The 72,089-nt window shown below is 34.6% G+C and overlaps 3 protein-coding genes across 7 annotated transcripts; all 3 read left to right on the top strand.

Moving 5' to 3' along the window:
- The first annotated feature begins 11,444 nt into the window (after positions 1-11,444).
- Positions 11,445-13,279, top strand: LOC110629563 (receptor-like protein 44). The gene has a single exon (XM_021776588.2). It carries the CDS (start codon positions 12,115-12,117, stop codon positions 12,919-12,921), a length of 807 nt encoding a protein of 268 aa, XP_021632280.1. The 5' UTR covers positions 11,445-12,114; the 3' UTR covers positions 12,922-13,279.
- Positions 13,280-20,202: 6,923 nt separating this feature from the next.
- On the top strand, positions 20,203-57,793 carry LOC110629613 (DEAD-box ATP-dependent RNA helicase 16). 4 transcript variants are annotated; one of them, XM_021776664.2, is made up of 15 exons: positions 20,204-20,459; positions 20,566-20,724; positions 20,821-20,910; positions 21,008-21,136; positions 21,403-21,503; positions 22,205-22,319; positions 23,318-23,449; positions 23,998-24,063; positions 24,426-24,608; positions 24,955-25,050; positions 25,499-25,636; positions 26,194-26,276; positions 26,523-26,560; positions 26,647-26,867; positions 57,549-57,793. In XM_021776664.2, exons 1-15 carry the CDS (start codon positions 20,265-20,267, stop codon positions 57,630-57,632), a joined length of 1,830 nt encoding a protein of 609 aa, XP_021632356.1. In that variant the 5' UTR covers positions 20,204-20,264; the 3' UTR covers positions 57,633-57,793. The 4 variants fall into 4 exon arrangements, 2 of the variants coding, with proteins under 2 accessions (XP_021632356.1, XP_021632355.1); XM_021776663.2 differs by lacking the exon at positions 57,549-57,793 and adding an exon at positions 27,045-27,190; XR_002490247.2 differs by lacking the exons at positions 26,194-26,276; positions 26,523-26,560; positions 26,647-26,867 and adding exons at positions 56,693-56,775; positions 57,119-57,372 and having other exon boundaries at positions 20,203-20,459.
- Positions 49,468-53,211, top strand: LOC110629612 (pentatricopeptide repeat-containing protein At3g49740). Of its 2 annotated transcripts, none has more exons than XM_021776662.2 (3): positions 49,468-52,003; positions 52,413-52,500; positions 52,601-53,211. In XM_021776662.2, the coding sequence occupies exon 1, from the start codon at positions 49,724-49,726 to the stop codon at positions 51,935-51,937; it is 2,214 nt and encodes a 737-aa protein (XP_021632354.1). In that variant the 5' UTR covers positions 49,468-49,723; the 3' UTR covers positions 51,938-52,003; positions 52,413-52,500; positions 52,601-53,211. The 2 variants fall into 2 exon arrangements, with proteins under 2 accessions (XP_021632354.1, XP_043805430.1); XM_043949495.1 differs by having other exon boundaries at positions 52,583-53,211.
- Positions 57,794-72,089: the final 14,296 nt, after the last annotated feature.

Below are 72,089 nucleotides of genomic sequence, written 5' to 3'. Positions count from 1 at the left end.
ATGCTTCATATTAAACAATAAGGATAATCTAGGCAAATTTGACTCCAAAACCGATGAAGGTATCTTCCTAGGATACTCTATTTCTAGTAAATCATATAGAGTATTCAATAAAAGAACCTTGATAGTTGAAGAGTCAATGCATGTTGTTTTTGATGAATCTAATCCCTTTGCTTCTAGAAAGGAGGTATCTTGTGATGATGATCTTGTAGGTAACCTTGATGAGTTGACCATTGAAGATCCTCAATCTCATGGAGATCAATGTCAACCCAAGGAGGATTCAATAGATGCAAAGGAAGATGAAGTTGGACTTCAAGAGCAACAAATGCAAATTACACAAAGTCAAGGAGTCCAACATGACTTACCAAAGGATTGGGCCTACAAGAAGGATCACCCCAAGGATCAAATAATTGGTGATACATCACAAGGGGTAACTACTAGATCCTCTCTTAGACATGTATGTAATAATATTGCATTCATATCTCATATAGAGCCTAAATCTATAGATGAGGCTATTGGTGATGAGAGTTGGGTTCTTGCTATGCAAGAAGAACTCAACCAATTTGAAAGGAACAAGGTTTGGACCTTAGTGTCTAGACCAAAACATCACCCCACCATAGGCACCAAATGGGTGTTTAGAAATAAGCTTGATGAAGATGGCAATATCATAAGGAACAAAGCTAGGTTGGTAGCTAAAGGCTATAACCAAGAGGAGGGCATAGACTATGATGAAACTTTTGCCCCCGTAGCTAGATTAGAAGCCATTAGAATCTTGCTTGCATATGCATCATACATGAATTTTAATCTCTTTCAAATGGATGTGAAAAGTGCCTTTTTAAATGGTTTTATTGAGGAGGAGGTTTATGTTGAGCAACCTCCGGGGTTTGAAAATCATGTCTTTCCAAATCATGTTTTTAAATTGTCTAAAGCTTTATATGGTTTAAAACAAGCTCCTAGAGCTTGGTATGAAAGACTAAGTAATTTTCTTTTGCAAAATAGTTTTTCAAAAGGCAAAGTGGATACAACTCTTTTTGTCAAAAATCATGAAAATGACATCCTTGTGGTACAAATATATGTTGATGATATTATATTTGGTGCTACTAATGTGTGCTTGTGTGAAGAGTTTTCAAAAGTTATGAAAAGCGAGTTTGAGATGAGCATGATGGGAGAACTCAAATTCTTCCTTGGGCTTCAAATCAAACAAGCTAAGGATGGCATCTTCATCAACCAAGCCAAATACACAAAGGAGCTAATCAAAAGGTTTGGAATGGAGAATTGCAAGCCAAGTAGAACTCCAATGAGCACAAACACCAAGCTTGACAAGGATGAAAAGGGTAAGCCTATTGATGAAAAGCTCTATAGAGGTATGATCGGAAGCCTTTTATATCTAACCGCATCTAGACCGGATATTATGTTTTCCGTATGTTTATGTGCACGTTTTCAATCATGTCCTAAAGAGTCTCATTTGCATGCCGTTAAACGCATTCTTAGATATTTACATGGCACATTGCATTTGGGGTTATGGTATCCTAGAAGTTCATCCTTTAGTTTATGTTCTTACTCGGATGCCGACTTTGCCGGAAGTATTCTTGATAGGAAGAGTACCTCGGGTACTTGTCAACTTCTAGGACAATCCCTTGTTTCTTGGTGTAGCAAGAAACAAAATTCGGTTGCACTATCAACCGCCGAAGCCGAATATGTGGCGGCGGGTCTTTGTTGTAGTCAAGTCCTTTGGATTAAACAACAATTAAGAGATTTTGAAGTATCTCTTGATCACATTCCTATTAAATGTGATAATACAAGTGCAATCAATCTAACCAAGAACCCCATTCAACATTCTAGAACTAAGCATATTGACATTAGACATCATTTCATTCGTGATCATGTGTTAAATGGTGATGTTGTTCTTGAGTTTGTGGATACAAACAACCAACTAGCTGATATTTTCACTAAACCTTTAAATGAAGAAAGATTTAACTTCATTAAAAGGGAATTGGGAATGCTAGATGGTGGTTGTTGAGTGTATATTTTTGAGTATTTTTTTAAAGCATGGTGTTTGACATAGTTTTGTTTCTTTTTAAACACAAAGGGGGAGGGGAAGCCCAAAAATTCCAGGTTCGGAGGCACTTTCGGCCCCCTAACCTTCAATTTCAAGGGCAATATGAAAAGCGGGAATTTTTCTGTCTTTTTTCTTTTTCTTTTTCGGCCGCCTAACATTTTATTCGGCCGCCGAACATTGTGAAGTTCGGCCGCCGAAGATTAAGTTCGGCCTCCTAAACTTGCCCATGTTCGGCCGCCGAAGATTAGTTCGGCCGCCGAAACTGCGCGTTCCTTAAAACCCCCGCAACAGCTCATCATCTTCCTCGCGCGACTCTCCCTCTCGCCGAAGCTCTCTCTCTCTCTCCCCGAAACACCCTTCGTCTCCCTCTCCCAAATCACCTGTTTTGAGCTCCATTTTCTTCAAAAACTTCCATTTTTACTCTGTTTTTCTCTCTGAAACACCAAAAATCAGCTTCGTTTCTCCCCACGGAACCCATTTCGAGCTTTTTCCATTTGGGTAAGTTTTCGGTTTTTCTTCTTTTTTGATTTATTTTCTGTTGCTTTGATCTTGTTTTTAGCTCCTACTATGATTAGGATTGTGTTTTTATTGAGTTTTTGTTGATATATATATATATATATATATATAGTCTGTTGATAGCTGGGTTGTTGTTTTGACATGCTGTTGCTTTGACATTGTTGATAGCTGGGTTTGTTGATTGAAGTTTTACTCTGTTGCTTTGACATTGTTGATAGCTGGGTTTGTTGATTGAAGTTTTACTCTGTTGCTTTGATATTGTTGTGATTAGCTGGGTTATCCTATTGATAGTTGCATATTTATAAAACTGCCTGTTTTTTTTTTCTCTGTTAAAATGTGCATAAGGCTAGCTGGGTTGTTTTTTGTTTTACCAATTGTTTTTTAATGTAGGCTTTTTCTGCAGTAAATGACTAGCTGAGTTATTGATAGCTATGTTTATATATTTTTTGTTGCTCTCTGTTAGCTGGATAACAAGTAGCTGGTTATATACATATACTCTTTTTTGGTTGCTCTCTGTAAGCTGGGTTATTTGTTTAGATGTTGCTTATTTGTTGGCTTTTGTGTGTTTATGGGCTGAGTTTTTGTGGCAATGTTGCTTTTTTTTTTTTTTTTTCTTTCTTTCCCTCTTTTTCTTCATATGCCTCTGTAGCTGTTGTTTGGGTAAAATGGGTAGAAAATCCACAGCCCGTAGACATCCATATTTTAGAGGTCAATCCAGTAGAGCTCCTAGGTCTTCCTCCCCAGACCGTCCTGCCTCACCACCCTTTGAGTTCCCTGTAGTTAGAGAGCAGGATCCAGCTTTTGAGCCTTTTTCTCTCAGGTTTGTTCATCCTGGGAGAACAATCCATGATAATAGTGTTCAGCTTTTTCGCACTCAGGGTTTCCTACAGCCCTTCATTGTTCAGGGATGGGACCACCTTCTTATCACTCCAGCAGACACCCATCCTAGAATTGTTAGGGAGTTCTATGCTAACCTACACACCTTTACCCGTCACACTCCCCCTCACCTAGTCAGTTTTGTAAATGGTCAGAGGGTTTACCTCACTCCTGACATCATTGCTCGTCACCTAGGTATCCCCAACTCTGGGGCTGTTGTATCCACCACTCATAAGTGGATTACTGGTGAGGTCTCTTCCCTTCACCAGACTAGGGTCATTTCAGGAGACGTAGATCGTGAGGAGCCCTCTAGGCTTAAGGCCTGTGACCTCAACACTCTCCCCAAAGTTGTTCACCACATAGTCACCTATGAGATTCTCCCTAGATCGGGTCATAGGACTGCACTCTCCTACTCTGACATGTTTGTAGTGTCTTGTCTGCTAGAGGGTCGAGCCCTTAACCTGCCACATATTATGATTCACTCTATAGCAGACTCCCTTAGGCTGAGTCGAGGCTGTCTCCCCTTTGGTCGTCATCTTACTCTTCTTCTCCGAGCCATAGGTGTTGACCCAGGTACCGAGTCGGCCTTACCTTTGTCTAGTGAGTACACCCCCTATACTGAGGCTACCCTCCACCACATGGGTTTGACTAGGAGAGGCAATGAATTTTATAATTCTAGGAGAGATTTTGCAGCTCGCAGAGCAGCACATGCAGCAGCACAGGCACATGATGGTTCTGATGAGGAGTCAGATGATGCTTCTCCTACTGATCTTGAGACAGAGCGAGCTCCCAGAGGCGATGCTAGTACCGAGCGGTCCACCGAGCAGGGTACATCTTCACGGACTGCATCTGATCTGCATGATGCCATGGGTCGTCTGGAGCTGCAGGTTGCTCAGATGTTTGATCGCCAGGCTCAGATGTCTGATCACCAGACTCAGATATCTGATCGCCAGACTCAGATGGAGCAGCAGTTAGCACGACTTACAGACCAGCAGCAGACCCTGATCGAGCAGCAGAGTCAGATTTTACACTTCCTTCAGCAGTCATCTGGAGTGCCACCTCCTCAGCCTCCTCAGTGATATATTTTTTTTGTTTATGTAGTTGCTTTTGTTCTTTCCCTTTTGATATTGTGATATTTTTTTTGTTTGTTTTTGATGATGTCAAAAGGGGGAGAATGGATGGTATTTTTTTTATGTACATATTTGATGATTTTGTGGATATTGGCTATATTTGGTTATTACCTTGATTTTTTGTTTGACTCTTTTGGATTAATTGATTTTTTGTTTGACTCTTTTGGATTAAATATTTTTTCTCTCTCTTGGATTGTGAATATTGTGTGTATTCATTTGAGATGCATTCCTTGTTAGCACTCATTCATTCATATAGGATCCATTGCATCTCATTGCATTGAGTCAAAACCTCCCTTATGTGCCTTCTCTCATTTTAAATATGGCATAAATTATTTTTGACAGGGGGAGCACATTAAGGGGGAGAAATTTTTAAAAATACACACACTACACTTATGATTATTATCCTAATGTTTACCAATTGTTTGTCATCATCAAAAAGGGGGAGATTGTTGGACCTAAATGTCCTAATCCTTGTTTTGATGATTAATAAACAATTGGTGTGCTACTAATTATCTTCAAAGGTGTTTGTATTGAGCTTGCAGGTTCCCTATTGAAATAAATGAAATTGCTTCAATCACAAAAGTGAAAAGTGTCAATTATGGAAGCATACCACAAGAAAGGGATAAGAAATTATTTTTATTTATTATGCTTGTCATTTTATTCATTGTGAATTTCAAGTAATTAATTGTGATGGCTCAAGGTTTTTTTCATTTCTAAAAGTTCTTTTAGATATGGCCACTTTTTTGAAGTACTTGACTTTCAGGGACCAAAATGAAATTTTCCCAAAGAAGTGATTTTGAATTTATTTTTCATCAAAATGAAAGATCTAAAAATATAGGTTGCAAAAGTTCAAACGGTTTGAAAAAAGGATTTTTACAGCCTAAGTTATGATTTTTCAAAGATTTAAAGAATTATTTTTTGCCCCCCTAAAGTCATCTTTCGGCTTCCGAAAGTCCCCTATGTTCGGCTGCCGAACATTGACTTTCGGCCTCCGAAAGTGGGTTTTCAACCAGCCCCCTAAGTGTAACCTTCGGCTTCCGAAAGTGAGGGACAGAGACGAAAGTCCCACACCTTCGGCCGCCGAACATTTAACCTTCGGCCGCCGAAAGTGTGTTTTGGGTCTGCCTCTGAAGCCTAAAGTTTGGCTTCCGAAAGTGAGGAACAGAAACGAAAGTCCACCATGTTCGGCCGCCGAACATTGAGTTTAGGCCGCCGAAAGTTCAGTTTTAAAGGAATAGTTTCTTCGCCCCAAATGGTTCGGCCGCCGAACTCTAAGCTTAGGCCGCCGAACCTGAGTTTTTCTGGGCACGGTATAACGGTTATTTCTGAACATAAACGGCTCTATTTGTATTTAATGCACCCCCAACGGCCATATTTATGAATGAACTATAAATACAACTTGTTTTTGTTGTTGTGAGGTTACAACAACCATCTAAGCAAATATTAATTGAGATTACAGCATTTTTCATTCTCTCTCTCTCAAAACCTTGAGCCAAAGCATTGATTTCTTGAAAGCTTGTTTTGAGTTGTAATTGATTGGCTTTTCTGAGTGAGTAAAGGTTGATTGAGAGATTCTGTTGTTGTGAGTGTGGCATTGAGCAAAGAATTGCTCTTGAGTGAAAAAAGAGATTTGTAAAGAGCAAAGGCTTGCTCTAAGATTGTAAGGGTTTTGATCTTCACCCAAAGAAGATTTGATAGTGGAGTTGAACTCTCAAGTGGACCTTGAGGAGAGGACGTAGGCTTGGATAGCTGAACCTCTATAAATCTTTGTGTTGATTTTCCTCTTCCTCATTCTCTTCTAATTTCTTGTCTTTGCCATTAAATTTTTTATAAACCCAATTCACCCCCCCTCTTGGGTTGCCTCAAGGGACAACAGCCTCCATAGACCAGATCTCATACTGAGATGCGTGAAGTCCGGCGGTCATCAGAAGGTAAAAATTTTTTTTCTTAAGAGATTTTGAATTTAAACTATCAGTGTAAAATATTTTTAAAACTCGCTTTTAAAAGTAAGTGTTTTATTTTTTAATGAGTTTATTCGGTATAAATTTAAATTAATTGAGTATGTGAATTTTAAATATTCATATATAAATAAATAGATAAATTGTGATATTTTAAAGTTAAAAATGTATTATTTGTTATACAAAAATCTTATCTTGATAAAATAAGAAATTGGTAAAATTATCAATCAAGAATAATATTGTGGCAAATAATTATACTAGAATTGATAGATTTTGAACCCATAAGTATTTTTTTACAATTATGGAATGGACACATAGCATAATGGAATGGCATAATCATTATTTTAATGAAAATATCTTAATCTAAAAGTTTGTAACCACAAAACCCATTTCTAAACTATTATGCATTTTGTGGTCTACCTACCAAATAAGTACAAATTTAATAAATATGACATGGTAAAATTTAATTAATTATTTATTTATTTTATATAATAAAGTTTTGGGTATCAAAATTTTCCACTAGTAAAGGTCAATGAACAATAGTCACTATCCATCAACATCTCTTCCTCAAATGCAAGATATAGTTGTCAAGTATATACCCACTAATGCTTTTGGCTTGAAGTGACAAGAGTTTGGATTAAAGAAGCTATCAACCAAAGAGATGATATTATGCTGTCTGAGGGGCCACAGCATTGGGCTCAACTTAGGCAAGTGAGAGGAGGAGAAGCCATAAAAGGAGAGGGCCTTATAATTTGAGGCCCTCTCTTGACCCATCAAAAATATATTTAAAAATTTTATTATTTAATTTTTATAATACAAAAAAAATTATTATAATATTAAATGGAAATTGAGAAAGAAAAATTTATGGACCCCACATTAGAGCCATTTTGATCATGAAAGTAAGAGATGCCTTTTACCAACAATGTGTTGGTTTGCTAGCATTCATGTCCTGTCTCTTGTTACTTCACCCATAAATCCAAGCTTAGCCTTGTTTGGAGGAAGTTGTTTTTGAGGTTTTTAAATTTTTTATATATATTTAAATAAATTTTCGTTTTTTTAAAAGAATTATTTTTTAATTTATGGATTGACATATTATTATTTTGAAATCTCTAAATACTTAAAATTAAAAAAAAAATCTTTGTTTTATTTTACTCCAAAAGGAGTTCCAGAGAGTGTTAAGAATGAAGCTTTTTAACAGTGGACCACTGCTTGGATTTTAAAATGAAGCACAACTCAGTACATTAACCTTACAATAACATTTCCTCTTTTGCTTTTTCTATTTTTATATCATATATTTTATTATTTTTAATATTTTTTAAAAAGAAGAAAATAAAAACGTCACCGTTTGTTGTTACCATAAAATATAAAGTATTGAACTTAATAATTTTTTTTTTTATGAAGGTATAGATTTTGTCAAGCTTTAATGATTAAATTTATCATCATTGTTATTATTATTTAAAAATTCAAGTGAATTATACCATTATTAATAAATTGAAATTACTAAAAAATGTTGATTTAATTGTTAAATATAACTAATAATTAATAGACGGTCAACTAACTATTAACTGTATTTTCTATCCGTTTTAATTATAGAATTATTTTTTATCGTAGCTAATTTAATTTAATTTTTTATTTAAATTATATTATTTTTTTAAAAATTTTATTAATTATAAAATTTTTTCTTTTAAATAAAAATTTTATATTAATAAATTTATCTAAAAATCCAAAATACATTATATAAATATAAAAATATTATAAACAATAATTAAACCATAATATTAATCTTTATATGAGAAACAATATTTATATTCATACAAAAATATATTTTAATTATTATATATGTTACATAATAAATTAAAAATTATATATATAGTTTTTTTTTAAAGCAAAACTATTAGTTGTATTAATAAAATTCTAGAGGGATATCATCTAAACAGAGACATGATTTTGTAAAATAAATTCTCTAGCTCAAAGTATGAGTAGCTATAATGGTATGACGATGAATCCATATAACATAAATATCAGTTTTAGAGTTTAATAAAAATTTATAATTATTCAAAATCAAGCTCAGTTTATAAATGTCCGAGACTAAAAAGTTTGAACCACAGTCCATAAGAATACAATCATTATAAGGCAAAAATTTCGTCGCAAAGAGCAAATAGTGGTGGAGAGCTAAAACTTTAACAATTATCGGCGTAACATTACCTTCTGAAAAATCAGAAACATCACGTTGAAATATAATATCAGAGTTTTCCACAATAAAATTGTAACTAATAAAATATTGAGCTTAAAATAAAACCCATCAACTTGACAAAGTCAACTAAAATTATCCAAATTTGAAGATGACGCACGAATTTAGGGATGAATGGTTTTAAGATCACGAGTAGAGTTGGAGGAATAAAATAAGTTTCTGTCCTCATATAAAATAGCAGTGGTATTTTCATATAAAATACCATCAAGTTGAGCAGTTTTCCAATCCAAGATATAATATGCATGACGTATTCCACGAGATAAACCGCTAAATTTTACATCTGATTCCATAATAATAAAAATTATATATATAGCTATTGATTATTTTACATATAAATGCCACCGGTTATGTACAATTTATTAAAAACTCAATATATATATGCTAAAATCGATTCTCACTAGAGATGGGAATAGATCGAATATTTTTGATACTCGATTCGTTCGAATCATAAATTTAAATAGTTATAATTGAGTCAGAATAAATTTAAATTTGAAAAATAATATAAACAATGAATTCAAATCAAATTCAAATTTTATTTATAGATATTCACGATCTAAATCTATTTATATAAATAATTAATTTAAAAGTTAATAACAAAAAAAATCTCTACTTCTTATTTTATTGCAATTATATATATATATTTTATCAATTAAAACTTAACATTTTAAAGTTACTCTAATTATACATGTAATTAAAAAATTGATAGAATTATCACATCAACGCGGTATCACTATATCATATCAATATAATTTAGAATTAATTATAAAAAAATTTTATATTTTATTTTTATTATAATTTCACAATATATTTTTATTTTTTATCAATTAAATTTTATTTTTTAATATTTAATCAAATGCATATATTTATTTTTTAATATTTAATCAAATGCATATACTAGCTACCGTTACTTATATAAGTTAAAACTTACAAAATTATAAGTTACTTTTTTTTACTATTAAATATATTTAAAAGTTATTATTATTATTATTTAATTTTTAAAAAATTTTTATCAATAATTTTATAATAATAATATATCTTAATTTTATTTGACTAAAATTATTATTAATTAATTTTTTAAAATTTACTTAATATATTTAATATTTAACATTACTTTTAAAACTATCATTAAAAAAATAATCTTATTAAATATATTAATTATGAAATATTTAAAAATAATTTACAATAATATTTAACAGTTTAAAAATATTAAAAATAATAAAATATTTTTTAGAATATTTTTTAATTATTCTTTTAATTCTTAAATATAATACTAATCTATTATTTAAAAAATAATATTAATATTTAGAGTAAATTTTAAAAAAATAATTAAATAAATAAATTATCAAAAAATCTTATATTTTTAGTTTTGTTACAATTATATCCTAAATTTTTAAATTATTATCAGTTTTACTCTGAAATTTATTAATGTGGCATGCTGATATAAAATTAATCTGGCAAGCAATTCCATTAGTTTTTAATACTTTTAACTCTTAATTTAATATAAAAATATATATTTTACAATAATATTTATACTAAATTTTTTATATGTTTTTATTTAAAAATTAAAATTTAAAATTTAAATATACTTTAAAAATATATTTTTAAATAAAAATTATTAATAAAAAACATTTTTTATATAAATTATTAATTAAAATATATAAAGTTAAATAAATTCAAATTTTATTTGAAAAATAATAATCGAGTTTTATACAAATTTTAATAATTTATATTAATTTTTAATTAAATTTAAAATAAATTTAAATATTATTAATATGAATCAAATTTAAATTTGAATATTTTAATTTTTAAACTCACTTACATTCCTATCGATCATTATCAATTAAATCAAATAGACTGAAATTTTATTTAAGCTTAATTTCGTTTTATATTAATTTAGCACTTTTATTTATAGTGTATTAATATTTTTATTTATTTATTAAAAAAACATATCAGTTCAATAAATGGAGAAAATAAATTGTTAAATAAAATCAAATTGTAATAAGTTTTTAATAAATTTTTAAAAATACCGAAAATCCTTGTCAATGTAGATACTTTTAAAATTCACTAGCTTTTTCTTATTTGAAAATCATTCGAATTTTCATATTTTGTAAAATTAAATTAATTTAATTTTTTTCTATTAAAAAATCATCAATACTCTTAATATTAATTAAATTTTTTTTTTCGTTTCATAATTTTATTTATTTTTTATTTTTAATTATTTTAAAATATTATCTGTTTTTTCTTTTTACACTATAATTAATATATAAATTAAATATTATAATTTTATTTAATTTTTTATCTTACTCTTAAGATTTCTCTTATTAATTAATTATTTTTTCTAGAGTTTTTTTTTTACTTTTTCTAAATAAAAACTCTAATCAACTTCTAAAATTCGATTCAAACCATAATTATTAATAATATTTATGATGTTTCAATAAAACTTAATATTTTAATTTTATATTAAAATTAATGTAATAAAAAATTAATTTTTCAGTTAAAATAACTATATTTTAAATTTATATAAAAAAGTAAAGTTTATAAATGTTATGAAAAAAATTAAGTGTAATTATTTAAAATTATATATATATATATATATATATCTATATATATATAGCGAGAACCTGAGATCCGAAATTGAAATCGCCCCGTGACTTAAATTAAAATCAAACCAATACCATTCTCTGAACCGGATCTGAAATTGTTCGAAACCAATCATAGAGCACACTCCGATCACCGTCTTCCTTCATCCAAGCTAAACCGCCGGTTCTCCACCAACAATTGCGCCCCTCCCTCGAGCTACCCTACCCTGATTGCTCCCCTGGAACATTTTATATAAACCTCTATTTACCCAATTGCCCCTTGCCCCCTTTCTTCATCTCTGTCTTGTCTCTATCTTCCCCCCTCATACGTGCAAGGTTCAGCTCACTACCCCACTCCTTCCCTTGTTCCTCATTTACTTTCATTTTCAGGGTCACCACACCAACTCTCCCCAGCCCCCTTCCCTCTGTTTGTCCTCTCCAAAAACATTTACTTCAATTCAATTTTAGATTTTAATACCCTGCTTCTTCTTTGGGCTTCTTCTATGCCTGAATTCTCAATACATTGACAGTAATCAATAGTATCAGTTCCTGCCTAGAAGCTTTTTGCTTTTAGTCCCAAGTCTCAATTTATATATGTGTTTCGTCAACCTTAATGAATCAAGATAAATTCAGCAATACCCACTTGTTTTCTTTGTGTGTTTCTTCTGTTTCTTTGAACCAGAACCTGAGAAATTAAGAAATCTAAGCAGGAATTGAAATATCTTCTTCAGTTTTGTTGTATTTCTAAATGGGTTTTTGGTTTCTGCTCTTTCTGACAATTTTAAGCTCTTCTACTCTCACAATATCAGATCCAAATGATGAAGCATGCTTAACCCACCTAAGCCAATCTTTAAAAAACCCAACAAATTCACTCCAAAACTGGACTAAACCCAATCTTGCAAACCCATGTTCTGGTTTTAACTCATATCTCTCTGGTGCTACTTGCAACAATGGCCGAATCTATAAACTCTCCCTTACCAACCTTTCCCTTCAAGGCTCTATTTCTCCTTATATCTCCAACTGCACCAATCTTCAGACCCTTGACCTCTCCTCCAACGCTCTGTCTGGTCCTATCCCTGAAGATTTACAGTACTTGGTCAATCTTGCAGTGCTTAATCTCTCGTCTAATAGACTGGAGGGAGAGATCCCCCCACAGCTTGCATTGTGTGCTTATTTGAATGTGATTGATTTTCATGATAATTTTCTCACTGGTCAAATCCCACAGCAACTGGGTCTTTTAGTAAGATTATCAGCTTTTGATGTCAGCAATAATAAGCTTTCAGGGCCAATCCCTGGTCCATTGGGAAACAGAAGTGGGAATTTGCCGCGATTCAACGCGACGTCTTTTGAAGGAAATAAGGATCTTTACGGCTACCCATTGCCTCCGATGAAGAATAAAGGTTTGTCAGTTTTAGCCATTGTTGGGATCGGTTTGGGAAGTGGGTTTGCCAGTTTGGTGCTCAGTTTCACTGGCGTTTGTATTTGGTTGAAGATTTCTGAGCAGAAGATGGCCCTTGAAGAAGGCAAGAACAGCCAGCTTATGCCTGATTATTGACCGTAATTCACCATGGATTCTTAAGAAAATGAAAAACAAAGAAAGAAAGAAGGAAAGCAAAACGATGTCAAGGTATGCTTAGGTGTTGATCTTAATAGACAAAGAGTTGGTATTTCATTTGAAGCGTGAGCTAATGCTATTTTTCTCAGATGGGGTTCTTGCAGCTAGCGGTTGTATTTTACTGAATTTTGGAAGCTTTTTTCTTTTTTTTTTTTTTTTCGGTATTTCTTCCTCCATCCCTACCCTTTTAACCTTTTTATTTTATTTTGTTATATATCTGTAGTATTTCCTCTCGAAAATCAATAGTGTATAAATTAATTCAAACAAGAAATAGTTCAGCTTCTTTGACTTTCAATCTTGAATGCTGTTAACAAGCAATTTAGTCTAATTTCTTTGCTTCCATCTTTCTCTGTTTGTTCTGTAAAATTTTAGCAGCAAACTGCAGTGAGCTAATATATATATTAGAAAAGCAAAATCATGTGGTGGGAACTGTTGTGAATCTGAAACTGGTTGCATTGATTAACTTTGAGGAGTTCTAGTGCCTTGGTATAGTAGTGAACTGGTGGGAGACCATCATCATCACATGTATTGCAGATTGTCTGGTTTGATCAAAGCTTTGAATTTGAATAATTATTTTTTATGAGCTCTTCCTCTCTTGGTTGCTTTGGTTAGGCCAACATTCTAGTCAGTTCTTTGGTCATAACTTTGGCTTGTTTTGGTTCTTGGATCTATTATATATCCTTCTAGACTTTCTTCAAATATCTAGAGATCATCAAATTTGAAATTCAATTAGGCAACTCACACTTTACAGCCAGCACCACACCACTGTGATAATGTCTTCCCCTCTGTTTCACATCATTAGCTAATGTGTGTTTTGATTATGGTGATACATTAATTGCTTTTTTTTATTGGCTTAGGAATGCAGCCTACACTTTAGGCCTGTAATTTTTTATTTTGCTTTTGTTTATTTTTTAATATTATCTTTAATCTTACTTAAAAAATATTAATGATATTAAGATATTAATAAACTTTGTTTCTTGTTGAAGCTTTGCATGTGATAGTGTGCTCCTCTACTTTTGCTCAACTTTGACTTTTAAAATTTGTTAAAAATTCCCGAATTATGGATTCTCTATCTCTTAAATTGTGTAGTAATGGGTCGTGATTCTTTTTTCAAGTTTTAATATTATTTAATAATTATAAAATTCCCAATTTTGCTTATGACTCTAAAAAAGTGCAGAGACAATCTTTTACCCTTTTATAGCCACAGCACAACCCATGATTTTAATCCTCCATTTTCACTTCTCCTGAGTGCTACACAAAGAGCAGTCGCCCAAGAACTTGAAAATAAGACATGGACCCATTTGCTAAGTCAATGGAGAGAAGATGAGCAAACTGGGAAGAAATTATAAAATTAAAGGTAGCAAGATCAGCAAATCCTGTTCCAAATTTGTGGGTAAATGTGAGTGGCACTGAAAATTAGAGGGGTAGAATTTAAAATTTATCGGGATTGAAAGAGTAGAATTTAAAATTTTTTAAATTTACTCGAATATACTTAACAACAGATTAAATCTCCTACAACAACCTAAAATTTATATTTAAGAAATTTAAAATACTCATTAAGAATATATTTTTATCATGAAGTAATTTAATATTTTAAACTTAAGATTTAAACACCAAAATCTTGGTGTGTGTTTTTAATTCAAAAGCTTAAATTGTTATTATTAAGAGAATCAAATGGTTTTGAATGCAAAACATTGAATCTCACACCAAAAGTAGAGATGGTCAAATGTGGTTTCATTCCCGGAAGTTATTAGGTCCTCTATCAATGGCATGCACTTCATCATGGGTTGGGTCCCTTCTCTTCTCCATGTCCCCACTCCAACATTATAATTGCCTTCTGCTTTTGCCGGTTCTAAATGTTTCTTCCACAGTTTGTGTTTCCAAAAATTCATATTCGACAAAGAGATTGAATTTACATTTAAATATTTTTTAAATAAATTACACTTTAATTTTTAAATTTTAATATAATTAATAAATTTATATTGTATTTTTAAGGTTTAGCCTGGTGGAAAGTGCATCCTTGTAGTCTTGTGAGGTCAAAGGTTCGACTTTCCTACCCCTATTTCAAAAAAAAAAAAAATCAAATATATATAAAGAAAGTGTAAAAATATTTTAATTATTTTTTTAAATAAATAAATTATATTTAAAATTTTAAATTTTAGTGTAATTAATAAATTAATATTTATACTTTTAAAATTATACATTTAAATTTTTATATAATTAGTCTGTGCTCATCTATTATAATTTAAATATTTTAATTTTAATTTTTATTTAAAATAAAACTTAAATTTTTATTAATTTTTATCTATATCTCATTTAATTAATTTTTAATACCTTTTGTTTTTCAATTTTTATTCATTAAGAGTATTTATTTCATGAAAAAATATTTTTCAAAAAAATATTTTTTATATTTTTTAACATTTGAAATATTAAAAAAATTTAATTAATAGAAAATATTTTTATAATCGAATGAAAAAATTAAATTATTTTAAGGAAAATAATTTTCTCCCTTCACGAGAGAAAGCCATTTTTCAAAAGAATATGATTCTCCACTCGTTAACAATTTTATTAAGATATATGTATATCAACTTATTAATAAATTTTATTTTTTAAATTAAAATTAAATAATAAAAAATAAGTTATATCATTGAAAAATATTTTTCACATAAAATATTTTTCGTGTATAAATTATTTTTCACAAAGAAACGGGAGTTAGAATACTTTAATATTTATAATTTCAAAATTTTTAAAAAATATTTACTATTTTAATTATTTTTAAGTAAATTTTTATAAAAAGTATTTTAAGAAAAAAATTATATTTTTAAAAGAAGTTTTGCCATGAATTAATGTTTAGATAAAAAAATTTTAATTTTAGATTGATTAAATATAAAAAGGAAGGATTTAGTTTTAAAAATAAAATAATTGATTATATAAAAATTTAAGTATTTAATTTTAAAAATATTAAGATTAATATATTAATTATGTTAAAATTTATAAATTAAAATATAATTTATATTTTTAATAAAATTAAATTTTAAAACCAGCCACGATTTTAGTGGATGAAATAAATTGAATTTGTAAAAATTAATAATAAAATATAATATAATTTTTAAAATATTTTTAAAATATTAGACGCAAGTTTTTGTGAGTGGTCTCTTTGTGACTCGATAATTCCGTCTTTTTCTCTTTTTTAAACCTAACTTCTTTTTTCTCCTTTGCGTCAGTTGACTATAAATAATAAAAAAAAAAGATACTCCATAAATATTCCAATTATCACTTATGATTTCTGTATGATGGGGATATTTCTCACATACAATCCAATTAATTTTCAGAATATGCAGTCCTCCTTGGCAGATTTATGGCGACAATTCTCGAACAGTTATTACATTGAAGGATTTTATTTCTAATTACAAGCTGAATATTTTATTCTTAATAAAAACAGAAATTTTTAATTTTCTTATGGAATTTTTTTATAATTTTTAACATTTTGATGGTTGCTTATCAGTTAATAGATAATGGAGGTTTACTAGTTATTATGGGTTTTCGGAATCGCAACGACGACGTCAGTTTTAGAACCTTATTCGAGTTTTATCTCATAGAAACTCTCCTTTGTGGTTTTATTCGGGAGACTTTAATGATTTATACTCGAGAGATGAAAAAAAAAGAAGAATGTATTTGTCAAATTATTTTATGCAGTAATTTAGGCATTCACTTAATGAACATTTTTACTAAATTATTTTATACAGAGATTTAAATTATCTTATACAGAGATTTGATTTTGAATAATTATAAATTTTTGTTAGACTCTAAAATTTAGGTGAATTCATCGTAATATTACTTTACCTACTCATATTTTGACTAGAGAATTTATCAAATATAATTGTCTCTCTGTTTGGGATGATATCCCATTTTGTTTGATAAAATTTTATTAATACAATAAATAGGTTTGCTTTAAAAAATATATATATAATTTTTAAAATTTTATTTGGTTATTAAAATAGTCATTTAAAATAAAATTTTTTATTAATAATTTTTCTTGTCCTTATTGAATTCAATCTATGTCCACTTTCTTTAATTATATTATTTTTCATTCAATAATTAAAGAATTGTAAAAATTAATTTTTAGATTAAAATTTTCAAATTTATAATTTTTTATTAATAAATACTAAAATAATAAAACATATTTTTAATTTAATGTCAATTTCCTTTATTTTTTTTAGTTTTAAAATTTATGTATATAATTTCAATATTATCGAGAGTAGAAATAGAATATTGAGTATAAATATTTAATAAAATTTGATGGATTATAATATTTAATGAAATTTTTAATGAATTATCTTGTTGTTACCCAATAATATTAAAAATCATATATAAGTTTGATAGTGCTAAACAAATTTTCAAATATTATTAAAAATTAATTTGAAAATATTATTTTACTATTTTAATATGTGTTAATATAAAATTGAATATGTTATATCTAATTTAAAATTAATTTTCACAATTTTTTAATTATTGAGAACAAAAAATATTATAATTGGTAAAAGATGGGTTGATTTTATTAGAATTAATTAAATAAAATTTTAAGATTTGCCACGAATTTAGTTAATATACTAAATTAAAATTTAAAAGTTAAAAGTAATTAATATATTAAATTGAATTTAAAAAATTAATGGTACCTATAATATAAGCATTGAAGTTTTAATTTTATTATTAAAAAAATTGCATATAAATATATTTATGCAAAATTCATAAGCTTTTTAAAAAGTATTTAAAAAAGGTTTTAAAAACTATTAAAATAAATATAGATGCTTTAGTTGGAGAGTTTAGACGCTTGTAGACTACCTTGAATCGAAGACAAAAAGAAAAAGGTAAAAAAAAAAAAAAAGACAAAGGGCCAAGGCCCAGGAGTTTTTTAGTTGCCTGCCTCTGCCCTGGAGCTTAGGCCTAAGGGTTGCAGGTTTGTTGTTGGACCATATTTCATAGTTAAAATACACAAAATTAAAATGAAATGAATAGATTACACTAATTTTTTAATTTTAACATAATTAATAAATTGATTATTATATTTTTAAAATTAAATATTTAAATTATTATATAATTAATTTATCTAAATTAAAAATATTTTTATTTATTATTTCGTTAATCAATTGATTACATAAAAAATAAATATTTTATGAACGCTTAAATTTTTTTAATGTAGGTAAAATATTTTATACTATATAAATTATATTTTAATTTTTAAATTATAAGATAATTGATAAATTAATTTTTTATATTTTTAAAATTAAATTATATAAATTATACATTAATTCAAAACTAATATATATCAAACTTTTTTTAAAATATAATTTTTTTAAAATGCTATTTATAAAAATTTATAATTTATTTAAATATTACTTAATATCACTTAAAAATAATTGAAATTGTAAATATCATTTAAAAATTTTTTGAAAATTTTGAAATTATAAATATTGAAATATTTTTATGAAAGAAAATTGAAAAATAAAAAATATTAAAACTTAGTTAAATGAAATATTATAAAAAAATTAATGAGAATTTAATTTTTTAAAATAAAAATAAAGGAGTAAAATATTTAAATTATAATAATTAAATATAAAGGAATTTAAATGTATGATTTTAAAAGTATATAGATTAATTTATTAATTATATTAAAATTTAAGAATTAAGTGTAGTTTATTTATTTTTAAAAGGTAATAAAAATAAATAAATTGAGAGATTTCTAATTTAAATGAATTGATTATAAAAAAATTTAATTATTTAGTTTTAAAATTATATAAATTGATTAATTAATTATATTAAAATTTATGAACGAAAGTTTAATTTATTCGTCTAAGATATATAAAAGACAAAGTAAAAAACACACAAGCAATGATGAGATTTGGAAGAATAAATTTTTTCTAGCCATTGCGTTTGTAACGAACAGTGCTGGGTCTTTAGTTCATGGGATTAGGTGTTCTGTTACTTCTGGTGAGGGTAGAGCTTCATTGGCTATACTTCTATTAAGCAAACCTTATGTTAAAATAAAAAAATTGATTGAATTGTATTAATTTAAAATTTTAGTTTGATTTTTTATTTTTTTAATTTGATTTAATTTTTATTTTTAAAAATTTTAATTAATTTAATTTAATTTAATTTTAATAAAATTTTTTTGATTAAATCGAATCATATTAATAATAATAATATATTATTTATTATAATATAAAAAAATTAATAATAATATATTATTTATTAAAATATAAAAAAATAAATTATAATTAAAGTTAAAATATTTTAATAAAATTTTAAAATATTAAAAATAAAAAATAAAAAATAAAAAAAATTCATTAAAAAATTAAGCGATCAAATGAAATGAAATGAAATTAATTTAATTTAAATTAAGTTTTATTTAAGTAAATTACATAAACCGAACGAAATCAAATAAATTAATAATTTTTTCCATCGGTTCTTCTACAGCCACTTCTATAAAGAGAGCAGATTTTGACTTCCCTTTAAATTGTTATGGAAAGTTTAAAAAATTAATTTTTTTATTTAAAGCATATCAGTCAACTCTTATTTAAAACTATTAAAAACTATACTATCCATTTCACATATCAAATTAAAATTAAAATTTTTAATAAATATTATAATTCTTCAGCAACCAATAATAAAATAAAGAACAATATATTATTTCAGCTATAAAAAAATTTATTAATTATCTATTCATAATTAAAAATACAGTAAAAAATTTTTAAATTTTTATAAAAATTTATTAATTTTTTATTTTATTAATTTTAATCATTATTATTTTATCATTTAATTCATGTATTATAAAAAAATTAATAACCTTTAATTTTGTAAAAATATATATTATTTAATCTCTTCATATTGAAACCATTTTAATCTTTTATATATCACTTAATAACTAAATTAATGAAAAAATTTATTAATAATTTTTTTAAGTCTCATTAAATGTATTTTTTAAATTAAAAATTCATTAATAAAATTTTATTATAATATAAAAATTAAATTGTAATTTTTTCTAATGCAAAACAAACCCAACATCCTATCGGGAGGTTGAAGGCTTTGGTTCTTCTAAGTCCAGTCCATTTGGTGAATGGGCCGAATTTTTTGTTACAAAAATTTGCGGGTTTGTTGAAAGTTTCAACCCGACCCATATTCAGCTCTACCCTGTTTCCCTTCCCAATTCGCTCATTAACCTCAAAACCCTACTCAAACCCTAAATTTGACCCCTAACGTCTCTCTTTCTCTGGTAGAGTTTTTCAATGGCTATAACCGAAGAGAAACCAGCTCAAGAGACTGAACATAAAGGTGAGGAAGCAGAAGAAGAAGAAGAAGAAGAAGAGCTAACTTTTGAACAGCTTGGGCTCGACCCTCGATTAATTCGAGCTTTAAACAAGAAGGATATTAGTATTACAAAGCCAACCCCAATCCAGCGAGTCGCTATTCCTCTAATACTCGTGAGTTTCTCTTTAATTTTTTTTTTGTCTCCCTCTTTGAATTATAAATTTTCTTGGAAACCAATTACATTATTTTTTGGGATTAATTGTTGGGAACTGCTTTTAGGAAGGGAAGGATGTGGTTGCTAGAGCAAAGACAGGCTCAGGGAAGACCCTGGCTTATCTGCTTCCTTTGGTTCAAAAGCTGTTTGCAATTTCTGGTTCCAATAGAAAACTTGCCCCATCTGCATTCATTCTCGTCCCAAGTGGGGAATTGTGTCAGCAGGTAAGAATTTAGTCATGCTTTTCTCTTACAGTGCTTTACTTCTTACTTAACCAAGTGCTGTATTTATATAATCATTTTTTTTTGTTGTATTTGTAGGTGCATAAAGAGTTCTCATCCCTCATTGATTCGTGTAAAGTGCAGTTGAAAGCTGTACAGTTGACAACCAAAATGCCTGATCCTGATTTGGTTGGTTCTACCTTCGTCTTGTTGAATTTTACTTTGTGGTTGTAAGTGATGGGAATTTATCAACTGACATGTAGCTGATTGTTATAATTACGTGCAGCGCACTGCATTGGCTGGACTTCCTGATATTGTTGTATCAACTCCTGCTTGTGTAGCTAAGTGCTTGTCAGCTGGTGTGCTTCAATCATCATCCATAAATGATTCGCTTGAAATTCTTGTTCTTGATGAGGTGAGAGCCTTTGCATGCTTATTCTAGTTAGCTTCATGTCCATCTCAACTAGATCTCATCTGATATGGGATGGTGTACAGATAGAGTGGAGATCAGTGTTGGTAGAATCATAATATTTGCTATGTTTTTTTAAAGAGATTTGACAATTTTATATTGGCATAATGAACGCTTTTATCATTGTTTATATTTCTCTAGCACATGAATTCTTAAACATAATTACTTGCCATCTGATGTTCAGAGATCATTGATATTTTCTTTATTTCCAGGCAGATCTTTTATTGTCATTCGGCTATGAAAATGATCTAAAAGCTCTTACAGCTTTTCTCCCTAGACGTTGTCAATGCCTTCTAATGTCAGCTACATCAAGGTTCTTTATCTTTGTGGCTCTCTCTCTCTCTCTCTCTCTCTGTTTGTGTTATAGTTATGAATACCTTTCCATTGCATCTCACAGATTCTGCTTTCATGAGCTTACAGTAGCAACAAAGTAATCTAGTGGCAAATCTAGAAAATTTTCTCGGTGGGAGTGTTGCATAATGCATAGAATGCATACATATATACTTTATAAATAAAATAATATTATTATGAAGTACATAGTGAGGGCAAAGAAGTAAATGAGATTTTTATAAATAAAAAAATTACATGTGCATATAAATAAGACTTGTATAAAACAGTAATTCTACACTGCAGGGGCAAATTTGGAAAAAAAACCAACTCTGTACGGTGGGGAAATTTAAGCAATTGAAGAAGGGGGGGTGCAGAAAATGCAAAACACTAATAGGACTTATAGAAGTTGGTGAGGGTAGACCACTGGGTGGATCCACCCCTGGTGTAATTGATTCAAAATTCTTCTCGGTTCCACTGATATGCAATAATGCATTTGTGCTAATCTTGTTTTAATTGATTTTTTATTATATATATAAAAAAATCTTTATTGGGGATTTTCACACTTTTCACCATTTAAAAAAAAAAGAAACTATGTGCAGCAATTCATTAGCAGCCCTATCCATGGGACTGAGAAACTTCATACATGCTAATGCATACTACATCTTGGAATCTGATATTTGACAGTGCTGATGTTGATAAACTGAAGAAGCTCATCCTACATAATCCATACATTTTGACTTTGCCAGAGGTGGAAGGTGTCAAGGATGAAGCTATCCCCAAGAATGTTCAGCAGTTTTGGGTATGTGTGTTTTTTTTTAAGGATTTTGAGCATCTATTTATCCTTTTCAGTTAATTTTGCCTACTGATGGAAATTGATCTTTCCTAAAATTGTTTGCTGTGTGAAATTGGTCTTAATGATCTTACTTGTATCTGATAGAAACGTCTTTTGCATATAAAATTGATGTGCTATTTGACATGAGTTGCAAGTGAATATTGAATACAATTTGGCCTGGGTTTAGTTGCAGCAATATTGACCTCACTGTGATTGTAATTTTGTCAAAAAGCTTGAAGATAATAATAAAGAAAACAAGAGCTAATGTAATGCTGCCTTAGCACCATGATGTTAAGCAGAGTACCAACTGCTATTCAATTGCTCAATCATGAAATATTTTTCACTCTCCAAATTGTAAGGTTGCATGTTTGAAATTCTTTCCTCCATCGCTTTCTGATCCTACAATTGGGAAGTTTTCTTCTGTGGGATTGTTGCATAATTTTCAATAGTATCTGTTATAGGCTGTTTGTATGTACTGTCATCATTATTTGATAATTAAGGTTGAACTAGTTTTTAAATTTGGTATTTTATTGAACCTCCACTAGTTTTTGCAATCATTGCAATTGAAGAGTATATCAGTATTAATTCCATTTTCAAAAGCCTAAACAATGTACACAATTCTGCATTTAGTTTGAAATGCCAAAAGTAATCCCCAATTTAACAAATTCTGGCCCTCAACAAAACGCTATAATCAGACCTAATAAAAAATTTGCCTCTCAAGTTTCATCACCATAGTCATTGTCTTGAGGCTTGTTAAATTTTTCTATAATAAAGAGTCCCATTTTATTTTTCAAAAGCTAATTGATGATAAAGATGGACTTTATGAAAGTGCAAGTGCATGTTTTGAGTTTTTCTATGCATGATATTGCTACTAGATGTTTTAACTAGGACTGTTAATCTTGTGGTTCCTTAAATTTGTTTTATTTCTAATTATGTTTATGCCACTGTTTCATATCATATTTCAGATTTCATGTAGTAATCAAGACAAGTTACTCCACATTCTTGCCCTTCTGAAGCTGGAGCTGGTTCAGAAAAAAGTTCTGATATTTACTAATTCCATTGACATGAGTTTCAGGCTGAGGCTCTTTTTGGAAAAGGTATTCTGGCTACTGTACAAAGCATCAATGAAATTATCCAAGATACTTGGCTTTTATCTTACTCATCTTCTATTGCTTGGGAAGTTTTTTTCCCATCAAGATGTGGAGCATTTTATAAACAAATTGCTGAATCTATGGCAAGAGAAATTGAATTGTGTTTAGAACAAGGGTTGAACATACGATACTTCCCACACTAGTACTACTAGTCTCTAGAAGCTTCATAAATGTTTCTACATCCTTTTAGGTCTGTACCAATTGATTTTGGAAGTTGCTCAATGCTTCAAGTTGCTATCAGTAATAGTTTGTTTTTCTGTTATTTGTGGTTATTAAGGTTGACTAACTATCAAATTGATCTGGAAACTTCACATCTGTTTGCAATGTAGTTTTCTATTTTTTAGCATTTTATGTTTTCTGCTATTCTTCTTCTAGTTGATTTATTGAGCAAGAACTCTAACTTGTGTCACCGTGTCACTATCTCATAGCTGTGGTCATTGTTTAATTATTTATTTTGCATCTCATTTTTGATAGTCTTGTTTATCTTTTGATAGTTCGGAATAAAATCTGCTGTTCTAAATGCTGAGTTGCCGCAGAATTCTCGTCTTCATATACTTGAGGTATGCTGAATTCCAAATTTCAGGAACTTTATAATTTGGGTGAGGTTAAAGACATGTTTTCTTTGAGATAGGTTTGGGGAAGAACCTTTTCTTCTCATTACAAGTTCTCGTTTTTTTTGTTTTTATTTATTTATTATTGTTATTATTATTATTCTTTTTTTTTTTTGGGGGGGGGGGGGAATCTGGACACTGTTAGTAACTTAATATATAGCAATGCTTGATAATTTCATAATTATTTAAGAAAAAAGATAGTTTACTCTTACTTGATTGTTGGCTTTAAGGTTTTACATCTTCATGAGTTCTATGACTTTGTTCAGTGATAAGTTTTATGACAGTTGTTACTTCTATATTGTTTTGTCCAGGAATTCAATGCAGGGCTTTTTGATTATTTAATAGCAACTGATGACAATGAAACAAAAGAGAAGGAACAAGCTGATGGGAGTCTTGCTGAGTCAAGGAAATCTAAAAGACATGCTAAGGCTAAGCAGAAGTTGGATTCTGAATTTGGAGTAGTAAGGGGCATTGACTTTAAAAATGTACACACGGTAAGCTATTATTCCTGATTTGGCTTTCTGGGAGGATTTGTTGCTGCCACTTCTGTAGGGTGTGATGTTGTAGTTTGAAGTGGATCTGAAAGCATATAAGAAAATGATGTGTCTGAACACAGCTTTATTTTGTAGATTCAAATGTTTTTATTTTTTTTTCATCGATTTGGTTGCACAACTTGTAATTTTTGGTGGCAATGGGTGTAAATGCTATAGAGTATAGCATGTTTAGCTAGTTAACTTCAACTAGTTACTTTCCCCTTTTTGTTTTGTGCAGTTTTACATGTTCATGTATTGCTTTTCTTATATGTTTCTTATTGTCATTATTTTATTTCCATTTATACAGGTTATAAATTATGACATGCCTCTAAGTGCTGCGGGATATGTACACCGAATTGGTCGTACTGGACGAGGATATAGCACTGGTGCTTCTGTCTCCCTAGTAAGTTTCTTGAGGAAATGTAAGAGTTATTGCATATGGGACAAAGTCCCACATGCCTTTTGTCCATCTGTGCATCTTTATATCTATAAACTTGTATATATAGTCAGATTACCGACCACTTGTCCCCCTTTCTGATTCATAATGGTTAGTTTCTATCTTTCAATATTGAAGTTGAGCCTGGTATGAGGTCAACTTCCATTATTTATAGTGCCTTCTTATGCATTTGGTTGATTACAATAGTTGAGTTGCTTGGAAGTTTAGATCTTGTATGGATGCACTAAAGATTTTGTTGTGTGTGTATGCGTTGCTTTATTTAGAAAATATGAATCAAAATCTATTCAGAACATACTGTAGATGATGACACATTTAACTTTTCGTATCTTGTTTTGAAGTTTGTGATATAGGTTTTTCATAAACTTTGCCATTCTAATACTTTGTCTTGTGGTAGGTTTCTACAGATGAGATGGAAATTCTTGAAGATATAAAGTCCTTTTTTGGGGGGGATGACAGCAAGGATTCAAACTTAATTTCTCCTTTTCCTTTACTCACTAAGAATGCAGTGGAATCTTTGCGATATAGAGCTGAGGTGATTGTTTTGAATCCCTCATGCAATTATGGACTCCATGATTTTCTGTGTGGATGAAAAGTAAATGTGAACAATTTTTCTTTGATAATATTGTTTACTTCAATGAAGAACATATCCTGGGGAAGGTTCCCCCCATCCTCTCTCTCTCTTTCTCCCCAATGGCAATTGATGTGTAGAACTGCAAGTTGAGTTGCTTATTCTTGTGGACAGCTTCTCATGTTTTCTTCTTTGTGCAAATCACAGAAATAGAAAGATGTTTTCCTTGTATTTTCTATTACTTGATGATATATACTTGTTTTAATTGATAGTACACATCAAATTTTCTCGATCATGATAGTTGCTTTCCTTGAACTAGTCTCCTTGGTTTTGCTTTACTTTATGTTAATTTTATATACTGGTGTTCTATCTATCATCACCTAGCCTAGCCACTCTCTCAATTTTTTCTTATCCAAGATTGGACGTTGTGTTCTTCTAGCAATTGAGGAGTATACTTCTTCTGGTAGAAGCAGAAAACATTGAATCCAGAAAGATCGTTAATGGGCGGGTTTATTTTGCAGGATACTGCAAAGAGTGTGACAAAGGTTGCTGTCAGGGAAGCACGAGCTCAGGATTTGAGGAATGAAATACTCAACTCTGAGAAGTGAGTATTTGTGGGATTTAATTTTATTCATACCTCTGAACTCTTTTGCAATGATATGAGAAATTGATATCAGCAAACTATCTTGAGTTCTTATTTGGAATCTAACATGTGCTTTGTTCTAACATGCCTAATTGTTGTAGAGAACATTGTTTGAACTAATTATTAACAACTAAATTTCCAGCTCATTTTCACTTCTGCTTTTTTGTTTTTAATTGCATTGTGGTGATCTGCTTTTTGTTTGTTTAGGTTGAAGGCTCATTTTAAGGCTAATCCTAAGGACCTAGGTAATGAGATATGTTGAAATATGACTTGTGATTGTCCTGGTTGGGTCAGTCTCTAATTGTTTCGCTGTGACCTTTTATTGGAGCAGATCTACTGAAACATGACAAGGTTTTGAGCAAGAATCCCCCTGCTCCTCATCTACGTGACGTGCCAGATTATCTGCTGGACCCAACAACCAAGGAAGCAAGCAAAATGGTCAAACTTGCAAGAGCTGCAATGGGAAATAATAATAATAACTCTGCTCGCCGTCAGGGATCCAGGAGCAAATTTAAGAGAAACAGAGACCCTCTGAAGTCCTTCTCTGTTGAGGTATTAAAACATATTCATAGCCTGATCTTTGAGTTTAATGGGTGTGATTGGTGCCCGTCCTCTTGTTGGGGGGAACTAGTGGATAGTGTATCTTCTGCTTTCCTTGTTAATTTCGCAGAGTCCACATTTAATACAGTCGGGCTTGCTGTAATGCATTTAACTTCGATTTGGTTTCAGGCACCAAAGAGAGCTCTCAAAGGTAAGAGGGAAGGACAAGATGGTGACAATACTCGTAAACACAAAAGGAGAAGAGCTGTCTAATTTAATTTTTTTAATCTAACAATTTTGTTTCCGATTTACTTAAAAATATTCATTTTTTAAAATATAATCTAAATGCAGTATTATTATTATTATTATTATCTGAAAAGCAGCACGGTTGATATGAGCTTGTTTTGTATTTTTTTTGTATGTCAAAAAAAATGTTTTTTTGGGAAAAAAAGCTCCATTATAGATGCTATTGAAAAAAAAAAAAATTTATCAAAACTTTTAAATGCTGTATGTACAAAAAGAAAAAAAAAAAAAATCCTGGTGTTTATCAATTCCAGGTGGTCATATTTATTATTTGCTGCAATTTGTTATCTACCGTAATATGACAAATATTTAATTCATATGACCCGAAACGGTACCGTGGTTCCGAGTCTTCCCTACTTTTCTTCAAAGGCCTAACCCCTTGCCACCCACTAACTCACCCACTGTTGCTCTATTGTGTGATTAAGAAACGATTAAAAATAACAAAAGATTTTAAATAAATTATTTTGAAATATGTCAGAAATTTGCATGTTAATTATTCTATTTTTAAGGTGAAATAAGTTTTACTGAGAAAATATATGCTTAATGAAAATGATTGGTGTAAAAATAAATTATTTTTTTTCTCCTTTAATTTGTCATTATTATTATAATGATTAAAAATAGAGTTTTAGACAATTATTTATAGAAGTGGTCGTTATTAGCATTTTTTTTTTCTGAAGTAACCATTGCTAACATTTCAATGTATTAAATTATTCAAATATCTTTATTTTTATTTTTAATTTTAAATAATTATGTTCATCAAATTTTATTTTATTAATAAAAATATTTATTTTAGAATATCTGATCACATTAAAATTGATTTTTTTAGTAAAATGTACCTTATAGCGTAAATGATGATGTTGTGGTGTTAAGTCTTAAAGTTTTAAATGAATAGAGGAATATTCATCCACCTGATAGGCTGATAGAATAAATCAAACTAGTAGTGATACTTATATTTCTAGTTAGATTCCACCTATATAGGATTAGCAGAAGTGCAATGTGAATGTTGAAATACACAAGTAGAGTGATCATTCATACTTATGCAATAATTTTAAGGGATTTTAGTGATTACTTTTTTATGGGTCTTACAAAATTTTTTGAGATGATTATTTCAACAAATTTTATAGAAGCTATAATATTAAGAGTCTCTTATTTGATTTCAAGACAATCATATGTTCATTTTGAGGTAGATATTAAAATCGTTGCGGATGTTTTATCTGAGTATAATGAATGTCTGAATCTAGTTAAATATCTTGTGATAATTAATTATATGTCTTATGTTCATTTTGAGATAGATATTAAAACTGTTGCAGATGTTTTTTCTGAGTACGATGAATGTTTAAATCTAATTAAGTATTTAATGATCACAAGTTTTTGTTAATATAAAGGTCTGATTGGTTTTTGTCTTGAATTTATAAACAAGTTAATGTAGCTGCTCATATTTTTAATAAGATTTCTAGATTTTTACACAATTCGAATTCTAAATTGGATGTAATGGAGGAACTGTTTGTTGGTTTGGGTTAGATTGGGTCTAATTTAATTAAAAAATTTTTTTATGATAATAATATATTTTATTGAGTTAAAAATGTTTATCCATCCTTATTCTTTTAAAAAAATGTTTACCCATCTAAATTTGATATTCAAATAATAATATATTTTACATTTATATGTGTATTTAAAATGTAAATTTTTAAAAATAGTTGTGCCAAAATATTTATGTTTTATTGGAAAAATATTTTTCTTCTATATTAATAATAATTTTATTTTAATTTTCAAATTAATAAATTGCACAATTTGATAATTTTTTAAATTTATTTATATTTGATATTACACAACAGTCACCCAAAGTGAGTCATAAGTTGTCACCGTAAAATAGAGTAATGTGACAAGATTCTAATAAATCAATATGTGATCCCACTCGTGAGAAGGAAGATTCGGACACCATAATCATTCGTTTTTTTTATCAAGACACGCTCTTTTCTAAATAGAGCGGGTCTTTACATAAAGTAAACTGTTAGCCTAAGTAATTCAGTACATTTCCATTATGCCTATAATCATGGAATCTCCGACTGTTTAGCTGGTGAAATCTCTTATTAATTAGTCGGTCACGTCATTGCCGGATTTCTAGAGAATATTATAATTAACTTTATACTCTTATAGTATAAAAGCCAACAATAACAGAAACAAAGATACGCTATTTTTCTATACAACTACTCTTGTATTCTAAGTAATTCATTACACTCACCCTTATCTCCAATTTACTGACTTGAGCGTCGGAGTGTCACTTTCTCTTTCTCGCAAGTCGACCAATCTCAGCACAGCTTTATTCCGGCCACATCATCAGTTTCATTCCATCAACATCATTTGGTTCCGCTGCCGGAAGATCCATTGAATTTTCTCTAGTCATTTGGATTAAAACCGGTCTCTTATATCATTTCTCTTAAAAGGAAATCTTTCTTTTCTTTCTCTCGAAATGGCCGACGATTCATGAGCTGCTGCTAAAGTCACTACCAATAAGGACAACTGTGAACTTCACCAGGTGGCTAGAGGTGATAACAAAAAGGACAATTTTATGGGCAAGATGGCGGTGACAGAGGAAGGAGAATCATGGATGATACCCGTGTACAAGTTTTTGACACATGATGATCTGCCGACCAATGAATGGTCGGCTAAAGCTAAACAGGAAATAAAAAAATTCTTCTAAATATGCACTAATTAATGGTCGGTTGTACAAGAGATTCTCAACTCAACCATGGCTATAATGCGTAACAGAAGATGACGGCCGAGAAATCCTACAAAGCATTCTTGAAGGTAATTGTCAAAAACATGAAGGAACTCAGAAGATCGCCCAAAAAGCATTCAGACAAGGATACAATTGGCCAATGATAATACAAGATGCGAAATAGCTTATCTAGAAGTGTTATAAATATTAAGTACATGCAAGCATTTTAAGGACCCCGATAGAGGTGCTTGCAGTAATTTGAAGCCTATGGTTTAAAAAGAATAGACGCAACAAGCAGATTTGTTATAAGGAGCGATGGGACTACCTTCTTAAAAAAAGATTAAGGAGCATTCATTAAAGGCCACAAGGCGGGTTTTGCCAGACCACAGTTCGGGCGTTGATCCTACTAATCAAGGCACTCCTGTAAGGCCACAAGGCGGGTTCCGCCAGGCCACAATCCTGGCGTTGGTCTTACTAAAATAAAGTCATAAGTCATGAATCTGCCAGGTTAGAAGACCAGGTATTAATCCCATTAAAACAAAGTCATAAGTCGGGAATCCATCTGTAACGATCCGGAAATCGGACCGCTACCGGCGTTAGGATTCAAATCGACTTAAGGTCGCCGGAACCCATAGCAAGCCTAACATACATCCTGTACATCTGATAAAATCCCATACATGATCATACATTTTCATAAAAACTTTAAATTTTTCATATATCAAGCTTGATCTGTGCATACACTAAAACTGTATACATAAAACCCCTTACTGAAGCCCTCATCAAATGCCCCAGTTGGGTCAATATCTCATATGTCAAGCCTGGTTCAACATATATCATCAATAAAACATTTCATAAAGATCATGTACAACAGGGATTTACAACCAACATTAGGGTCAAGCACAATACTAATCCTCAATACATTACTGTACAATACCTTACATTACATTACATGTCCACTACTAATCTATTACATATACAACACCTTTACCCTTGCTGACTTCTTATGCTATCTCTGACCCTGCAACCTGGGGGTTGGGGGAAAGGGGTGAGCTACTAAAGCCCAGTGAGCAGAACAATAAAATAATTTACTAAACATATGCTTTCATGAAATGCATCACTACACAAACAAGACACATCAAGGATAGATTTATCGCCAATAACTCTCTACTTATCCAATTGTACCAGGGGCGTAGAATGGGCCTCACTGGACTTTCTCTTAAACATGACGTAACATAACATATCTAATGTGCTAGGGGCGTAGAATGGGCCTCACTGGACTTTCATACCGTATCATAACATATCATATCGAGGGCTAATGGGTTATCCAATATCCATCCACATCAACATCATATTATGCAATGCATCATATTCGTGAATTCTAATGCAAAACAACCTAGTACATATCATGGCATTCGTGATATATGAACATGCTAAAAATTTCATTTACTTTAAAACATAGTTCAGTTCTACTCACCTCTGGCTGACGCTGGACTGACTTTGAAACAACTAACTCTGCTGACCTCCTCGGTTCCTCGGGTCTGATCTTACACAGATGGACTCAAATGAGAGACCAAACAAACTCTAACATGACTCTAAACAACTCCCCAAAAACCCCCTAAAACATCATAAAACATGCATGCAGAACAAGCAAAGGAAGGCTGGGCAGGGGACTTTCGGCGGCCGAAGGTCCCTACAGATCCGAAAGTCAGGCACTTTCGAGAGCAGGGTTCGGCGGCTGAAAGCCTTCACAGATCCGAAAGTCACTAACCTTCGGGGGCAGGTTCGGCGGCCGAAACTCCCCTTCAGAGCCGAAAGTCCAAACTTTCGGGGGCGAGTTTAGGCGGCCTAAAGCTGCCTCCACAGGCAGGTTCGGCAGCTGAACCTGTGTAACGACTCGGAATCCGGACCGCTACCGGTGCTAGGATCCAGATCGACTTAAGGTCGCCGGGACCCGTAGCAAGCCAAACATACATCCTGTATACCTGTTAAATCCCATACATGATCAAACATATACATAAGACTTTAAACTTTTTCTTTCATTCAGCAAACTTAACCTGTGCATGCACAAACTCATAATCATAAAACCCCACACTGGAGCCCTCATCAAATGCTCCAATGGGGTAACATAACATACATTAAGCTTGGTTTACATAAAACATCAGCATCAAATGGTTCATGTGGAAGCATATGAACCCACATCACATACATCACATACATAGCATATCATCAATGCACATGCATAAAATCATGGCATTTCACATCATCATTCAAGACAGGACTCTACATCCTATCCAAGTGGACATGATTTTATGCATGTGCATTGATGATATGCTATGTATGTTATGTATGTGATGTGGGTTCATGTGCTTCCACATGAACCATTTGATGCTGATGTTTTATGTAAACCAAGCTTAATGTATGTTATGTTACCCCATTGGAGCATTTGATGAGGGCTCCAGTGTGGGGTTTTATGATGATGAGTTTGTGCATGCACAGGTTAAGCTTGGTGAATGAAAGAAAAAGTTTAAAGTTTTATGTATATGTTTGATCATGTATGGGATTTAACAGGTATACAGGATGTATGTTTGGCTTGCTACGGGTCCCGACGACCTTAAGTCGATTTGGATCCTAGCTCCGGTAGCGGTCCGGATTTCGGGTCGTTACAGATTGGTATCAGAGCCTGGATCTCATGAGTACGGTGTGCTGAGCGAGGACGCTCAGGCCTTATGGGGGGAAGGAACCCCATGTAGGTGGATTAAAAGTATCCCGCATCGGAAAGAGGTTAAAAGGGAAAGGGCCTTATAAGCCTATGCCCAAGAGACCCCAGTGGATGTGTTTTGGGAAGACAGGGTAGTAAATCCCTTGACCCAGAAACAAATCCATGAGGGAAGACATGGTTTTAATCCCTTGACCCAAAGCGGATAATATTCACTGGTGTGGGCCCAGAGGATGTTACAACCTGGGTTCTCCAGAATGGCAGAACCCGATTCTGCCTCTCACATCCAGCCACCAAAAACCTCACAACATGCATTCAACTATTCTAAAATATGCATAAACACTTATTCAAGCATATAGGGGCATAAAACTAGCCTATACCCCAACAAACATTACATAGCATCACATTTCTCATTAAACTAACATAAACCCTAACATTTATATCTACTCTAAACATGCATTAAACACCCTTAAAACCCCTCAAAGCTTACTTAAAATATAAAAGAAGGTGAGGATCTACGCTTACCTCTTGAAGATCGAGAGGGGAGGTGATCCAAACTTGGAGATTGGGAGAAATCGAGCTCCAGGGGTCTCCAAGCTTCAAAACTTTGATCTTAGCTAAAAAATCTTCAAAACAAAGTAAAACTCATCAAAAACTTGAAGGGATTGAAGGAAAACACAAAATCAACCACGGAAGGGCGAAATCTCACCTATGCTCGAAAATAGAGAGAGAAAACTCGCCCATTTTCGGACATGGGGCCTTTTATAGGTGGCTGGCCAGGCCACCTTCGGGGGCCAAAGGTGCTTCCGCAAGAGCCCAATATTCGGCGGCCGAACCTAGCTTTTCCCTCCTTGGTCTTTTCTTTCAAAACTCAATTTCTTTCTTCATTAAAACCATAAAAACATATAAAAATATTTTAGAAAACCTTTATTTTACCCTTCTAGAAGGCTTTGACATCCGAGAAATTCCGGATTCCAACAGAGATTCCGCTGGAAGGTATGAATTCCGATGCCAGGGTCTAGCCGGGTATTACACCATCAAGCTAAAAGAACGAGTGTTAATCCCATTAAAACAAAGCCATGTGTCGGAAATCTGTCAAACTAGAAGACCAGGTGTTTGTAACGACCCGAAAATCGGACCGCTACCGGCGCTAGGATCCGGGTCGGCTTAAGGCCGCCAAGACCCGTAGCAAGCCTGACATACAACCTGAAAACCTATTTAATCCCATACATGATCAACAACATACATAAAAATTTAAAACTTTTCTTTCACTTATAAGCCAAACTCAACCTGCGCATGCACTGAACATACTCATAATCATAATCATGACCCCTCTGTGGGATCTCATCAATGCCCCAATGGGCGATACATCATAAGATGAGTTGGCTTACATGAACATCATAAAAAGATCTAAGATCATGTATTAAAAGGGATACCTCATACATAAAGTCAAGCACAATCTCTAATCCTCAATATCATTACATGACTGAAACTGTACTTTTACATAACATTAATACATTTATCATGTCCACACTATCTATTACATAGACTAGACTTCATTACTCTTGTAAACCTCCTGGTCTACCCTGTACCTGCAATCCTGGGGAAATTTGGGAGAGGGGTGAGCTACTAGAGCCCAGTGAGCAGAATAATAAAACATTTAAAACATATGATAACATGGAATGCATCACATCACAGCTAATCACATCAAGGATGAACTTGTCACCAATAGCCCTCTACATGGTCCAACTGTGCCAGAACGTAGAATGGGTCCTGGTCTTTCCCTTACATATCATAACATAACAGTGTCCAACTGTGCCAGAACGTAGAATGGGTCCTGGTCTTTCCCTTACATAGTGCCAGCGAACGTAGAATGGGTCCCACTGGTCTTACATTCCGTACCGTACATATCATATCGTCATATCATAGTTCGAGGGCTATGGATCATCCAACATTCATCCACATCAACATTTAAAATATGCAATGCAACATATTCGTGAATTCTAATGCAAGCAACCTAATTCATCACATGGCATTCATGATGCATGACCATGCTCAATCCTTGCAATTGATTTGCTTAAAAACATAAAGGGTTATTCCACTCACCTCTGGATAGCTCTGACCAGACACTGGGGCAGCAGACTCACTGCTGGGGTCCTCGGTTCCTCGAGTCCGAACCTACACAGGTGGACTCACATGAGGGACCAAACATACATGAACATAACTCTAAACTATTCCCCAAAAACCCCCTAAAACATCATGGAATAATCATAGAAAAACATGCAAGAAAGGGCTGGACAGGGCATTTTCGGCGGCAGGTTCGGCGGCCGAAAGTCCCTCTAGAGCCGAAAGTCAGGCAGGTTCGGCGGCACCTTCGGCGGCCGAAACTCCCAGACAGAGGCGAAACTCATGCATGTTCGGCGGCACTTTCGGCGGCCGAAACTACCAGAAAGAGACGAAAGTCTCCTTTCGGGGGCAAGCTTCGGCAGCCGAAGGCTGCCTCCGCAAGCACGTTCGGCGGCCGAAAGTTCCTTCGGCTGCCGAATCTGGTTTCTCCCAGAATGGCAGAAACTCAGCTCCCTTATGCATTTATGGCTCCAATCACATCCAAACATGCATAAACCTATTCTACAACACTCATACACAACATACAAGTTCCTAGGGGCATCAACTAACTAAAACCCCATCTAAAACACATCAAACATACATTTGCAAGCCACATTGTTCAAAATCACATCAAAAACCCATAAGCTCAACATAAGCTACACATGCATTTTCTACCCCATGAACTTGCATAAAACTTGCTTAAAACATAAAGTAAGCTAGAGATCGACTCTTACCTCTTGAAGATCGAGGGGTGGAGGCGATCTAACTTGGAGTTGGAAGAGATTTGAGTTCTTGAACCTCAAAGCTCCAAAACTTGCTCAAAACTCGGAAATCTTCAAAACAAGATGAAAACTAGTGAAAAACTTGAAAGATCTGAAGGAAAAGACTCAAGATCGGTGAGGGGTGGCGGAGAACTCACCTTGGCCGGAAATGGGGAAAAAGCTCGCCCGTTTTCGACTAAGGGACCCTTTTATAGTGGCTGGCCAGGCCACGTTCGGGGGCCGAACGTGCCTCCGCATGCATGCCATGTTCGGCGGCCAAACTTGAGGTTCGGCGGCCGAACCTGGACTTTCCTCACTTATGCTTTCGGGGGCCTAAAGGCGCTCCCGAAGGCATGCATGTTCGGCGGCCGAACTTGAGGTTTGGCGGCCGAACCTGAGTTTTCCTTCAAGGTTTTTTATGCAAAAACTCATTTCCATTATACTTAAAACCATGAAATACCTTAAAACATTTTATGAAAACATGATTCTACCCTACTAGAGGCTTCCGACATCCGAGATTCCACCGGACGGTAGGAATTCCGATACCGGAGTCTAGCCGGGTATTACATTCTCCCCCCCTTAAGAACATTCGTCCCCGAATGTTCCTCAACTAGCACATAGCATGGCATAAACATAACATACATACATACATAGCACATAAACACATAGAGATCTAACCTTAGAAGAGATGAGGGTACTGCTGGAGCATAGACTCCCGTGTCTCCCAAGTGCATTCCTCCAAATTGTGGTGGTTCCACAGGATTTTCACCATCGGGATTTCCTTGTTCCTTAGCTTTCTGATCTGGGTGTCTATGATCCGTACTGGCTGTTCAACATAGGTGAGATCCTCTTGGACCTCCGCATCAGGCTCACTAAGAACCTTGCTCGGATCTGACACAAACTTCCTCAACATCGAAACATGGAAAACCGGATGGATTCTTTCCATTGAAGCAGGTAAATCTAGCTTGTACGACACATTCCCAATCTTTTGCAAGATTTCAAAGGGTCCGATGTATCATGGGGCTAGTTTACCTTTCTTCCCGAAGCGAACCACTCCCTTCATAGGAGACACCTTGAGCAATACCAGATCCCTCTCCTGAAACTCGACCTGCCTTCTGCGGATGTCTGCATAACTCTTCTGTCTGCTTGCAGCAGTCTTAATCCTTTCTCTGATTATGGGTACTACCCTGCTGGTAATCTCTACTAGCTCAGGCCCTGCCAAGGCCTTTTCTCCAACTTCTTCCCAGCAAACAGGTGATCTGCACTTCCTCCCATACAAAGCTTCATATGGAGCCATCCCGATGCTAGCATGATGGCTGTTATTGTAGGCAAACTCCACCAAAGGTAGATGCTGCCTCCAAGAACCGCCAAAGTCCAGCACACACATTCTGAGCATATCCTCGATAGTCTGGATGGTCCTTTTTGACTGTCCGTCCGTTTGTGGATGGAAAGCAGTGCTAAAATCCAACCTAGTACCCATGGCATTCTGCAGACTCCGCCAAAATCTGGAGGTGAACTGGGGCCCTCTATCTGACACTATCGAAACAGGAACCCCATGCAGCTTGACGATTTCATCAACATACACCTGTGCCAACTTGTCCACAGAATAGCCACTCCTGACAGGGATGAAGTGAGCAGATTTGGTGAGTCTGTCCACAATCACCCATATGGAGTCCAATCTGTTGGACGCCGCCGGTAACCCCACTACGAAATCCATAGCTATATTTTCCCATTTCCATTCTGGAATAGGTAGCGGGTTAAGCATTCCAGCCGGCTTCTGATGTTCCAGCTTCACCCTCTCACACACTTCACAGGCTGACACAAACTGTGCCACTTCTTTCTTCATAGCCGGCCACCAATAAACCTTCTTTAGATCTTGATACATCTTGGTGGCCCCGGGGTGAACGCTGTATCTTGCATTATGAGCCTCTCTCATAATGTCTCCTTTTAGCCCTATGTCATCTGGTACACATAGTCTGCTCCCATAGCGGAGGATCCCCTTGCTGTCGAATCTGAACTCACTATCATTGCCTGACTGAACAGTCCTGGCAATCTTCACTAACTCCGGGTCCTCATGCTGTTTCTGAGCCACCTGCTCCAGAAACACGGGTGCCACTCTCATCTGGGCCACCAAGGCACCTGTACCAGACAACTCCATCTGTAGACCTTCCTCAATGAGCTTGTAAAACTCCTTCACCACTGGCCTCCTCTCTGCCGATATGTGGGATAAACTGCCGAGTGATTTCCGGCTTAAGGCGTCTGCCACAACATTCGCCTTACCCGGATGGTACTGAATCTTGCAATCATAGTCACTCAGCAGCTCCACCCATCTTCTCTGTCTCAAATTCAAATCTCTTTGACTTAGGATGTACTGCAGGCTCTTATGATCCGTGAAGATCTCACATTTAACCCCATAGAGGTAGTGCTTCCACATCTTGAGTGCAAAGATTACTGCTGCCATCTCCAGGTCATGTGTGGGGTAATTCAACTCATGCTTCTTCAGCTGCCTAGAAGCATAAGCGATCACCCTCTCATTCTGCATTAGTACACAATCCAGTCCCACACGGGATGCATCACAAAAGACTGTAAAGTCCTCATCACTAGATGGCAGAGCTAAAATTGGTGCTGAAGTCAACCTCTTCTTAAGCTCTTCAAAACTCTCTTCGCACTGGTCGGTCCACACAAACCTCTGATTCTTCCTGGTTAGTCTGGTCAGAGGAGCTGCAATCTTTGAGAAGTCCTGAACGAACCTCCTGTAGTAACCTGCCAAACCCAAGAAACTTCTAATCTCTGTCACTGAAGTGGGTCTAGGCCAGTTAGCTACAGTTTCTGTCTTCTTGGGGTCTACCTCTATACCATTTTCCGACACCACATGCCCCAAGAACGAAATGCTCCTCAACCAGAACTCACACTTAGAGAACTTGGCATACAAGCCATGTTCCCTCAAAGTCTGCAGAACCAACCGCAGATGATGGGCATGCTCCTCTGCATTCTTAGAATACACTAAGATATCATCTATGAAGACAATAACAAAGTGATCCAGGTATTGGCTAAACACTCTGTTCATGAGATCCATGAATGCTGCAGGGGCATTGGTTAACCCGAACGGCATTACAAGGAACTCAAAATGCCCATATCTGGTCCTGAAAGCTGTCTTTGGCACGTCTTCTTCTCTTATCCTCAGCTGATGGTACCCAGATCTCAGATCTATTTTGGAGAAACAACCCGCTCCGGCTAGCTGGTCGAATAGATCATCGATCCTTGGCAGAGGGTACCTATTCTTGGTAGTGACTTTGTTCAACTGCCTGTAGTCGATACAAAGTCTAAGGGATCCATCCTTCTTTCTCACAAACAAGACCGGAGCACCCCAATGTGAGGTACTCTGTCGGATGAAGCCCCTTTCTACCAGCTCCTGCAATTGCTCTTTCAACTCCTTCAACTCGGCTGGGGCCATCCTGTAGGGAGGGATAGAGATCGGTCTAGTTCCAGGCATCAACTCTATCTCGAACTCTATCTCCCTAGCAGGTAGTAAACCTGGAAGCTCGTCTGGAAAAACATCCTGAAATTCTCTGACAACTGGTACCGAGGCTGGCTCCCTGACCTGACTGACTAGCTCTCTCACATAAGCCAAATACCCCTGACATCCCTTCCTAAGCAACCTACAAGCCTGAAGAGCTGATATCAGACCTCTAGGTATGCCCCTCTTGTCTCCTCTGAAGACGACCTCTGACCCGTTCTGATCTCTGAACTTGACTACCTTGTCTCTGCAGTCCAAGGTAGCACCATGGGTAGATAGCCAATCCATCCCTAGAATGACGTCAAAGTCTGTCAAATCTAGAACCACAAGGTCGGTGGAGAGGCATCTTCCCTCAACAAAAACTGGACTGTACTGGCAGACTGACACTGCCACTGACGGGTCACACTTGGGTCCACTGACCCATAGGGGACACTCTAACCCAGAGACTATCAGACCCAACCTCTCGACGGCTCTCGGAGCAATAAACGAATGAGATGCACCCGGGTCCATTAATGCATACACATCAGAACATCCAATGATGAGATTACCTGACACCACGGTGTTAGATGTGTTAGCCTCCTGCTGAGTCATGGTGAAGATCCTGGCTGGAGCTGATGGACCTTCACCTCGGGAACCAGAAGAAGAGGCTGCCCCTCTCCCTCTACCTCTGCCACTGCCCTGAGTTGTGGCTGGAGCTGCTGGCTGTGCCACACTACCAGAAGCTGTCTGCTGGGGCTGGCCCATAAAAGGTGCTCTAGGACACTCCCGAGCCATGTGTCCCTCCTGTCCATATCTGAAACATGTATTAGTCCCAGCTCGACACACTCCCCTGTGCGGCCTTCCACATCTCTGGCATTCTGTACCATCTGAGCCTGAGCTCGAGCCACCGCCAAATCCCAGACCGAATTTCAACTTATTCCAAAACTTATTCTTCTTCGGCTTCTTGGTGGTGTTATCCCACCTCTTCTTACTTGAGCTCTGAGAAGAGAGACCTAGCCCTCCTCTGCCTGGGGTCTTAACCCCTGAAGACTGGGTCACTGACTGCTTCACTGACCCCTCAACTATAGCACTCGCCTCCATCCTTCGAGCCATATCCACCATAGTGTGGAAACTTTCCCTCTCAACTGACTGAATCAACGAGGAGTACCTAGAATGCAGCTTCATAACATATCTCTTGGCTTTCTTCGTATCTGTATCTAGAGCTTGCCCTGAAAAAGGCAATAGCTCTAAGAATTTATCCGTGAACTCCTCTACACTCATGTGCTCTGTCTGCCTCAGTTGCTCAAACTCAATCATTTTCAGTTCTCTGGAACTGTCTGGAAAAGCCCATCCAGCGAACTCATTCGCAAATTCTTCCCATGTCATGCCGTCTAGTCTCGGGTCCACATAACACTTGAACCATTCCCGTGCCTTCTTGCATTTTAAAGTGAACCCTGCCATCTGAATGGCCCTGCTGTCATCCGCCCCTAGCTCATCAGTTATTGCCTTTACTACTCTCAGATACTCAAAGGGGTCATCCCCTGACTTGTATTTGGGAGCATCCAGCTTAAGGTAATCTGTCATCTTTACTTTGCTCCCACCGGCTGAGCTAGGTCTGGGAGTTTGAGTAACTGGGGCTGCTGGTTCTATAGGTGGTGGAGGTGGGGGTGCAGCATTCCCCGAGGTGGGGTTTGCCGGGTTTGGATAGAAGGGTGAGGGTGGATAAGCTGGGTATTGTGTGTAAGGTGGATAGAAAGGTGGATAAGGCATGTAGGTAGGGTAGGGGTTAAAGCTGGAATAATCCGATGTGCCTCCCATCGGATACCCTGAACCCTGTGGGAAGGGTGGATAATGGGGTGGAAAACCATACCCCGAGGCCTGAACGCCTCCCTGAGACTCCCCTGTCCCTTCTTCCTCCATGCTCACATCCAGGTTCCCATCCCTCCTCTGATCCTCTTCCATAACCTCCCTCACATCTGAAGAACTTCCTCCTCTATTTGTCCCCCTTCTGCTAGCGTCAAAAGACCTTCTAGGGTCCCTTGACACTCTTTCTCTGTTGGCTCTACAAGACATTGCCCTAGGCAATGTAGGAGGACGGGCGCTCGTGCCCTCATCCTCAGGTGGTACTCCAGTCAATCTTGCCGATCGACGGGTTCCTCTCATCCTGTCTTCTTAAAAACAGTACACATCATACAAACATTAGCATCATATGGTTCATGTGGGCACACATGAACCCTCATCACATATACATCATTCATATCATAGCATCAATGCACATGTATATAAAATCATGACATTTCACATCATCATACAAGACATGACTCCACATCCTATCCTAGTGGACATGATCTTCCTATTGTGCTTGACCTTCTAGAACATCTATGAGCCCGACACTCTAGGTCCGATCCTATGAACCTAGGGCTCTGATACCATTCTGTAACGACCCGAAAATCGGACCGCTACCGGCGCTAGGATCCGGGTCGGCTTAAGGCCGCCAAGACCCGTAGCAAGCCTGACATACAACCTGAAAACCTATTTAATCCCATACATGATCAACAACATACATAAAAATTTAAAACTTTTCTTTCACTTATAAGCCAAACTCAACCTGCGCATGCACTGAACATACTCATAATCATAATCATGACCCCTCTGTGGGATCTCATCAATGCCCCAATGGGCGATACATCATAAGATGAGTTGGCTTACATGAACATCATAAAAAGATCTAAGATCATGTATTAAAAGGGATACCTCATACATAAAGTCAAGCACAATCTCTAATCCTCAATATCATTACATGACTGAAACTGTACTTTTACATAACATTAATACATTTATCATGTCCACACTATCTATTACATATACTAGACTTCATTACTCTTGTAAACCTCCTGGTCTACCCTGTACCTGCAATCCTGGGGAAATTTGGGAGAGGGGTGAGCTACTAGAGCCCAGTGAGCAGAATAATAAAACATTTAAAACATATGATAACATGGAATGCATCACATCACAGCTAATCACATCAAGGATGAACTTGTCACCAATAGCCCTCTACATGGTCCAACTGTGCCAGAATGTAGAATGGGTCCTAGTTTTTCCCTTACATATCATAACATAACAGTGTCCAACTGTGCCAGAACGTAGAATGGGTCCTGATCTTTCCCTTACATAGTGCCAGCGAACGTAGAATGGGTCCCACTGGTCTTACATTCCGTACCGTACATATCATATCGTCATATCATAGTTCGAGGGCTATGGATCATCCAACATTCATCCACATCAACATTTAAAATATGCAATGCAACATATTCGTGAATTCTAATGCAAGCAACCTAATTCATCACATGGCATTCATGATGCATGATCATGCTCAATCCTTGCAATTGATTTGCTTAAAAACATAAAGGGTTATTCCACTCACCTCTGGATAGCTTTGACCAGACACTGGGGCAGCAGACTCACTGCTGGGGTCCTCGGTTCCTCGGGTCCGAACCTACACAGGTGGACTCACATGAGGGACCAAACATACATGAACATAACTCTAAACTATTCCCCAAAAACCCCCTAAAACATCATGGAATAATCATAGAAAAACATGCAAGAAAGGGCTGGACAGGGCACTTTCGGCGGCAGGTTCGGCGGCCGAAAGTCCCTCCAGAGCCGAAAGTCAGGCAGGTTCGGCGGCACCTTCGGCGGCCGAAACTCCCAGACAGAGGCAAAACTCATGCATGTTCGGCGGCACTTTCGGCGGCCGAAACTACCAGATAGAGACGAAAGTCTCCTTTCGGGGGCAAGCTTCGGCAGCCGAAGGCTGCCTCCGCAAGCACGTTCGGCGGCCGAACCTGGTTTCTCCCAGAATGGCAGAAACTCAGCTCCCTTATGCATTTATGGCTCCAATCACATCCAAACATGCATAAACCTATTCTACAACACTCATACACAAGCATACAAGTTCCTAGGGGCATCAACTAACTAAAACCCCATCTAAAACACATCAAACATACATTTGCAAGCCACATTGTTCAAAATCACATCAAAAACCCATAAGCTCAACATAAGCTACACATGCATTTTCTACCCCATGAACTTGCATAAAACTTGCTTAAAACATAAAGTAAGCTAGAGATCGACTCTTACCTCTTGAAGATCGAGGGGTGGAGGCGATCTAACTTGGAGTTGGAAGAGATTTGAGTTCTTGAACCTCAAAGCTCCAAAACTTGCTCAAAACTCGGAAATCTTCAAAACAAGATGAAAACTAGTGAAAAACTTGAAAGATCTGAAGGAAAATACTCAAGATCGGTGAGGGGTGGCGGAGAACTCACATTGGCCGGAAATGGGGAAAAAGCTCGCCCGTTTTCGGCTAAGGGACCCTTTTATAGTGGCTGGCCAGGCCACGTTCGGGGGCCGAATGTGCCTCCGCATGCATGCCATGTTCGGCGGCCGAACCTGAGTTTTCCTTCAAGGTTGTTTTTATGCAAAAACTCATTTCCATTATACTTAAAACCATGAAATACCTTAAAACATTTTATGAAAACATGATTCTACCCTACTAGAGGCTTCCGACATCCGAGATTCCACCGGACGGTAGGAATTCCGATACCGGAGTCTAGCCGGGTATTACAGTGTTAGTCCCATTAAACAAGACCATAAGTCGAGAATTTCTCAAGCTATAAGATCGGGTGTTAGTACCACTAAAATAAGGCCATAAGTAAAAAATCTGTCAAGCTAGAAGACTAAGTGCTAGTCCCACTAAACAAGGTCATAAGTCGAAAATCTGTTAGCCCAGAAGATCGGGTGTTAGTCCTTCTAAAGAAAGCCATAAGTCAAAAATTCGTCAGACCATAAGAACGGGTGTTATTCCCACTAAATGGCCACAAGGCGGGAATCTGTCAGGCTAGAAGACTGGTCCTACTAAATAAAGCCATAAGTCAAAAATCCGTCAGGCCAGAAGACCGAGTGTTAGTCCCACTAAATAAGGCCATAAGTCAAAAATCCGTAAGACTAGAAGATCGAGTGTTAATCCCACTAAACAAGATCATAACTCGAAAATCTGTGAGATCAGAAGACTGAGTGTTAGTCCCATTAAACAAGGCCACAAGGTATATTCTATCAGGCCATAATTCGGGCGTTGGTCCCATTAAATAAGGCATTCATGCCAGGCTAAAAGGTGAAAATCTGCCAGGCAAATGTCTGGGTGTTAGTCCCGATCAAGTAAGACATTTTATGCCAACACCATGAGGCAGTATCCGCCAGGCAAGCCACAAGGCAGGAATTCGTCAAACAACATGACTAGGCGTTAGTCCTACTTGACAAAATATTTCTAAGGCATTTTATGCCCAAGCTCTAAGCCGAGTATCCACTAGACCACATGATCGAGTATTAGTTCCGATTTACGAAAAGGTTCTAAGGCATTTTATACTCAAGCCATAAGGCGAGTATCCGCTAGCTCACATGACCGGGTGTTAGTCCTGTTTTACGAAAAGTTTCTAAAGCACTTTATGCTCAGACCATAAGGCGAGTATCCGCCAAGTCACATGACCGGGTGTTAGTCCTGCTTCACGAAAAGTTTCTAAGGTACTTTATACCCAGACCATAAGGCGAGTATCCACCAAGCCACATGACTGAGTGTTAGTTCCGCTTCACGAAAAATTTCTAAGGCATTTTATGTCCAGGTCATAAGATGAATATCCGCCAAGCCACATGACCGGGTGTTGATTTCGCTTCACGAAAAGTTTCTAAGACATTTTACGCCCGGCCACAAAGTAGGTATTCGCTAGACCACATGACCGGGTGTCAATCCCAGACAATAAAATCCTTCAACTTGTCATCAAGACTGAGTGTTAAGTTTGATTTCTTATTAGTCATGGAAGGCCAATCTTAACAACCCATATGCCCCAGACCGTAAAGACAATTATCACCTTCAAATTTAAAGAATGGAAGATCAGTGGAGAATCTCTCGTGTTACACAATAGTCGCTCAAAATGAGTCATGAGTTGTCACTATAAAATAAGACCACGTGGCAAGAGTCTGATAAACTAATATGCGGTCCCACCCGTAAGAAGGAAGACCCAAATACTATAATCACCCAATTCTTCATCAAGACACGCCCTTTCCTAAATAGGGTGGCACTTCATATAAAGCTACTGTTAGCCTAAGCAATCCAGCAGATCCTCATTACGCCTGTAATCGTGGTATCCTTAACCATTTAGCCGGTGAAATTTCTTATCAATTAGCCGACTACATCATTATCGGATTTCTAAGAATACTATAATTAACTCCATATTCTTATAGTATAAAAGCCAATAATCATAAAGATAAATGTACACTATTTTCCTATACAACTACTTTTGTGTTCTAAGTAATTCATTACACTCGTTCTTTTCTTCAATTTATTGACTTGAGCGTCAGATTGGCTGCTATAGACGCTAACCACCTCACTTTTTCTTTCTCGCAAATCAACCAATCGCAACACAACTCTATTTTGTCTACATTATCAACTTCGTTCCAGCAACATTAGTGTTTAATAGATTATAATTTTAATTTAAAATTTTAATGAATTAATTTCAATTAATATGTGAAAAAGTATATGTTCGACCTGAAAAAAAAATAGAGGGTTCAAGAATACAGATGTATATTAGTGTAGTTAATATGTTACATTTATTTCAATGTGTCATTGTTTCCATCACCACCCCAACTTGCAATGTGCCACACAAAAATGTTGATGTGGTCCAATATGGCATTTTATTTTCCTTTTCAGAACAAACGTGGCATCTAATCAAAACACAAATCTGTCTCCCTTATTTTAAACATTATATTTATGGAAAAAAATTGTATTTACACCTAATTCATAATGCATTCAAGAAATAAACCAGTGATAAAAAACCCATAAAAAATTAATTGTCTATTTATTTATGTATTGAATCCATCATAATTTGAATATAAATTGATGGAGAAATTTATATTTATATATTTTAAATACTTGTGGGTCAAGTTTAGATAAATTTTTTATATATCTATTTATATGATTTTTTTTATTTAAAGTCTCTACAAATCTGATATACAATTGTGAAGTATGTATTAAATATATAGAGGTAGTGAATAGTTATTTAACGAGCTTTTGAACAGATAAATAGCTGGGAGATTCTCCTTTGATTATGCATGCATTAGCAGCAGTTTTAGATTTTTTGTTGCAAGTCTCGGTCGTATAGAATTGGCAAAGTATATCATGGAATTAAGAGTTGATTAATAATTTTTTTCCTCACTCTCTCTGTTTACCGTTGAAAGCTATGGTGGTAAGTTCACATTTGGAGGATTATGATTAATTAGTATAGAAAGGTACTTCCTACGGGCAATTTTCTGTAAAGTCTACTTTTTACATACAAAGTATTGGGGAACTTGCTCAGGCAGACAAGGTATGGGGTTGTATTTAGAAAGGTAAGGTTGCTCAGAAAATTCGTTCCTTTCTATGGCTTACGCAATTTGGCAAATTAATGATGAATTATAAAAAATAACTTAGAGGTTATACTGTAGATCCAACGTGCCCATTGTGTGTTGGGGTTGTGGAGGATATAAACCATTTTTTCAAGAATTGCTCTAAGGTCAAAGAAGTATGGAGTTTAATATGGGAACTAGACTCCTTGCGGTTTTTTGTATTTAAGGTCGACAAGGGATTGGCTGCTAGCTATATCAAATTTATGTCCGCGACCAGGTTCAATTTCTTTCTCTGCACAAGTCTTACGTGTAACTTTATGGTTGTTGTGGAAGTGGAGAAACAATTGGGTTTTTAATGGTTCAGCCTTATCTTTGGACAGTAAATTCTATCAAATCAAGAGTTTTTTGTGTTTGAATGATGCTGCTTGGGATGAGAGTTGTGTTGTTAAGAGTCATAAGGTTTTATCGGTATCATAGAGTCCTCCTTTAGAGAGTTGGGTGAAATTGAATACTGATGGCGCTTCTAGGGTAATCCAGGTTATAGAGGTGGTGGTGGTATTTTACTTGATAATAGAGGTTTTTGGGTAAATGGATTTACAATCAAACTGGGTTTTATAATTTGTTGCAAGCTGAGTTGATTGCTTTATTATATGGATTGCGCATAGTTTGGGCGTATGGTATTGAAACAGATTCAACAACGGTCTTAGATTTATTATGTCGTATGGTTAAAAGAACTAAAATACGCTTCTTAAGTTTGATCCCAAGTGCTGTGAGATGATTTTTTAGTTTTGATGGGTTGAGGTGAGATATTATTATCTGAAAGCGAATAAAGTGACTAATGAATTGGCCAATTTTACTATAAAAAATATGGTGCACTTAAAATATTTTAGTTCTCATCCAACTTTTATTATTGAATTTGTTGAACGAGATATTTCATAATTGAATTCTCTCAAATGATTCCAATTTAATTTTAAATATTCTTTTATTTTTGTTATATCAATTTCCTATATATCGAGAGAAAAAAATTTCTCCATTAATATAATATAATATTTAAGTTAAGTTGACTTTGCTTTCAAAAAAAAATTTAAGTTGAGAATTGGTGGGAAAAATAGATTTTAAATCGTTTCATCATGGCTGTACAAGTAGCAACGGAAAAAAAAGTAATTAGTAATTAATATTGTTAGCTATAAATTTACAGAGACATTGCTAAAGAGATGGTGAAGTAATGATGAATCCGTTGTTAATATTGATAGATTGCTAATGAATTCATTCCTAAGTTATACTCTCCGTTGCCAAAAATATTTTTTAAGCAAATGATAAAAATATATATTGAAATTTAGAATATATTTAGAATTATAATATATTAATAATGAAATTTAATAACAAAATGTTGAAATTTATTAATAATTTAATAACAAGTTAAATAATAAAAAGTAGTTGAAATTAAATTTATTATTGAATTGATTACTAATTTTAAAATTTTTTTAAATATTAAATTTATTATTTTAATTATGATAATTAATTACTATAAAAGTAAATAGAAAAATAAAAAGTGAAAAAAAAATTGGAAGAGCAAAAATGAAAGAAATTTATTTTAAAAAAAAAGAGAGAATGAAGACAAAGGAAAGAAAATAAAGAGAAAATGAGAAAAAAAGATTAGAAAATAAAAGAGAATAAAAATAAAATAATTAAAGAAATGAGAATATTAAAAAAAAAATAATTAGAAGAGATGAAAAATCAAACGAGAGAAAAGTGAAAGAAAACGAGAAGGGGATATAAGAAAATAATTGAAAAAATGAAATGATAAAAAAAAAGATATATAATTACATAAGATGTGCATGTTAGCAATACATCTGAATCCGTTTTTAAATTAAAATAGGCGCAGACATTTAAAAAAAACATTTTAAAATCTGTTACTAAATTTATACATAAATTTAATATTTTAAAATTTAGTAAATTTTATAATCTATTGCTAAATATAATAATAAATTTTAAAACTGTTACTAATTAAATAATAAAATTAAAAATGAATTAAGGTCTCATATTTTTTATTTTTTTAATATTCTCTTTTCCGAATAAAATATAAAAGTAAAACATATTTATTTTACTTTTATTTTTTATTAATAATTATATCAAATTACGCTTATTTTATTATTTTAATTTTATTTATTTTCATTAAACATCAAATCATAGTTATACCGGACCCATACCAGCAAAAAGCTAATTTACAGGTATTTTTTTATAATTTTAAATTTTAATGAAATTATATATTTTTATATATAATTAAAGTGATAATTTATATTATAATTATGTATTATATGTAATTTAATATTTATTATATTTACTCCTTTAATTTTTAAATACTTTTATTATAAATAATACTAAAATACGTTATATTTTTTTAATTGCAAGAGAATTAATATTATGTAATGTATAGTATCCACTAATTTCAAAATTTTAAAATAATTTAAGTAGATATTTTTATAATAATTTGAGTATAAAATTATTTTAAAAAATAAAATTCAAATCACAATTCAGCCATATCAAATTAATTCATAAAATGTTTGAAGAATTCTATAAAGTTTAAAAAAATAAAAATAAAAATAAAAATTTTTATACCTATTTACCGGGATAGCCTCTTTTGAAAATTCATTGAGATATTTATTGTGTAGGCGACACATGTACTAATTAGTAAACTCCACCTTTAATTTTAAAAACAGGAAAAAAATACTCAAAATGTATATAAAATTAAATGGAATTCACATATTTATATTTTAAATTTTTTATGATTTATTTGGTAAAAAAAAAACCTCATCGAGTTTTATTAAAAAAGAAACTGTAATATGTTAATAATTTAGAATTATATGATAATATAAAATAAAAAAGAAATAAAACAACAGATTTTAAAACCGCATAAGCAAACTTAATAATAAGGCTATTAAATATGATTATTTATTATTAATAAAATAAAAAATTAATTTTTTTTCTGTTTAAAAAAAAAATGAATTTTTTAATATTTTTTTATGTAATATTACACCTTTTTAATTGAATAATTATCAATATATTTCGAAATTTATCTGTCTTACTTGCCCAATTGCTTAATTCACCTTTCTTCCACTTTCATCCCCACAGGCTGGCGACGACGAGAACAACCTTCTTCGCCGGCGTAAAATGACCTCCTCGGCTCATTTTTCCTCAAATTGTGGGGTTGCTCGGTCTCACCACTCTTGGACCGCGACATTATGCATTGTGTTCAATGGTAATTGAAAACGAAATGTTATCTTCATCACAAAATAGTTTCAGTGATGGCAGTTTAATCAACTACGCCAACCCATGAGAAAGTTCACTTGTTGCCAAAACTCTGTAACTGCCATAACTGAAACTGCCAAAGTACTACAAGAACAGCATCTACTCATCAAACTTAATCGCCAACTCGCAAGTCTTACGCACTCGAATCAATTCAACATTGCACTTCATCTGTTTCACAAAATTCGCTCACTGTACCACCTCAATCCAGACCATTACACTCTCTCTACTACCCTCACTGCCTGTGCCAATTTATGCAACATCTCATTTGGTAACAAGCTCCACGCCCATGCCATTAAATCCGGCCTCAAAATTTATTCTCATGTTTCAAATACCCTCCTTTTGCTATATGCAAAAGTGCAAGACATTGTCTCAGTGAAGTGGGTTTTTGGTGAAATTGAGAACCCAGATGTGTTTTCTTATACTACGCTGTTGTCGGCTTGTACCAAGATGGGGCATGTGGCCTATGCATGTGAGATATTTGATGAAATGCCGCAAAGAGATTTGGCGGTATGGAATGCAATGGTTACAGGGTGCATGGAGAGTGGGAACAAAGAGATTGGATTTGGTCTGTTCAGAGATATGTGTAGATTGGGTGTTAAACGTGATAATTATAGCTTTGCTAGTGTTCTAAGTGGGTGCAACTTGATCACTGTGGATTTTGGTTTGCAGGTTCATTCATTAGCGATTAAAACTGGACTTTTGGTTAGAATTTCTGTTGTTAATGCTTTGATTACTATGTATTTTAATAGAGAAAATGTCGAGGATGCTTGTTTGGCGTTTGATGAGGTAGAAGATTCAGCACATGATCAAATTACTTACAATGTGATGATTGATGGTTTGGCGAGCATGGGAAGAGTTGAAGAAGCCTTGATGATGTTTAGAAAAATGCTAGGGAAATATCTTAGGCCTACTGAGTTTACTTTTGTAAGTTTGATGAGCTCATGCTTGCATGCAGAAGTTGGGTATCAATTTCATGCCCAAGCCATCAAGCTCGGCTTTGAGGCTCATACTTCCTTGAACAATGCAACTATAAGTATGTATTCTATTTGTGGGGACTTGAGTACAGCTTGCACGGTTTTCCAGAGACTGGAAAGGAAGGATATTGTCTCATGGAATACGATGATATCTAGCTATGCACAAGGAAATTTTGGTACATCAGCAGTTTTGACCTACCTAGAGATGCAGAGAAATGGTATTAGAGCTGATGAGTTTACTTTTGGAAGCTTGTTGGCTAGCTCAGAGATCATAGAGACTGTGGAGATGATTCATGCCCTTGTATTTAGAAACAATCTCATTTCCATCATACAAGTTTCAAATGCTTTAATTTCTTCATATTCCAAGCATGGGAATATGAAGCAGGCTTATCAAATATTTTGTGACATGTCCTATACAAATTTGATCTCCTGGAATACTATTATTTCTGGATTCCTGTTAAATAGGCTCGCAATGCAAGGATTGCAGCAGTTTTCTAAACTGATGGTGTCTGAATTTAGGCCAAATGAATATACCCTCAGTATTATTTTAAGTATTTGTGCAAGCGTATTAGCTTTGAGACAAGGGAAACAGGTTCACAGTTATATTATAAGATTAGGATTCAGTTTAGAAAGTTCTTCAGGTAATGCCCTTATTACCATGTATTCCAAATGTGGGCTTTTGGATTGGTCTTTAAGAGTATTCAATGCAATGACTAAAAGAGATTTAGTTTCATGGAATGCCTTGATATCTGCTTATGCTCAGCATGGGAAAGGAAATGAAGCTGTGCACTGGTTTGAGACAATGCAAGACTTGGTCCAACCAGATGAAGCCACCTTTACAATAATTCTCTCTGCTTGTAGCCATGCAGGTTTAGTTGATGATGGCATTCGGATTTTCAACTCCATGGTTTCTAAGTATGGCGTTGTTCCTGGGTTTGGTCACTTTTCTTGTATTGTTGACCTTTTAGGTCGTGCTGGGCGTTTTGATGAAGTGGAAATAATAATGAATGATGAAAATTTTGAACCTCATCCTGACATCTGGTGGACATTGTTAAGCGCTTGTGCAGCTCGGGGTAATTTAAAGCTAGGAAGATTAGCAGCTGGGCTTCTTCTTGAAGCAGAACAAGATAATCCATCAGTTTATGTACTTTTGTCAAATATGTATGCAGCTGCTGGTCAATGGGAAGAAGCAGCTAATGTAAGGCAATTGATGACTGACAGCAAGGTGATGAAGCAAACTGGGTATAGTTGGATAAGCTCTTGAAAGCAATATGCACCTGGAGATGTAATTTACCATAGTTATGAGAAACATTCTGATCTTCCTTGAAATGTAAGTTGGGTCATTATGAATGATGTCTCACCATGACCCACATATTGTATGTTGTATATTTCTGTTTGTCTTTCCTAGCTACACTTCTTGCCTTCTAGGCTTCAGGGTGCATAATTCTTTCACATGATCAACAAAAGGCTCAGGGCACCTTTATTTCAAAGTAGGCTTAATGTTCAAGCAGCAATGGCTGCGACTGCCACTATACGACTTTAATACTGTAATGTTTGCTTTAGAGATTTCTTCTGCTACTCTTATACAAAAATCATACTTGAGGGACAATCTACAATTGTTATTATAATTGAGCAGAAATAGGTAAATTTAGATGGTTCTTTTTTACTTAGGATTTGTTCTTATGAGTGATTTAATTTGTATGTTTTCTGATCATTAATCACTGCCTTGAATTTAATAGAATGAAAGCTTTGCTGAGGCTGATGAACTCTTCTCCCATCATGGAAGTCCGAATAGTCATAGTATGCTGCAAATTCAAGGTTATCATGGTATGTTTCTTTCTCATGCTTTGTAATAGAGCTTGTGCCATAGTTCTGTAGGAATGTTCATATATTATTTGATAGCTAAAAGTTGCCGAGCTCTCTGTAGGCCTGCAGTCGTCCTCCCGTGCGGCCTGTCCTGCTCCAGCCCAGGTTGGCAGCCCCTCCCCCCGTGCCCATCAAACCTCGCTGAGCTATCCGTAGGTCTGCGGTCGTCCACCCCGCGGTCGGCCCAGCTCCAGCCCAGCTCTGCAGCACCACCACTGCAGCTGTCAACCTCGATAAAGTGCTGGGCCCATGCCACTTTCTCCCCAGCTGCCTGCCACGCCCCCGTTGGGCCCTGTCCTGCCTCCATATATACTTTATAAATAAAAGATATTATTATGAAGTACATAGTGAGGGCAAAGAAGTAAAGGCGATTTTTATAAATAAAAAAAAATTACATGTGCATATAAATAAGACTTAGATAAACAGTAATTCTACAATGTGGGGGCAAATTTAGAAAAAAACCAACTCTCTACGGTGGGGAAATTTAAGCAATTGAAGGGGGGGGGACTTATAAAATGCAAAACACTAATAGGACTTATACAAGTTAGTGAGGGTAGACCACTGGGTGGATCCACCTCTGGGGTAATTGATTTAAAATTCTCCTCAGTTCCACTGATATGCAATAATGCATTTGTGCTAATCTTGTTTTAATTGATTTTTTATTATATAAAAAAAAATCTTTATTGGGGACTTTCACACTTTTCACCATTTAAAAAAAAGAAACTATGTGCGGCAATCCATTAGCAGCCCTATCCATGGGACTGAGAAACTTCACACATGCTAATGTATACCACATCTTGGCATCCGATATTTGACAGTGCTGGTGTTGATAAACTGAATAAGCTCATTCATAATCCATACATTTTGAGTTTGCCAGAGGTGGAAGGTGTCAAGGATGAAGCTATCCCCAAGAATGTTCGGCAGTTTTGGGTATGTGTGTTTTTTTTAAGGATTTTGAGTATCCATTTATCCTTTTCAGTTAATTTTGCCTACTGATCAAAATTGATTTTTCCTAAAATTGTTTGCTGTGTGAAATTGGTCTTAATGATACTTGTGTCTGATAGAAACGTCTTTTGCATATAAAATTGATGTGCTATTTGACATGATGATAAGAGTTGCAAGTGAATATTGAATACAATTGGCCTGGGTTTAATTGCAGCAATATTGACCTCACTGTGATTGTAATTTTGTCAAAAAGCTTGAAGATAATAATAAAGAAATCAAGAGTTAATGTAATGCTGCCTTAGCACCATGATGTTAAGCAGAGTACCAACTACTATTCCATTGCTCAATCATGAAATATTTTTCTCTCTCAAAATTTTCTGGTTGCATGTTTGAAATTCTTTCCCCCATCGCTTTCTGATCCTACAATTGGGAAGTTTTCTTCTGTGGGATTGTTGCATAATTTTCAATAGTATCTGATTTAGGCTGTTTGTATGTACTGTCATCATTATTTGATAATTAAGGTTGAACTAGTTTTTAAATTTGGTATTTTATTGAACCTCCACTAGTTTTTGCAATCATTGCAATTGAAGAGTATATCAGTATTAATTCCATTTTCAAAAGCCTAAACAATGTACACAATTCTGCATTTAGTTTGAAATGCCAAAAGTAATCCCCAATTTAACAAATTCTGGCCCTCAACAAAACACTATAATCAGACCTAATAAAAAATTTGCCTCTCAAGTTTCGTCACCATAGTCTTTGTCTTGAGGCTTGTTAAATTTTTCTATAATAAAGTGGTTGTTAAGGTTGACAAACTATCAAATTGATCTGGAAACTTCGTATCTGTTTGCTATGTAGTTTTCTATTTTTTAGCATTTTATGTTTACTGCTATTCTTCTTCTAGTTGATTTATTGAGCAAGAACTCTAACATGTGTCACCATGTCACTATCTCATAGCTGTGGTCTTTGTTTAATTATTTATTTTGCATCTCATTTTTTATAGTCTTGTTTATCTTTTGATAGTTTGTAATAAAATCTGCTGTTCTAAATGCTGAGTTGCTGCAGAATTCTCGTCTTCATATACTTGAGGTACGCTGAATTCCAAATTTTGGAAAGTTTATAATTTGGTGAGGTTAAAAACATGTTTTCTTTGAGATAGGTTTGGGGAAGAACCTTTTCTTCTCTTTACAAGTTCTAGTTTATTTATTTATTATTGTTATTATTATTATTATTATTATTATTATTTTTTTTTTTGGGGGGGGGATTTGGACACTGTTAATAACTTAATATATAGCAATGCCTGATAATTTCATAATTATTTAAGAAAAAAGATAGTTTACTCTTACTTGAATGTTGGCTTAAAGGTTTTACATCTTGATGAGTTCTATGACTTTGTTCAGTGATAAGTTTTATGACAGTTGTTACTTCTATATTGTTTTGTCCAGGAATTCAATGCAGGGCTTTTGATTATTTAATAGCAACTGATGACAGTGAAACAAAAGAAAAGGAACAAGCTGATGGGAGTCTTGCTGAGTCAAGGAAATCTAAAAGACATGCTAAGGCTAAGCAAAAGTTGGATTCTGAATTTGGAGTAGTAAGGGGCATTGACTTTAAAAAAGTACACACAGTAAGCTATTATTTCTGATTTGGCTTTTTGGGAGGATTTGTTGCTGCCACTTCTGTTGGGTGTAATGTTGTAGTTTGAAGTTGATCTGAATGCATATAAGAAAATGATGTGTCTGAACTCAGCTTTATTTTGTAGATTCAAATGCTTTTATTTTTTTTTTCATTGACTTGGTTGCACAACTTGTAATTTTTGGTGGCAATGGATGTAAATGCTATAGAGTATAGCATGCTAAACTAGTTACTTTCCCCTTTTTGCTTTGTGCAGTTTAACATGTTCATGTATTGCTTTTCTTATATGCTTCTTATTGTCATTATTTTATTTCCATTTATACAGGTTATAAATTATGACATGCCTCTAAGTGCTGCGGGATATGTACACCGAATTGGTCGTACTGGACGCTGGTTCTTCTGTCTCCCTAGTAAGTTTCTTGAGGAAATTTAAGAGTTATTGCATATGGGACAGTCCCACATGCCTTTTGTCCATCTGTGCATCATTATATCTATAAACTTGTATATATAGTCAGATTGCCGACCACTTGTCCCTCTTTCTGATTTATAATGGTTACTTTCTATCTTTCAATATTGAAGGAAGTTGAGCCTGGTATGAGGTCAACTTCCATTATTTATAGTGCCTTCTTATGCATTTGGTTGATTACAATAGTTGACTTGCTTGTAAGTTTAGATTTTGTATGGATGCACTAAAGATTTTGTTGTGTGTGTATGTGTTGCTTTATTTAGAAAATATGAATCAAAATCTATTCAGAACATACTGTAGATGATGACACATTCAATTTTTCGTTTCTTGTTTTGAAGTTTGTGATATAGGTTTTTCATAAATTTTGCCATTCTAATACTTTATCTTGTGGTAGGTTTCTACAGACGAGATGGAAATTCTTGAAGATATAAAGTCCTTTTTTGGGGGGATGACAGCAGGGATTCAAACTTAATTTCTCCTTTTCCTTTACTCACTAAGAATGCAGTGGAGTCTTTGGGATATAGAGCTGAGGTGATTGTTTTGAATCCCTCATTCAATTACGGACTCCATAATTTTCTGTGTGGATGAAAAGTAAATGTGAATAATTTTTCTTTGATAATATTGTTTACTTCAATGAAGAACATATCTTGGGGAAGGTCCCCCCCCACACCCCTTTCTCTCTCTCTCCCCCTCTCCCTCATGGCAATTGATGTGTAGAACTGCAAGTTGAGTTGCTTATTCTTGTGGACAGCTTCTCATGTTTTCTTCTTCCCTAGAGAAATCACAGAAATAGAAAGTTGTTTTCCTTGTATTTTCTATTACCTGATGATATATACTTGTTTTAATTGATAGTACACATCAAATTTTCTCGATCATGATAGTTGCTTTCCTTGAACTAGTCTCCTAGGTTTTGTTGTACTTTACATTATTTTTATATACTGGTGTTCTATCTATCATCACCTAGCGTAGCCACTCTCTCTATTTTTTCTTATCCAAGTTTGGACGTTGTTTTCTTCTATGTCTAGCAATTGAGGAGTATACTTCTTCTGGTAGAAGCAGAAAACATTGAATCCAGAAAGATCATTCATGGGCGGGTTTATTTTGCAGGATACTGCAAAGAGTGTGACGAAGGTTGCTGTTAGGGAAGCACGAGCTCAGGATTTGAGGAATGAAATACTCAACTCTGAGAAGTAAGTATTTGTGGGATTTAATTTTATTCATACCTCTGAACTCTCTTGCAATGATATGAGAAATTGCTATGACCAAACTATCTTGAGTTCTTATTTGGAATCTAATGTGTGCTTTGTTCTAACATGCCTAGTTGTTGTAGAGAACATTGTTTAAACTAATTATTACTCGAGTACAACTAAATTTCCAGCTCATTTTCACTTCTGCTTTTTTTTTTTTTGAATTGCATTGTGCTGATCTGCTTTTTGTTTGTTTAGGTTGGAGGCTCATTTTAAGGCTAATCCTAAGGACTTAGGTAATGAGATTTGTTGGAATATGACTTGTGATTGTCCTGGTTGGGTGCAGTCTCTAATTGTTTCGCTGTGACCTTTTATTGGAGCGGATCTACTGAAACATGACAAGGTGTGAGCAAGAATCCCCCTGCTCCTCATCTACGTGACGTGCCGGACTATCTGCTGGACCCAACAACCAAGGAAGCAAGCAAAATAGTCAAACTTGCAAGAGCTGCAATGGGAAATAATAATAATAACTCTGCTCGCCGTCAGGGATCCAGGAGCAAATTTAAGAGAAACAGAGACCCTCTGAAGTCCTCCGTTGAGGTATTAAAGCATATTCATAGCCTGATCTTTGAATTTTATGGGTGTGATTGGTGCACGTCCTCTTGTCGGGGGGACTAGTGGATAGTGTATCTTCTGCTTTCCTTGTTAATTTCGCTGAGTCCACATTTAATACAGTCGGGCTTGCTCTAATGCATTTAACTTGGATTTGGTTTCAGGCACCAAAGGGAGCTCTCAAAGGTAAGAGGGAAGGACAAGATGGTGACAATACTCGTAAACACAAAAGGAGAAGTGCTGTCTAATTTAATTTTTTTAATCTAACAATTTTGTTTCCAATTTACTTAAAAATATTCATTTTTTAAAATATAATCTAAATGCAGTATTATTATTTGAAAAGCAGCATGGTTGATGACAAAATTCTTATGATTCAATTATGTAAAAATAATTTTTAATATTTTCTAAATATTATTTTTAAGAAAAGTGTTCTTTCTCAACATTAGCTTTAGTAATAATATTAAATAGTATGATGTCATATACCGCTCGGAAAGCCTGTCTACAAATTTAATCCAGTAGCGAAAGACATTCGCAACTCACATGACTGTCGCAACTGACATAATAAAATCAAGATTAATATATAGATAATATATTAATATATAAATAATTAAATAACAATAAATTAATTATGAAAATAATTAAATTAAAATTAACAATTAATTAGGACGGTGAAATCTCAGTTTTGGATCTCAAACAAATCTAATATAAAAAAATTATTAATATATTTTACTCTTTAAATTACAATTAAACACTAAAAAATAAATTATTTTGTCAAAATTTTAAATACTGTATATAAAAAAAAGAAAAAAAAAATCCTGGTGTATATCAATTCCAGTTGGTCATATTTATTATTTGCTGCAATTTGTTATCTACCATTATTTAACTAATATGACAAATTTTTAATTCATATGACCCAAAACGGTACCGTGGTACAGTGTCTTCCTACTTTTCTTCAAAGGCCTAACCCCCACCCACCCACTTACTCACCCCTTCTTGCTCTATTGTGTGATTAAAAAAATGATCAAAATTAACAAATAAATTATTTTGAAATATGTCAGAAATTTACACTTTTATCCAGAAAATATATGTTTAATGAAAATGATAGGTATAAAAATAAATGTTTAACACTTTTATCCAATTGGAGTAAAATATTTATTATATAAATTATTTTTTTCTATTTTTAATTCTTCTATATTAATTAAAAATAAAATGCGTTAGATAATCACTTATAAAAATAATCGTTATACACGGTTAAAGACTTAATCTGATAATAAATAAATAAATTTAAAAAATTTTAATTTTTATTCGTCCAATTTCCAATTTTTATTTATAAAAAAATAATTATTTTAAATGGTTACACATTTGTTTTCTGAAGTCTGTCTGGGAAAAATCCGGTTGTCTGATTGTTGACCTCTCCTCCTTGCCTTTTGTCTCTCATTTAGATCCGTTTCCTCTTTTGTTTTGTTTTATTTTTTTATTTTTTATTTTGCTTTGAGAGTTTTAATACCTTTGTCGAGTGAGGCTTTCGTTGTAGCAGTGGTGGTGGCTTTAAGATTACTGCATGCAGTTAATACCACGCTTAGATTCAACCTTTAGCTGGAAAGATTATACAGTACAACCACTGTATTATATAAAATTATCTATATAGTAAAATAAATTAATAAAAATTAGATAAATATATAATATAGTCTGAATACAAATGAGTGAATTTAAAAAAATTAACTAATTAACGATTGTTTTTTTTAATATTTTTATATAAATATTTCTATTTTATTTATTTATTATGCTATATAAGTATTATGCGGTAGAATCATTTTATTTTATAATAAGTCAGTTTTTATATTTTCAAGTTCATGAGTATTATTATTATTTATAAATTAATTTTTATATTTTTAAAAATTTATCAAAATATTTTTTTTCGTCAATTAAATACTCTTTTCATATTCTTTTAATTAAAAATAAATGAAAGATAAGAGAAAAAATTTTAAAATTTAATTCTACTTTTAAATAAAATTTTTTATTTAATTTTTGAATATTATTACTGTTAATAAGTCAATTTTTATATTTTTAAAAATTTATTAAAATATTTTAAATTTATTAAAATATTTTTAATTTATTAAAATATTTTTTTTTCTGTCGAAATAATTTTTTCTTCTTTTTCTAAAAAACAAAAGAAAATCGTCTATCCCTTCTCTTCTACTCTTTTAAAAAGAAGAGGAGGAAAAGAAGAAAAAAAGAAATAATTTAATATTTTACGTAATGAAAAAACTATTTTGTTAATAAAAAAAATATTTTATTAAATTTTTAAAAATATAAAAATTAATTCATTAATAATAATAATATTTAAAAATTAAATACTAAAACTTTTTCTTTGCTGACATAATGAAGAATTGGAGGTCTATCTCCCCTTCCATTCTTGGTTTGTCATGTATTTAAAAATTGCTAATTAATTTGAATAGTAAATTTGAATAATATATAATAGTTAACACGTAATTACTAATTAATTTGACTTAACTATTTTGAATTAAGTGAAAAGTGAATTTAAAAATTATTTGAATCAATTTGAATCAGACGGTTTTAACTCAACTGTAATGTGAATATTTAAATAATTATTTTATTTATGCACCAATTTATATCCAAATCACACTAATTTGGATATAAATTACAAAAATTATTATAGCATTAAAATAATGCTTTTAATTTTAAATATATTTTATTGCATTTACAAATATTTAATGGATCTATAAATGATAAACATGAACATGAAATACATTTATAGTATAATATTTAATTATTTAACTATAAAATTTAATGAAAAATATTTAACTATAACATTTAATGAAAAATATTTTTCTGAGTAAAAAAAATTTGAGAAAAATAATACTTCAAACTGAAAATAAGATTTAAATACTTAAAAAACTAATCCGTAAACTACCAAATATAAACAAAAACTGTAACTTTATATTGTTAGATTTATATAATAATTTAATTTAGTGATTGAAAAAACATTATCATATGATAGAGTTGATTTTCCTATTAAATACCCAATTGAAAAATTAGGAAATGGAGAATGACTGCCTCCCTATTTTAAAGATTTACTGGGTTTTGAAAAGTAAATAAAAAATTATAATAATTAAATATAAATTAATCATATTAATTATTGATATCTTGTAAAAAAATCATTTTAGTGCTAATAGTATTATTCTAAATTTTATTAATTATATTTTAAATTTTTATAAAATAATTATTATTTTTACTAATATTATGTTTAATTTTGTGTTTATAATATAGTTCAAAATTTAGAGCGTAATTATTGATATATGTGATAATTTTAATATTTTTTAATAATTATCAATAATATATTTAATTATTATAATTTTATAAATTTTAGTGTTTTATAGATTATAATTTTATTGGTTAATTTTAATTAATACATAAAAAAAATATATTCGAACTTAAAAAAATAGATGGGTCTGGAGACTTATACATGTATATTGGTGTAATTAATATGTTACATTTATTTCAATGTGTCATTGTTTCCATCACCACCCCAACTTGCAGTGTGCCACATAAAAATGTTGATATGGTTCAATGTGGCATTTATTTTCCTTTTCGGAATAAACGTGGCATCTGATGAAAACACAAATTTCTCTCCCTTATTTTAAATATTATATTTATGAAAAAAAAATATTCATACAGTTAAATAACACAATTCAGCAGTTTCCATTACACTTATAATCACGAGATTTCTTATCAATTAGCTGGTACCAATCGAATTCTCACGAGACACAATAATTAGCTCTACAATACAAAAATTAATGATCGCAGAGATTAAAATACACATTTTTACACAATTATTTTTGAGTTTTAAACAATTTCTTACATTTGTTCTTTTTTTCAGTTTATTAACTTGAGCATAAAAATGACTGCTATAAGTATTAACCACCTCACGTTCTCTTTCTTGCAGAGTGATCAATTGTGACACAGTTTTATTTCAACCACATCATTTGGTTTTATTGCCCAAAAATCCATTGAATTCTCTTTGTTTATTTGGATTAAAGTTGATTTCTTATTCCTTTTTTATTCTCTAAAGTGGCGACAATTCACGAACTGCTATTAAGGCTGCTGCCAATAAGAACATAATCATTTTCTCTACTCCTGATAGTGGATAAAACATTCCATCGATGGTCAATAAGGTTGATCTGAGCAATTTAAATAACGAGTAAATGTTCCAATATATTAAAAGGCTGTAAGCCACTCTCGAGTAGTCTAAGACTCGGGAGGAGGCCTCATTTATGGCTCTCAGAATAAGGGAGGACGCCTCCGTTGATACCTAAGGACTTCGACAGAGGCAATTCAAATGCAGTCCAAAGGGAAGACAAAGCTGGAGGGAGAGGTGTTGTCGGACGAGACTCCAAAAGATGTCGACTAGAAACTAATACGAGCCATATAAAAGTATTAGAAGAAGCAGGAAAAGGATTATGGGCTGGACGATGCCTCACCCCTTTCAGAAGAGATTTTGGCAGAGACATTTTCCGCTAAGTTCAAACTTTCAAGTTTGGACAAATACAACGGAACAACAGATCCTAGAAGTTACCTGGTGATCTTTAGGACAACCATGCGGTTTCAGGAAGTCATTGATTTCGTGTTATGCTGAGTGTTTCCATCAACACTCACAGGTTTGACTCAGAAATGGTACCAACATCTGAGTCCAGGTTCAATTGTGAACTTTACACAATTTGATATGTTATTTATATCTAGGTTTATTACTTGTATACCTCATAAAAAGCTCTCCTCTAACTTGTGGAAGATCCGCCAAGAAGAGGGTGAGTCTTTAAGGAGCTTTATCTCACGGTTCAATACAGAAGCAATATAGGTGGAAGAATTAAATCATGAGATAGCATGTGAAGTATTGAAGAAAGAAACGTGCAATATCAAGTTCATGGGTTCTATAATCAAAAGCCTAGTTGCTACGTATCAACAGCTAATGAATAAAACCTCAAAGTACATAAGGCTAGATGATAAAGTCCGAGCGTTAAGAGAGGAAAAAAGGATGAGTCAAAAGAAAAATCAAAAGCTAGAGAGGTAAGGATATGAAGAGAGACAAAAAAAGGCCACAAGGCGGATTCCACTAGGTCATACTCTGAGTGCTAGTCTTGCTAAATAAGGCATCTTATACCAGGCCATAAGGCGGATTCTGCTAGGCCATAATCTGGGTGTTAGTCCCACTAAATTAAAACATCTTATGCCAGGCCACAAGACGGATTCCACTATGCTATAGTCCGAGAGTTAGTCCCGCTAAACAAAGCAGCTTATGTCAGACTACAAGGCGGGTTTCGCCAAGCCATAATCCGGGTTCCATCAGGCCATAATTCATGTGTTAGTTTCGCTAAATAAAGTATCTTATGTCAGGCCACAAAGCAGGTTCCGCCAGCCTATAATTTGAGTGTTAGTCTCGCTAAATAATGCATCTTATGCCAGGCCATAAGGTGAGTTCCGTTAGGCCATAATTTGGGTGTTAGTCTTGCTAAACAAGGCATCTTATGCCAGGCTACAAGACGGGTTCCGTCGGACCATAATCGGGGTGTTAGTCCCGCTAAACAAGACATTTTATGCCACGGCCACAAGGTGAGTATTCGCTAGGCTACATGACCAGGTGTTAGTCTCGCTTTACAAAAAGTTTAAAAGGCATTTTATATCAAGACCATAAGGTGTGTATTTGCCAGGCCACATGGCCGGGTGTTAGTCCCGCTTCACAAAAAGTTTCTAAGGCATTTTATACTCAGCCATAAGGCGGGCATCCGCCAGGCCACATGACTAGGTGTTAGTCTCGCTTCACAAAAAATTTTCTAAGGTATTTTATGTCAAGGCCATAAGGTGGGCATTCGCCAGATCATATGACTGGGTGTTTGTAACGACCCGAAAATCGGACCGTTACCGGCGCTAGGATCCAAATCGGCTTAAGGCCGCCGGGACCCATAGCAAGCCTAACATACATCCTGTATACCTGTTTAATCCCATACATGATCAACAATTACATAAAAATTTAAAACTTTCTCATTTATTCATTCATTTATTCATTCATTCATTCGCCAAGTTTAACCTGCGCATGCACAAATCAAAACATAAAACCTCTCACTGAAGTCCTCAACAAATACTCCAATGGGGTATCATAACATACATTAAGCTTGGTTTTCAATAATCATCATTAAACATTTAAGATCATGTACTAAAAAGGGATTAACAACATGCTATGGTCAAGCACAACTCTAAACTTTCATAAGCATCATTACATTACATTTCTATACTATACTTTTTGCATTACATCATATTCATGTCCACATCTAGCTATTACATACAATATGACTCTACTCCTGCTGACCTCCTGGTCTACCCTGTACCTGCAAACCTGGGGGTTAAGGGAGAGGGGTGAGCTATAAAGCCCAGTGAGCAGAATAAATAAACATTCAATTTAATTTTCATGCTTTCATGAAATGCAACACATCATAAACAAAACACATCAAGGATGGACTTGTCGCCAATAGTCCTCTACATAGTCCAATCGTGCCAGGGGCATAGAATGGGCCTCAATGGTCTTTCTCTTAACATAACATAACATAGCATAACATTCCATAGTGCCAGGGGCGTAGAATGGGCCTCACTGGTCTTTCTCTTAACATAGTGCTAGGGGCGTAGAATGGGCCTCACTGGCTATCCTTACCGTATCATCATCATACCATAGCATACGAGGACTAAAGGGTCATTCAACATCCATCCACATCATCATCAAGTTATGCAATGCAACATATTTGTGAATTCTAGTGCAAACAATCTAGTATATCTCATGGCATACGTGATGTGTGTATCATGCTCAAAATTTATTTATTTGCTTTGAAACATAAAGAGTTATTCCACTCACCTCTGGCTGAAGCTCTAATGACTCTGAAGCAGCTATCTCACTGCTGGGGTCCTTGGTTCCTCGGGTCTGAACCTACACAGGTGGACTCAAATGAGGTACCAAACAAAGACTAACATGACTCTAAACTGCTCCCCAAAAACCCCCTAAAACATCTTAGAACAACCATAGAAATCATGCAAAGGAAGGCTGAACAGGGCACTTTCGGCGGCAGGTTCGGCGGCCGAAAGTCCCTCCAGAGCCGAAACTCAGCCACTTTCGGCGGCACCTTCGGCGGCCGAAAGTGGGTTCCAGAGTCGAAACTTATGCATGTTCGGCGGCACCTTCGACGGCCGAAACTCCCTTCCAGAGCCGAAAGTCCACTTTCGGGGGCAGGGTCCGGCAGCCAAAAGTTGGCCTCCACAGGCAGGTTCGGCGGCCGAAGGTCCCTTCGGCAGCCGAACCTGAGTTCTCCCAAAGGGGCAGAAACTCAGCTCCAACATGCACAAATGCCTCCCAAACTTCCAAACATGCATCCAACCCTCTCAAATCATGCATACACACATACATCAACACATAGGGGTCTCAAACTAACCTAAACCCCAACAACAACACAAAACAAGCAACTCAGCAACCTACATTGTCCAAAACTCACATAAAAACCTAACAATGTTCAACTAACCTAAACATGCATTTCTACCCTATGGGTCGTCTTAAAACTTGTTTAAAACATAGAATGAGCTCAAGATCGACTCTTACCTCTTAAAGATCGAGAGAGAGTGTGACCTAACTTGGAGATTTGGGGAGGATGGGTTCCTGAGGTCTCCAAGCTTCACAACTTCGATCTAAGCTCGAAATCTTCAAAAACCAAGTGAAAACTCATAAGAAAATCATGAAGATTCGAAGGAAGAAGCTTAAAATCGATGAGGGACGGTGGAGAACTCACCTTGGCCGAAAACGGGGAGAAAAGCTCACCCGTTCGGACATGGGGACCCCTTTATAGGTAGCTGGCCAGGCCACTTTTGGGGGCCTAACGTGCCTCCGCATGCATGCCATGTTCGGCGGCCGAACATAAGGTTTGGCGGCCGAACCTGCACTTCCCTCTCTCATGCCTTCGGGGGCCTAAAGCACTCCTGAAATGCATGCATGTTCGGCAGCCGAACTTGAGGTTCGGCGGCCGAACCTGGGTCTTCCTCCAAGGTTAATTTCATACAAAACTCATTTCCTTCCTTGCTTAAAACCATAAAATACATTAAAATATTTCATAAAAACATGCTTTTACCTTTCTAGGAATTTTCGACATCCGAGATTCCACCGGACGGTGGGAATTCCGATACCGGAGTCTAACCGGGTATTACAGTGTTAGTCCTGCTTCACAAAAAGTTTTTAAGGCATTTTATACCCAGGCCATAAGGTGGGCATCTGTCAGGCCATATGACCGAGTGTTAATCGTGTTTCACAAAAAGTTTCTATGGCATTTTATGCTAAGACCATAAGGTGGGTATCCACCAAGCCATATGACTTGGTGTTAGTTCCGCTTTACAAAAAGTTTCTAAGAAATTTTATGCCCAGACCATAAGATGGGCATCCGCCAGGACACACGATTGAGTGTTAGCCCTGTTTCGCAAATGAGTCTCTAAGGCATTTCATGCCTAGGCCACTAGGCGGGCATCCATCAGGCCACGCGACCAGGTGTTAGCTACATTTCACAAAAAAGTTCCTAGAACATTTGACGCCCAAGCCACAAGTCGGGTATTCGCCAAGCCACATGTCCGAATATTGGTCCTGTTCTTTAAAATTTCCCAGTTATTTATTTCATGGCCACTAGTTAAGCCAGTGACCAGGTGATATGTTGGTTAGCAAGCATGTTTTAGTCACTTTCTGACAAAGACAGTGATTACTAAGTTCTCCTTTGACCGGGTGTTAACCTTTTTGCAATTTTTAAAAAATTATTATTTTGCTATGGTCAGACGAGGGTTATAGTTGAGTACTAAGTAAAAATAATGATAAAGAATATAGAAGGAAAGATTTCTCATTAAAAATAAAAATTAAAAAACAGGGCAATCATCATTTATGGGCAAAAGCAGGCAAAACGACGTGAGCATGGAAGACCTGTCAATCTAAACAGGTCACGAGCCCCAGATCGTAAAGACAATTAACACCTTTGAATCTAAAGAATCAAAGATATAGTACAATAATCGCCCTATGTCGGCCATATACTGGCACTCGAAAATAGGGTCACGTGACAAGATATAATCAGAGAATACTTGATCTCATCGAGGGAAAAGAAGACCCGGATACTTTTGGTCTCAGCTCTTTATTAAGACTCGCCCTCTCAACTACGGAGCGAGGCTCCATGGAAAGTTGCCATTAGAGAATAGAATTCAGCAAATTCTCATTATACCTATAATCACGGGATCCCCTATCAATTAGCTTGTACCAATCGGATTTTAAGTAGACGCAATAATTAACTCAATCTTCTTATAGTATAAAAACTAATGATCGCAGAAATTAGGGTACACATTTTTACACAACTGTTCTTAAATTCTAAACAATTTCTTACATTCGTCATTTTCTTCAGTTTACTAACTTGAGCGTCAGAGTAACCTCCATAGGCGCCAACCGTCTCACATTCTCTTTCTTGTAACAAATTGCAGCATAATTTCATTTCAGTCACATCAATTAATAATTTGATAACAAGTTAAATAATAAAAAGTAGTCGAAAATAAATTTAATATTAATTTTAAAATTTTATTAAATATTAAATTTATTATATGATATATAAAAATATTAATTTTATTATTTTAATTTTGATAATTAATTACTATAAACTTAAATAAAAAAATAAAAAGGTGAAAAAAAAGAAATGGAAGGAAAATGATAAAAAGATGGAAAAAGATAAAAAAAATGGAAAAAAATAAGAGAAAAAGAAAGAGAATATAAGAAAAATAAGAAAATGAAAGAAAATAATAAAAATAGATGAGAAAAAAAAATAAAAGAAAATGGAAAAAAGAGAGAACGAGAAAAAAGGGAAGAAAAAAAACAGAAGATAAAAATGAAAAGAAAATGAGAAAAAAGGTTAAAAAGTGAAAGAGAACAAAAATAAAATAATTGAAAAAAATGAGAATATTAAAAAAATAAATAATTAGAAGAGATGAAAAAGCAAACGAAAGAAGTGAAAGAAAAAGAGAAGAAGAGATAAGAAAATAATTGAATAAATAAAATAATAATAGGAAATAGGATGTATAATTACATAAAATGTGCATGTTAGCAACACATCTTAGTCTGTTGTTAAATTAAAAAAGAGCAGGCTTTGTTTTTTTTTTTAAATGAAATCGGAGATTAGGAGAGTAGAATCTGAGATTTTTCAAATTTACTCATATGCATTTATTATCAGACTAAATTTATGAGTTCATGAGTAGATTTCTATAAAATAAAATAAAAATAATTTTTTTATGAATTAAAATTCGTTACTAGTAGGCTGGTTAACAATGAATTTAATAATAGAATGAATGAAGTTTGTAAATATTTTTTTTTAAGGAAAATTTTTAAAATTGAAAAGAGGACAAAATTTTTTTTTTTCAAATTTTAGTAATAAATTCAGAAACTTATTATCAATTAGCATATTAGTAACAGAATTAGCACTAGATTTAAATTTGCTATTAAATTTAAGAAAAGTTAGCAACAAATTTTAACTCATCACCAACTTATTGTAATAAATTTTGAAATTTATTACTAAATTTATGCATAAATTTAATACTTTAAAATTTAATTGATAGTTGGTTGTACATGAGGTCCTCAACTCAACCATGGTTACTGTAATACCCGGCTAGATTCCGGTATCGGAATCCCTACCTTCCAGCGGAATCTCCGTTGGAATCGGGAATTCTGAAGATGCCAGAGGCTTCTAGAAGGGTAAAGTGTGTTTTCTAAAATGTTTTTACTGATTTCATGGTTTTAAATGAAAAAGAATTGAGTTTTGAAAAGAAAAAGAATTGAGTTTTGAAAAGAAAAGAATAAGGAGGCATTTGCCAGGTTCGGCCGCCGAACATGGGAAGGCTTCGGGAGCGCCTTTGGCCTCCGAAAGCTTTGTTTGAGCGAGCCAAGGTTCGGCCTCCGAACCTCAAGTTCGGCCGCCGAACATGCATGAGTTTAGGGGGCACGTTAGGCTACCGAAGGTCTTCGACCAGGCCACCTATAAAGAGCCCTCAGATCGGAAATGGGTGAGTTTTCTCCCCATTCTCGAGCTCAGGTGAGTTTTTGTCCTCCTTTGGTCATTTTCATGTTTTTCTTCATCTCCTTCATGTTTTCATGAGTTTTATGGCTGTTTTGAAGAGTTTTCAAGCTTAGATCAAGTTTTGGAAACTTGGAGACCCAAGGAGTTGGTTTCTCCCATCTCCAAGTTAGAGCTCGCACAAACCCTCGATCTTCAAGAGGTAAGTGTGGATCTATGCTTTCTTTTACGTTTCATGAAGTTTTAAGTAAGTTTTAAGAGGTTTTAATGGTTAAGTATGGGTAGATATGCATGTTAGGCTTTATGCGGGTTTTTATGCAAATGTATGTTTATATATGTTTATGTGATGATATGTAGGAGGTTTAAGCTAGTCTATGCATGTGGAAGTGAGTATGCATGATGGGGAGAGAGTATGTGAGGATTTGGGTTGTTTTGATGGTTTTGGCTTATGTGAGTCATAAGCTATCTATGTATGTTTTTGATGTCCTTTGTTGGAGTTTAAGCTTGTTTAAGCTCCTTTGTGCATGGTTAAGGGTTTATGCATGTTTTGGTAAAATTGGGTGCTTGTTTTGGGGTGTTTGGAAGGTTTGGGAGGCTTGAATGCATGAGAAGCTGAGTTCTGCCCTTCTGGGAAGAACTCAGGTTCGGCCGCTGAAAGTAGTTTCGGCCGCCGAACCTGCCTATGGATGCATGGTTTGGCCGCCTAACCTTGCCCCCAAAAGTTGAGTTTTGGCTTGAAAGCAGACTTTCGGCCGCCGAAGGAAGGATTCGGCCGCCGAAAGTGCCTGACTTTGGTCTCTGGAGTGGGACTTTCGGCCGCCGAAAGTGCCCGAGTTTCGTCTTTGGAGAGAGGGTTCGGTCGCCGAAGGTGCCGCCGAAAGTGCCCTGTCCAGCCTTTTCATGGTTGTTTTCTATGCATGTTTAAGTGATGTTTTAGGGGATTTTTGGGTAGTTGTTTATGAGTTGTTTAGAGTGTGTTGGCACCTCATTCGAGTCCACCTGTGTAGGATCGGACCCGAGGGATCGAGGAGGCCATCAGTGTTAGCTGTTGCGGATTCAGTTCAGCGTCTGCCAGAGGTGAGTAGAACTAAACTTAATCTTTTATTTTACGAAATTCAAATGCCTAAAGCATGTTCATGCATCATGTTTATATGTAATAGGTTGATTGCACTAGTTCCACGAATATAACGCATTGCATTATTTACTGTTGATGTGGATTGTAACGACCCGGAAATCCGACCCGTTACCGGCGCTAGGATCCAGATCGGCTTAAGGCCGCCGGGACCCGTAGCAAGCCTACATACCTCCTGTAAACCTGTGGAATCCCATACATAGCAACATATACATGATCTGTAAAAAAATTTCTTTTCTCTTATCCAAGCAAAACCTGTGCATGCACAAAATCATACATAAACCCCACACTGGAGTCCTCATCAAATACTCCAAAGGGGTATCATCATCATACATAACAGCTTGGATAATCATGGTCATTAACATCATTACTCATTAAACACTCTGTACATAATGGGGATTCACACACCTTTAGGTCAAGCACTACTATAATCCTCAATACATCATCAAAATCATGAATTACATTACATGGTCATACATACTCATTACATCATGTTCATGTCCACTACTATCTATTACAACATACATGACTTGACTTCACTCTAGCCGACTTCTTGATCTATCCTGTACCTGCAACTCTGGGGATAAAGGGAGTGGGGTGAGCTACTAGAGCCCAGTGAGCAGAAACTAAAAACATTTATTTTAATTCCTCCATTTTTAGGTATATTATTATTCATTTTATTATTATCATATAACTTTTTCTTATTCATGCTTTCATGTATGCGCCATAACACAAACATTTCACAACAAGGATGAACTTGTCACCATTTAGCCCCAATATTTCTTACTTATACATGCCGGGGGCGTAGAGCCGTAGCAGGCACACCCGGACTTCCATAATCAGTCATAGTGCCAGGGGCGTAGAGCCGTAGCAGGCACACCTGGACTCACATAGGCTATCATGACATACAAGGGCTAATGGATCATTCAACATTCATCCACATCAACAACAAAGTATGCAATGCAACATATTCGTGAATTTCTAATGCAAACAACCTAATATTGCATGGCATAATGATGCATGGGTAATGCTTTATGATTCATTCATTTATTCATTTACTTTAAAGCTTAAGGGGTTGTTCCACTCACATGGTAACTGAAGCTTTAACAACGAACTCTGAACGACTATCTCACAACCGGGGGTCTCGGTTCCTCGGGTCCGAACCTACACAGGTGGACTCAAATGAGGCACCAAACATACATGAACATGACTCTAAAATACTCCCCAAAAACCCCCTAAAACATCCTGAAAACATCACATGAAACATGCAAGAAATGGCTGAACAGGGCACTTTCGGCGGCACCTTCGGCGGCCGAAAGTCCTGGACAGAGACGAAACTCAGGTAGGTTCGGCGGCACCTTCGGCGGCCGAAAGTGCCAGACAGAGACGAAAGTCTCTTTTCGGGGGCAACTTCGGCAGCCGAAAGGCCTGCCTCCCCAGCCATGTTCGGCGGCCGAAAGTACCTTCGGCTGCCGAACCTGGTTTCTGCCAAAGGGCAGAAACTTGGCTCCCTTAGCACATTTCGCCTCCAAACCTTCCAAACATGCATATAGTTCAACCAAAGCATGCATACAAGTTCCTAGGGGCCTCAAACATGCATATACCCCATCTACAACACTTCAATCACACACAATCAAGCTACATTGTTCAAAAAGTCATCAAAAACCCATAGGTTTAACATATACCCTAACATGCATTCTACCCTTTAAAACTTCATAAAACTTGTTTAAATCATACATTGAGCTTAAGATCGGCTCTTACCTCTTGAAGATCGAGGGTTGAGGAGATCTAGACTTGGAGATGGGAGAAGTTCCAACTTTTGGTCTCCAAGCTCCAAAACTCGTTCTAAGTTCAAAGATCTTCAAAACCAAAGTTGTAAACTTGTAAAGATCATGGAAAAAGGAAGGAAAAACTCAAGATTGGGGAAGGATGGCGGAATGCTCACCTTGGCCGAAATGGGGAGAAAAAGCTCGCCCATTTTCGGCTAAGGGACCCTTTTATAGTGGCTGGCCAGACCACGTTCGGGGGCCGAATGTGCCTCCGCATCCATGCAAATGTTCGGCGGCCGAACATGAGGTTCGGCGGCCGAACCTTGACTTCCCTCGCTCATGCTTTCGGGGGCCTAACGTGCCTCCAAAACGCATGCATGTTCGGCGGCCGAACTTGACTTTCGGCGGCCGAACCTGGGTTTTTCCTCCAAAGACTTTTCATGTAAAAACTCATTAAATTTCTTACTTAAAAACATGAAATACATGAAAACATTTCATAAAATCATAGTTTTACCCTTCTAGAGGTTTCCGACAACCGAGATTTCCACCGGACGGTAGGAATCCCGATACCGGAGTCTAGCCGGGTATTACATTCTCCCCCCCTTAAGAACATTCGTCCCCGAATGTTCCTCAACTAACATACAAAGCATGGCATACAATATCTCATACATGCAA

This window comes from Manihot esculenta, chromosome 13 (genome assembly GCF_001659605.2).
Source record: "Manihot esculenta cultivar AM560-2 chromosome 13, M.esculenta_v8, whole genome shotgun sequence".
Classification (NCBI taxonomy): Eukaryota; Viridiplantae; Streptophyta; class Magnoliopsida; order Malpighiales; family Euphorbiaceae; genus Manihot; species Manihot esculenta.
Note: the sequence above shows the minus strand (reverse complement) of the source record. Positions and strands in the feature narration are given on the sequence as shown.

Excerpts from the sequence above, each read along its gene's own strand:
- LOC110629563 (XM_021776588.2), top strand. The coding sequence starts at position 12,115 with ATGGGTTTTTGGTTTCTGCTCTTTCTGACAATTTTAAGCTCTTCTACT.
- LOC110629613 (XM_021776664.2), top strand. The coding sequence starts at position 20,265 with ATGGCTATAACCGAAGAGAAACCAGCTCAAGAGACTGAACATAAAGGT. Across the intron at positions 26,277-26,522 it reads GAAATACTCAACTCTGAGAA|GTTGAAGGCTCATTTTAAGG; the intron begins GTGAGTATTTGT and ends TTGTTTGTTTAG. Across the intron at positions 26,868-57,548 it reads TGAAGTCCTTCTCTGTTGAG|GCACCAAAGGGAGCTCTCAA; the intron begins GTATTAAAACAT and ends ATTTGGTTTCAG.
- LOC110629612 (XM_021776662.2), top strand. The coding sequence starts at position 49,724 with ATGAGAAAGTTCACTTGTTGCCAAAACTCTGTAACTGCCATAACTGAA.